The 71053-nt window shown below is 49.2% G+C and overlaps 4 protein-coding genes across 4 annotated transcripts; 1 reads left to right on the plus strand and 3 right to left on the minus strand.

Moving 5' to 3' along the window:
- The first annotated feature begins 22696 nt into the window (after positions 1 to 22696).
- On the plus strand, positions 22697 to 26720 carry LOC100281288 (uncharacterized). Its single transcript, NM_001367955.1, has 5 exons — positions 22697 to 22917; positions 24053 to 24413; positions 24634 to 24721; positions 25499 to 25631; positions 25775 to 26720. Exons 2-5 carry the CDS (start codon positions 24072 to 24074, stop codon positions 26532 to 26534), a joined length of 1323 nt encoding a protein of 440 aa, NP_001354884.1. The 5' UTR covers positions 22697 to 22917; positions 24053 to 24071; the 3' UTR covers positions 26535 to 26720.
- Positions 26721 to 28723: 2003 nt separating this feature from the next.
- On the minus strand, positions 28724 to 30221 carry LOC542464 (anionic peroxidase). Its single transcript, NM_001112019.2, has 3 exons — positions 29942 to 30221; positions 29658 to 29843; positions 28724 to 29545 (listed from the first exon to the last, which is right to left on the minus strand). Exons 1-3 carry the CDS (start codon positions 30206 to 30208, stop codon positions 28904 to 28906), a joined length of 1095 nt encoding a protein of 364 aa, NP_001105489.2. The 5' UTR covers positions 30209 to 30221; the 3' UTR covers positions 28724 to 28903.
- A 2125-nt stretch (positions 30222 to 32346) lies between these two features.
- On the minus strand, positions 32347 to 33875 carry LOC100194034 (Peroxidase 12). Its single transcript, NM_001139095.1, has 3 exons — positions 33585 to 33875; positions 33290 to 33475; positions 32347 to 33180 (listed from the first exon to the last, which is right to left on the minus strand). The coding sequence occupies exons 1-3, from the start codon at positions 33840 to 33842 to the stop codon at positions 32557 to 32559; spliced, it is 1068 nt and encodes a 355-aa protein (NP_001132567.1). The 5' UTR covers positions 33843 to 33875; the 3' UTR covers positions 32347 to 32556.
- Positions 33876 to 49391: 15516 nt separating this feature from the next.
- Positions 49392 to 50711, minus strand: LOC100279351 (uncharacterized). Its single transcript, NM_001152369.2, has one exon. It carries the CDS (start codon positions 50649 to 50651, stop codon positions 49638 to 49640), a length of 1014 nt encoding a protein of 337 aa, NP_001145841.2. The 5' UTR covers positions 50652 to 50711; the 3' UTR covers positions 49392 to 49637.
- Between the last annotated feature and the right edge of the window lie 20342 nt (positions 50712 to 71053).

Below are 71053 nucleotides of genomic sequence, written 5' to 3' on the forward strand. Positions count from 1 at the left end.
GGCAGTAGTCACATGCGGTCATGAAGTCCCGCATGGCACTGGGGTTGCCAAATCCAGAGAAATCCCGACAGATGTTGGGGTCGTCATCTTCCTCGGACCCAGAGGGCCCGTAGGTCGAGACATCCGTCAACCGGTCCCAAGGCGACCGCATGCGAAACCCCAGAGGGTTTGATCTCGCCTCTACGAGAGCGCTCGCCAAAGCAAGGTCGCTAGGCGGGTTGAGGCTGAGTCGAAATGACGTAGGATGGGAATCGGTTGGTACCTTTCGGTCGGCGGGCAGCGACATAGTCACGTCGGGGACTGATTGCACCGCCGTCTCAGGTACGAGGGCGACGTCCTGCAAGCTCTCCACGAGCGCACTGGCGTCGTCCACTTGCTCGGGGTTGGCGTGTCGCGGGGAGACGGCGCTCGCCTTCGTCTCAAACGCGAGGTCGACGCCCGACGCGCCCCCCGTTGGGGCGCTGGGGACGTCAACTCGCTCGACAGCCGACGAGGCGCAGCCTCCCGCTTGGCCTTGGTTGCCCCGCCTCCTCCTCCGTTGGCGGGGGAGAGGACGGGGCGAGCTCGGATGTTGTTCTTCCACCACGCGGGGAAGACGTCGTCGATTCCGCCGCCGGCGGGCGGACTGTCGGCCGCCATTGTCGTTGTCGCGCGGCGGTGGAAGGAGTATCATGTCGTAGCTGCCGTCGAAGGACATGAACTCAAGACTCCCGAAACGGAGCACCGTCTCGGGTCGGAGAGGTTGCTGGAGACTGCCCATCTGGAGCTTGACGGGAAGCTGTTCGTCAACACGCAGCAGGCCCCTACCTGGCGCGCCAACTGTCGGCGTTTCGAGACCGGGGGGTCCCTAAGCCGACGAGTGAATGTCGCTGCGTGCCCCAGCCCAGATGGGTCGAGCGCGTGGGCGAGCGCGAAGGGGGAAGTGAGGTGGCCGGAGATGGGCGTGAGAGAGGTGGAAATCCCGCGACCTTCGTGTTCGTCCCGCGCCCAGGTCGGGTGCGCTTGCAGTAGGGGGTTACAAGCGTCCACGCGGGTGAGGGAAGCGAGCGGCCCCAAGAGAGCGCCTGTCCCGTCCTCGTCCCCGCGCGGCCAACCCTCTCTAAGAGGGCCCTGGTCCTTCCTTTTATAGGCGTAAGGAGAGGATCCAGGTGTACAATGGGGGTGTAGCAGAGTGCTACGTGTCTAGCGGGGGAGAGCTAGTGCCCTAAGTACATGCCGATGTGGCAGCCGGAGAGATCTTGGCACCCAGCTGGTGTGATGTCGTGGCCGTCGGAGGAGCAACGGAGCCTGGCGGAGGGACAGCTGTCGGAGCGGTTGAGTCCTTGCTGACGTCCTCCTGCTTCCGTAAGAGAGCTGAGAGCCGCCGTCGTCACAGAGCATGCAGGGCGCCATCATTGCCTATCTAGCGGAGCTAGCCAGATGGGACACCGGTCTTGTTCTCTGCGGCCCGAGTCGACTCGGGGTAGGGTGATGATGGCGCTTCCTGTTGACGTGGCTGGTCTGCGCCCTAGGTTGGGCGACGTGGAGGCTCCTCCGAAGCCGAGGTCGAGTCTGTCTTCCGTGGCCGAGGCCGAGTCCGAGCCCCTGGGTCGGGCGAGGCGGAGGTCGTTCGGCAGAGGCCGGGGCGAAGTCCGAGCCCTAGGGTCGGGCGAAGCGGAGTTCGTCGTCTTCTGGGGCTGAGCCCGAGTCCGAGCCCTGGGGTCGGGCGGAGCGGAGTTCGTCGTCTTCTGGGGCTGAGCCCAAGTCCGAGCCCTGGGGTCGGGCGGAGCGGAGTTCGCCGTCTTCCGGGACTTAGCCCGAGTCCGAGCCCTGGGGTAGGGCGGAGCGGAGTTCGTCGTCTTCTGGGACTTAGCCCGAGTCCGAGCCCTGGGGTTGGGCGGAGCGGAGTTCGCCGTCTTCCGGGACTTAGCCCGAGTCCGAGCCCTGGGGTCGGGCGGAGCGGAGTTCGCCGTCTTCCGGGACTTAGCCCGAGTCTGAGCCCTGGGGTCGGGCGGAGCGGAGTTCGCCGTCTTCCGGGACTTAGCCCGAGTCCGAGCCCTAGGTCGGGCGGACCGGAGCTTCCTATGGTGCCTTTGGCAGGGCCTGACTGCCCGTCAGTCTCACTCTGTCAAGTGGCACCGCAGTCGGAGTGGCGCAGGCGGCGCTGTCCTTTTGTCAGGCCGGTCAGTGGAGCGGCGAAGTGACGGCGGTCACTTCGGCTCTGCCGGGGGGCGTGTGTCAGGACAAAGGTGTCAGGCCACCTTTGCGTTAAATGCTCCTGCGATTCGGTCGGTCGGTGCGGCGATTTAGTCAGGGTTGCTTCTTAGCGAAGGCAGGGCCTCGGGCGAGCCGGAGATGTGTCCGCCGTTGGAGGGGGGCCTCGGGCGAGACGGAGTTCCTCCGGGGTCGGCTGCCCTTGTCCAAGGCTAGGCTCGGGCGAGGCATGATCGAGTCGCTCGAACGGACTGATCCCTGACTTAATCGCACCCATCAGGCCTTTGCAGCTTTATGCTGATGGGGGTTACCAGCTGAGAATTAGGCGTCTTGAGGGTACCCCTAATTATGGTCCCCGACAGAAGCGCAAAACGATAGGCGAGGAGATCCACAAACTAATGGCGGCAGGGTTCATCAAAGAGGTATTCCATCCTGAATGGCTTGCCAACCCTGTGCTTGTGAAAAAGAAAGGGGGGAAATGGCGGATGTGTGTAGACTACACAGGTCTCAACAAAGCATGTCCGAAGGTTCCCTACCCTCTGCCTCGCATTGATCAAATCGTGGATTCCACTGTTGGGTGCGAAACCCTGTCTTTCCTCGATGCCTACTCAGGGTATCATCAAATCAGGATGAAAGAGTCCAACCAGCTCGCGACTTCTTTCATCACGCCCTTCGGCATGTACTGCTATGTCACCATGCCGTTTGGCCTGAGGAATGCGGGCGCGACGTACCAGCGGTGCATGAACCATGTGTTCGGGGAACACATTGGCCGCACGGTCGAGGCCTACGTCGATGACATCGTAGTCAAGACGAGGAAAGCTTCCGACCTCCTTTCCGACCTTGGAGTGACATTCCGATGTCTCAAGGCGAAAGGCGTCAAGCTCAATCCCGAGAAGTGTGTCTTCGGGGTGCCCCGAGGCATGCTCTTGGGGTTCATCGTCTCCGAGCGGGGCATCGAAGCCAACCCGGAGAAGATCGCAGCCATCACCAGCATGGGGCCCATCAAGGACTTGAAAGGCGTACAGAGGGTTATGGGATGTCTCGTGGCTCTGAGCCGCTTCATCTCACGCCTCGGCGAAAGAGGTCTACCACTGTACCGCCTCTTAAGGAAGGCCGAGTGCTTCACTTGGACCCCTGAGGCCGAGGAAGCTCTCGGGAACCTGAAGGCGCTCCTCACAAAGGCGCCTATCTTGGTGCCTCCAGCTACCGGAGAAGCCCTCTTGGTCTACGTCGCCGCGACCACTCAGGTGGTTAGCGCCGCGATTGTGGTCGAGAGACAAGAAGAGGTGCATGCACCGCCCGTTCAGAGGCCAGTTTACTTCATCAGCGAGGTACTGTCCGAAACCAAGATCCGCTACCCACAAGTTCATAAGCTGTTGTATGCAGTGATCCTGACACGGCGGAAGTTGCGACACTACTTCGAGTCTCATCCGGTAACTGTGGTGTCATCCTTCCCCCTGGGGGAGATCATCCAGTGCCGAGAGGCCTCGGGTAGGATTGCAAAGTGGGCAGTGGAAATCATGGACGAGACAATCTCGTTCGCCCCTCGGAAGGCCATCAAGTCCCAGGTTTTGGCGGACTTCGCGGCCGAATGGGTCGACACCCAATTACCGACGGCTCCAATCCAACCGGAGCTCTGGACCATGTTTTTTGACGGGTCGTTGATGAAGACGGGGGCCGGCGCAGGCCTGCTCTTCATCTCACCCCTCGGGAAACACCTACACTATGCGCTACGCCTCCATTTCCCAGCGTCCAACAATGTGGCTGAGTACGAGGCTCTGGTCAACGGGTTGCGGATCGCCATCGAGCTAGGGGTCCGGCGCCTCGACGTCCGCGGTGACTCGCAGCTCGTCATCGACCAAGTCATGAAGAACTCCCACTGCCGAGACCCGAAGATGGAGGCCTACTGTGATGAGGTTCGGCGCTTGGAGGAAAAGTTCTACGGGCTCGAGCTCAACCACAACGCTCGGCGCTACAACGAGACTGCGGACGAGCTGGCTAAAATAGCCTCGGGGCGAACAACGGTTCCCCCGGACGTCTTCTCCCAGGATCTGCATCAACCCTCCATCAAGATCGACGACACGCCCGAGCCTGAGGCGCCCTCGACCCAGTCCGAGGTACCCTCGGCCCAGCCCGAGGCACCCTCAGCTCGGCCCGAGGTGCCCTCAGTTCAGCCTGAGGTACCCTCGGCCCCCGAGGGTGAGGCGCTGCACGTCGAGGAGGAGCGAAGCGGGGCCATGCCTGATCGAAACTGGCAGACCCCGTACCTGCAATATCTCCACCGAGGAGAGCTACCCCTCGACCAAGCCGAGGCTCGGCGGGTGGCGCGGCGCGCCAAGTCGTTCGTCTTGCTGGGCGATGAGAAGGAGCTCTACCACCGCAGCCCCTCTGGCATCCTCCAGCGATGCATCTCCGCCGCCGAAGAAGGCACCCGGGGGCTACACGCACCTGCTGGTCGCCATCGACAAATTCTCCAAGTGGATCGAGGTCCGACCTCTGAACAGCATCAGGTCCGAGCAGGCGGTGGCGTTCTTCACCAACATCATCCATCGCTTCGGGGTCCCGAACTCCATCATCACCGACAACGGCACCCAGTTCTGTAAGTGCAATCAACCCCAAGTGAGGGTTTTGGTGATTTAATGACAAAACAAATAAGGGTACTAACAGTTTTTGTTCTCAGTGTTTGATTAGAAGGAAACAGGAACTTAAGGAAGCACCAAGGACTTCATGCAACAGACGTATAAAATTTATGTAAAATCTTGTGTTGCATGATGTAATTCTTCCTTGTTCTTTTCCGCACAGGTACATGTGTTTGCTATAGCTCAAGTCCTCTAATTCAAAAGCTATTTTTGAAAACAAAAAATCACTTTAACATTATTTGGCTGACCATGGTTTGGGTTGAGAAACCTAGAGTGTTCTTGCTGAAAAGCAGCTGAACTTCTTCAACTGCAGCTAAGCTCATCACAGCTGAAGTTAAGTTCAGCTGGAAAGAATGACAGAATTGTAGAAGTCAGCCTGGAAAAGATTCCAGAACCGAGGGTCCTGGACACCAGGATGACGAGGAGTGAGAGTAGGGTTGGTGAACCTCAGGCGCTGAAGGGTGTCTATTCCCTTCAGAGTGAAGTCGACGGGAGATTCATGCGGACCGCGGCTGACGTTCGCCGGATGCATGTGCAGTCCGGTGACGTAGAGAGCATCAGGCGCCGGAAGGTCGACGAAGTCGTCGAAAGCCCCATCCTCCTCCTGGCAGGGAGCATACCCAGAGGAAGACGTGCTACGACGAGGACGAGAGGCGCCAACCTTTTGGCGTCTCCCCCGAGTCGGCTGCGAGGGCATGGAAGAGCCCTCACCATCCATCCGACCAGAGCCACGTCCTCTCTTAGAGAGGGAGCGACGAGGCGGAGGAGAGGGGACGGGAGATTCCTCCTTCAGCTGCAGCTGAGCTTTTCAGCTGAGCTAGACTTCAGCTGAGTTGAACTTTCAACTCCAGCTGAACTTCAACTTCAGCTGTGGACCTCTCTGACCATACCCAGCTGAACTTGCCCCAGGGCAGCTGAGCTGGGGTTTTCTCTCCAAAACTCTCTGGTCTAGACCAGCTGAACTGGTCCTGGGGGGCAGCTCAACTGGTCTCTGACCCTCTGACTTCTGATCTGCAGTCTGCCAATCAGACTGGCAGTCAGGTCGCCAAGGGTGTCAGGGGGCGGTTCAACCGCCCTAGGGGGGCAGTTCAACCGGTCCTGGCCTGTCTGACCCGCCTGCAGGTCAGTCTGCCAGTCAGACTGGCAGACAGTCTGCTGACCTGTCAGGGGGCGGTTCAACCGCCCTAGGGGGCGGTTCAACCAGTTTTCAGCGGGGTTTTTGGTCAAACGGCTAGTTTTTGAGCCGTGACTATAAATAGACCCCCCTCTCTCTTCTTCAATACGGCTGAACACTCACGCATTTATTGCTCACCTAACTTGAGACAAAGCACTCATCTCTCCATCTCTCTCACACTTAAATCTTCCTCAAGATTCAACCTTGTTGGAGGAGCTCTTGGGTGTGAGGTTTGTGCTTGTGCTCACGATTTGGTTTTCCTCTCCCATCTCTCTTACAAAGACTTGAGCTTGTGCAAACCCCTCTTGTGCGTTCTTGGTGTTCTTGAAACCCTAGGTTTCAAGATCTTTGAGGTTGCTTGGGAGTCTCCAAATTTGTGGACGACCCTAAGAAGTTTGTATCACCCGCTCTTTGAGCTAAGATAAGAAGAGATTGCCTTGACCTTTGTGGTCGGCTTTTGGAGGATTAGGGTTGAAAAAGACCCGGCCCTTTGTGGGCTCCTCAACGGGGAGTAGGACACCTTTGTGGTGTGGCCGAACCTCGGATTAAATCTTGTGTCTTGTGTTCTTGCTTGTTTCAACTTGAGATATTTTTACTTGCAAGATTGACATAAAGATTTCTCAGAGTTTATCTAGAAGTAAAATAGCCTTTACATATTCATCTTTTCATCCTCACTTAGCTATATCTTACTTCTCTCAAGAACTTGCGAAATACTTTTCGAGTAGATTCTAGTCTAAAATTTATAAAACAGTTGGATTGGTTCAGAGTGGTTCAACTTGCGCACGTAGCTGTTGAACCGGCCTGCACCAGTCGAACTGTGTATCTAACAATCTTTTGAAGTTTGTTGTGAAAATTTTCAGATTAGCCTATTCACCCCCCTCTAGGCAACTTTCAAGTTCACCGGCAGAAAGTTCTTGGACTTCTGCGAGGATCACCACATCCGGGTGGGCTGGGCCGCCGTGGCTCATCCCATGTCAAATGGGCAAGTAGAGCGTGCCAACGACATGATTCTACAAGGGCTCAAGCCTCAGATCTACAACGACCTCAACAAGTTCGGCAAGCGATGGATGAAGGAACTCCCCTCGGTGGTCTGGAGCCTGAGGACAACGCCGAGCCGAGCCACGGGCTTCACGCCGTTCTTCCTAGTCTACGGGGCCGAGGCCGTCTTGCCCACAGACCTGGAATACGGCTCCCCGAGGACGAGGGCCTACAGCGATCAAAGCAACCAAGCTAGCCGAGAAGACTCGCTGGACCAGCTGGAGGAGGCTCGGGACAAGGCCTTACTACACTCGGCGCGGTACCAGCAGTCCCTGCGACGCTACCACGCCCGAGGGGTCCGGTCCCGAGACCTCCAGGTGGGCGACCTGGTGCTTCGGCTGCGACAAGACGCCCGAGGGCGGCACAAGCTCACGCCCCCTGGGAGGGGCCCTTCGTCATCGCCAAAGTTCTGAAGCCCGGAACGTACAAGCTGGCCAACAGTCAAGGCGAGGTCTACGACAATGCTTGGAACATCCAACAGCTACGTCGCTTCTACCCTTAAGATGTTTTCAAGTTGTTCATATACCTCGCACCCATGCAAAGTTTAGTCATCAAGGAAGGGTCGGCCTCGCCCCGGCAAAGCCCGACCCTCCCTCGGGGGCTAAAAGGGGGGAACCCCCTCTGCGTCGAAATTTTCCTCGAAGAAAGATCTTTTCTGCCAGAATATCTTTCGTGCTTTTTGACTACTTCGAAAAGTGGATCCTGAAAACGACGGAGCACACGTAAGCAGCCAAGGCTGACCGAGCCGAGGAACTCCTACGCCTCCGGGATACGGATACCTCACTCATCACCTTCTGCGATAAGTAACTCATGTTCGGATAAGTGATTCCGCGGACCGAACAAGTCTTCACGTTCGGAAGCTCTTCTGCCGAAGCGATCCTTCGAGCCCTCTCGACTGCGCCGGTGACAGAGCCCCATGGACGGGTAAGAGTGCGCGTAAGCGGCAAGGCCGACCGAGCCGAGGGACTCCTACGCCTCCGGGATACGGATACCTCACTCGTCACCTTCCGCGAGAAGCAACTCTCGCTCGCACAAACATCCCTGTTACCGACAAAAAAGTCCGGATACTCGAAACAAGAGGAAAAGAGACACAGCTTTACAATACAGCAAGGGTGTGTTTTGGCCTCGGCGGCCGCAGGAAACACACGCTACAAGACGATCCGATCCTGCAGGCTCAGGTCTTGACGCTGGAAGGGGGGCGACAACACCCTCGGCATCAACGACACCTTCGGTGAGGTCCGACCTAGCCTCGGACGGCGACGCGATCCGAGGTCCTCCACTCTAAAGGACGACGTCGTCGCCACGCCCGGGCAATCGCTGCCAGGGCCTTCTCCGGGAATCCGGCCCGAGCAGGCGGCTCGACCGGTCACCCCGGGGCCTCGGCCAGCCGTCCTCCAAGGACGTCAGCCCGACCCGAGGCCTCGGCTGGTCAACTCCGGCGTCGGTCCCGCTAACGGATGACCCGACTGGGCTCCGGCCAACCAGGTTTCATTTTCGAGCCGACTCTGCCTCTGTCCGTGCTGACACCGCTACCCCTGGTCTCGGCTCATCGAAGAGCGGCCAAGGGGTCCCTTTAACTAAGCTAGAGAAGCCTCGGACAACAAGGCCGACTGAGCCAAGGGATTCCTATGCCTCCAGGATACGGATACCTCACTCGTCACCTTTACACGGGGCGACTCACGCTTGGTGAAGCGGTTCAGACAACCAACAGGCGAGTCTTAGTGCTCGAAAATGAGGAAAAAACACGACTCCATGCCAAAATTACATACATGTTCAGGCCTCGACAGCCACAATGAACAAAAACACTGGCATTCAAAGTGCCATTACAAAAACGGAACTCTGGTTCCGTCCCCGCGGGTATGAACAACCTCCACACGGGGGAGCCTGCGGGGCGACGAACGCCGGGGGACCCGCCAGCGACCTCTGCAGCAGCAGCCATGGTCCCAGGACGGACGCGGCAGCCGGAGAGCTCTCGTTCGCGTTCCCGTTCAAGGGACGCGAACCAGCTATTAAAGCCAAAGAGCGGGCCGCTCCAAAGCGCACCGGCAGGTCCTCGCTGCCGCCCTCGCCGCGAAAGCGAGGAAGAGGGCGGAATGTTGCATCCTAGCTGGGCAGCAACAGTTCGCCTTCCCCGGCATGGCTGGAGGACGTCTCCTCCGCAGAGCTGGAGGATGTTTGCCACCACCAGAAGCTGGAAGAAGGGGTGGCCCTCTGGCCCGCGCGGGAAGTAGAGCCCCGGCTCGCCTCGCTCCCCGCCCCAGCGAGGATGACGAACACCCTCGACGCTGAGGGCAGGACCGAGATCATAGCCCGGCTTGCCTCTCCCCATCCGGGGGCTGGAGGTCACCGTCTTGGGTGACCACCAGCGGAGGGGCGCAGCTGGGCTGCATGATGAAAATCCTTGAAGCCGAACGATGGCTGAAAGGTACCAACTCCCACGGAGTTGCGTTCCTCCAACGATGAGGCGGAAAGACGGCGGGTATCCCCCATCCGGGGGCTTGGAAGGTGGAAAGACACGATGCATAAGGGAGCGCGAAGACATGGTCGCCTTCCAAAGGGGGTCACCCTCCTTTTAAAGGCGACTCTCCCTACTTGCGCCCCCAACCGTCGCGGGCTGAGTCTTCTCCAACACACTCCAAGGTCCTCCCTTGCGGCGCGGGGGCTGGGTCCCAGACGTCATGCAAACCGGCTCAGAGCAGAAGAAGCCAAACCGCCGTGCGCGGTGCGCACGACCGCCCAGCGGTTACAAGTGACCCTCCACTTTTGCCCAGACCAACGGGCGAAAGGGGCGGGCAGCCATGCAGGCGGCATGCAACCGCGCCAAGTGGGCGCGCTTCTCCGACTCCCAACACGCCCAGCATGGAGGCCCAGGCCCACGCGTCATGCAACCGGCGCGCCGAATGCTTCGTGCATGCAACTCCACCGCCACTTGCGCCACCACCGCGCCTCCTCGACTGCGGAACCAATACCGCGACTCGAGGCGACCCAGCGCACGACCCAGCAGCGCCAGCCTGGCGCGGCGGTCAGCGCGGCCAAAAATGGGCTGGCAGCAATGACGGTGGCAGGCGGGCAGGAGCAGCAGTCACGTCGTCGGCCAAGCTCACGTCCCATCCGGGGGCAGCGAGAGAACCCTCTCTCACGGCGTGAAGACAACGCGCCCGTGTTCCGTCCTCGAACGGCTCGCGCATGAGCAACGGCCGCCCCGCCAACCACTCGCCCCGTCGCATTAACTTCGCGGCGGGACAGGCGACGCTTCTGGCAGGAGAAGCAGGCGACGCTTCGCCTTCGCCATAATAACCGCCTCAAAAAAGGTACGCCGCGTCGTTCGATTTCGTATCCTTTTCCTTTTTCCTCTTTCTCTCTCTTGCAACAGGGACCGGGAAAGGGGGATACCCCGAAAAGGATCCTTCCCCGTGAAGGAACCAGGCTCCGAGCCTCCCTACTGATCAGAGGTTCGAAGGCCGGCCCCCCGAAGGGTTCGACAGCCGCCTCAGATCGCGTGGGCCCTACACCCACTACTGGTCAGAGGTTCGAAGGCCGGCCCCTCGGAAGGGTTCCACGGCCGCCTCAGGCTATTCGGGCTCCGCGCCCATTACTGATCAGGGGTTCGAAGGCTGGCCCCCGAAGGGTTCACAGCCGCCTCAGACGCCGAGCGAGGGATGACCATGGGTACGTTCGATACATAACCAAGGCTCGGGCTGCGCTCCCGAGGTACCCTAGGATATTTCCGAGACCAGCGGGAGCGATCTTGTAACGGAATCCCATCAGAGGGAGACATCGAGCCCTCGGACCCCGTCGCCAGGTGTAACACCCACTTGTAAATAGCTAGAAAAAATACCAATAGAGAAAACAATTTCTCTTTATGTGAGTTTTACCTTTACGCATCATCACATGTGAACACTAAATTCAAAAACAAATAAGTAATAAAAGGATATACCATTAAAAGTTTATGCATCATGCTGAGTTTTTATTTGGATGTGCATTGTGCTTAATAAAATAAATATACCATTAATATTATCTCAATGGATCCATAGGATTTAAAGTCTAACTTGAAAATAAAACCATGAAAATAGGGAAGAGAAAGGAATATTATTCAATACAAATAAAATTATCATTAAAATATCTGCACCACAGTTGATATGATCAAAATAAATACTTAGCCAGTATACAAAGTGCCACAAAGTTTGAATTTGAATTGAAGTTTTAATTTGAAAAAGAAATGAAACAGAAAATAAAAAGAAAAAGAGAAGAAACCTTACCTGGGCCGACTGTACCCATTTTGGCCCACCTCACTCTCACCCCCGCGCGGCCCAACTGACATACCCGCGCGCGCCTGGACTCTATTACATGTGGGGCCCGGCTGCCAGTCGTCGCCCGCTCGACCTGTCCGCGCTGCTTTCTTCGCCTCGGTCGCTGACGTGTGGCCCCAACAAGTCAGTGCCTTCTCCCACGGGCTCCGTCTTCTTCGCGGGGTTGGCGCAACAACCCGGCCGAGCTCGGCGGATCTCGGCCACCAGAATCGGACCGCTCTGACCACGCAGACGACGCATAAAAGCCTCGGCCGTCGACCCAACCCACTCGTCCCCCTTTTCCCCGGCTCCTCCTTCTGCCTCCTCGCGCGAAGTTCGCTCGCCAAAGCCACCGCCGCTACCAGTGCCGAGCCGCCGCCGGTGAGCACTTGTTCGCGCTGAAGTTCTGCCTAGGCGTGTGGTCGACGACGCGTGCCTGTGTCCGGGGAAACCATACGCGCGCTTGGACCGTGGAGACAGGCGCCCGCACGACGTGAATTGCTCGCCGGCGTAGCTACTCCGCCGCGGAGCCGCACCTTATCGTCTCCAGGGGCCTCTGCACCGAAATCGTTGGTGAGATATCCCTCATCTCGTTCACTTTGCTCCCACCGACGTATAGCACCTTTCCCTTCTAAGTTTAGTGCGCTAGGGCGATGGTTGGCTTTACTCCGACGGTCCTCCACCGCGGTCTGGAGGGCGGCGCCACCATGGGCCGTCGGAGGGAAGACGGCTGCACGCCGATCGTTGATCTGGGGACCGACGGTTGTGATTAGATCACAACTTACTCGTTCGCGCGATCAAACCGACACCGTAGATCTTTGATCCGTCGGCTCTGATCGCGTCCTGCTTCATTAAATCGTGGCCGTTGGGTGGATCGGATGGCCAGAATTGATTGCGGGGTTCAGGGGACGTCAGATCTAATCCGGGCCGTCCAGAATTGATCCAACGGCCCAGATATTACAATACCCCTTCGCCGTGCATTTTTGTTAAAGAGACCCCGCACTTTACATGAATCAACCCGCACTCCATCCAGGTGGCTGGCTGAGTCTGTGGGAATTTAGCGAGCAGACCCCTGCGTTTTCCAGAAAATGAGGCCCGATCCAGAGAGCATTAAAAATCAGAAATTAATATCAGAAATCAATTTTTAGTGCATAAATAAATCTAGAAACTTGTTTAATTCATAGAAAATGCATATGAACTCCAAATTGAGCCATTCCAGTTTCTAAAATTTTGTAATATTATTGTTTATCATTTTGTGTCACTGTTTTGACATGAAAGCCATATTAAAATTGATATCCTAATTAATCTTGTACCAAGCACATAGAATCTTTAGAAATCCATAACTTAAAATCTAGAACTCCAAAATTAATAATTTCTGTTCCTCTGATCTTATTTCAATGTGTAGATTATTAATATGTATTTTGCATATATGTTTGGTGTAATGTTAATTTTTCCTATACAATGTTTGTCTGTATTGCTACGACTAGCAGTGAGGTCACGAGTCATCTGAAGATCATCCTGGTACCTGGAATCTCAAGTCCCAGGCAAGTTGTGCCCTTGATCACTTCTTTTACCCACTCATGTTCTAATTAATCATAATGATCTGCATAGGTTAATTTGATGGGACCTAATAGGTTACCCTAGTTTGTCTATCTTTATGCCTTGTTTACCACTAAACTTTCTGGGTAGTACTTGCTAGTGCTATATGTGGATTTGGGCATTGAGATACATATTATTCATACTTTTGTTATCAGTTGCTATTTACTGTTCATGATAAGATCATTATGTTAATTGGAACATGGAGAACCACCCGGGAAAACAGTGCTACCACAAGGGTTTAATGGAACACCCTTGGCCGATTAATTAGGAAAGCTAGTGGAAGACTACCTTACCCGAAAGGGGCAAGGACAGTAGGGGAGTGGTCAGTGTAGGGAGGCCCTCGGGAGGATTTTGCTGCGATGGCGGTCCTGCAAGGGATTCCTGCATTGGAGCTTCCTATAAACTGTAGCGGGTTTTCTGAAGCTAGTGGAACTTTGTAAAGGCCTCGTAGTGTTACCCTGTCTCGCCTCCTCGGTAGAGGTGTATGGGAAGTCGCGATCCCTTGGCAGATGGGTAACATGACTTGTGGGTAAAGATGCGCAACCTCTGCAGAGTGTAAAACTGGTATACTAGCCGTGCTCACGGTCATGAGCAGCTCGGACACTCACATGATTAATCTATGGAACTTAAATTCAATTTGTCATATGCATTGCATCGCAGGTGATGTTGTTACTTCTGTTCTACTATTTAATTGGGTTGGTATTTACTTATACTTAGTAATGGCTAATAAAATTTTGACCAACTTTAAAAGCAATGCTCAGCTTCAGCCATCCTCTTTGGTAAGCCTTACACTTCACATGAGCTCCCACCTTTGGCGAGTTCATACACATTATTCCCCACAACTTGTTGAGCGATGAACGTATGTGAGCTCACTCTTGCTGTCTCACACCCCCACAGGTCAAGAACAGGTACCGCAGGATGAGGCGCTTGGAGGATGCTGCGATGTGTTCGTGAGAGGTCTAGGCCGTCGTCTCCAAGTCAACTTTGGGTTGCTGGACCGTTGTCTCCTTATAATGTAATTATTTATTTTGTATAGAACTCCTGTTATATATAAAGATGTGACATTCGATCCTGTGCCACTATACATCATATGTGTGAGACTTGGTCCCAGCATATCTGGTGTTTATGTTCGCGCCCGGGTCTTGGTGCCCCTAAAACCCGGGTGTGACACCAGGGGACCGGGTCCGGCAGATCACCCGCAGGTACTTTTGGGCGTGCCTCTGGGCCCCTAGCCGACCCCTAACGAACGGGGCACAGACGTCCACTCGGATTACCCGCTTGCAGCTCACCGGAGACACCATGTTCGGCGCCCATCGAGGGCAACATGGCGCTTTCCCCCCTCCTCCTTGCGGAAAGGCGATGCAGGTGCGTATGTAAAAAAGCCGAGTCTGTCCTTGATCGCCCTCTCGCCCTGTGCAGAGGCTCGGGGGCTGCTCTCGCAAACCAGGCTCCGACCAAACCGTTGACAGCGTCAACATACCAGCCCGAGAACTTGGGACCCGACCGTACACCCGGGTTACGGCCAGCTCGCATGAGGGAACGACCAGACCAGCCGAAGCATTACGCGAGGCATTAAGACCTCGAAGGAGTAAAACCACTCCTCCGAGGCCTCGGGGGCTACACCCGGCGGGTGCGCTCGTGCGCACCCACCGGAACAAAACGCAACCGAGAAAGGCTGGTCCCCTTGCAAAAAAGTGCGAGGAGAGCCTCCAAGCGAGTGCTAACACTCCCTTCGAGGCTCGGGGGCTACTGTCGGGGACCATAATTAGGGGTACCCTCAAGGCTCCTAATTCTCAGCTGGTAACCCCCATCAGCATAAAGCTGCAAAGGCCTGATGGGTGCGATTAAGTCAGGGATCAGTCCATTCGAGTGACTCGATCACGCCTCGCTCGAGCCTAGCCTCGTACAAGGGCAGCCGACCTCGGAGGATTTCCGTCTCGCCCGAGGCCCCCCTCCAACGGCGAACATATTTCTGGCTCGCCCGAGGCCCTGCCTTCGCTAAGAAGCAACCCTGACCGAATCGCCGCACCAACCGACCAAATCGAGCATTTAATGCAAAGGTGGCCTGACACCTTTATCCTGACGCGCGGCCCCCAGCCGGTAGAGCCGAAGTGACCGCCGTCACTTCGCCGCTCCACTGACTGATCTGGCAGGAGGACAGCGTCGCCTGCGCCACTCCGACTGCGGTGCCACTTGACAGAGTGAGACTGACAGGCAGTCAGGCCCTGCCGAAGGCATCATAGGAAGCTCTGCTCCGCCCGACCCAGGGCTCGGACTCGGGCTAAGTCCCGAAAGACGGCGAACTTCGCTCCGCCCGACCCAGGGCTCGGACTCGGGCTAAGTCCCGGAAGACGGCGAACTCCGCTCCGCCCGACCCAGGGCTCGGGCTCGGGCTCGGGCTCAGCCCCGGAAGACGATGAACTCCGCTCCGCCCGACCCAGGGCTCGGACTTGGGCTCAGCCCTAGAAGACGACGAACTCCGCCTCGCTCGACCCAGGGGCTCGGACTCGACCTCGACCACGGAAGACAGACTCGACCTCGGCCTCGGAGGAGTTTCCACATCGCCCAACCTAGGGCGTAGACCAGCCACGTCAACAGGAGGCGCCATCATCACCCTACCCCGAGCTGACTCGGGCCGCAGGGAACGAGACCGGCGTCCCATCTGGCTAGCTCCGCCGGATAGGCAATGATGGCGCCCCGCGTACCCTGTGACGGCGACAGCTCTCAGCCCCCTTACGGAATTAAGAGGACGTCAGCAAGGACTCAACCGCTCCGACAGCTGTCCCTCCGCCAGGCTCCACCGCTCCTCCGACGGCCACGACATCACACCAGCTGGGTGCCAAAATCTCTCCGGCTGCCACAACGGCATGTACTTAGGGCGCTAGCTCTCCTCCGCTAGACACGTAGCACTCTGCTACACCCCCCATTGTACACCTGGATCTTCTCCTTGTGCCTATAAAAGGAAGGACCAGGGCCCTCTTAGAGAGGGTTGGCCGCGCGGGGACGAGGACGAGGACGAGACAGGCGCTCGCTTGGGGCCGCTCGCTCCCTCTCCCGCGTGGACGCTTGTAACCCCCTACTGCAAGCGCACCCGACCTGGGCGCGGGACGAACACGAAGGCCGCGGGATTCCCACCTCTCTCACGCCGGTCTCCGGCCGCCTCGCTCTCCCCCCTTCGCGCTCGCCCTCGCGCTCGACCCATCTGGGCTGGGGCACGCGACGACATTCACTCGTCGGCCCAGGGACCCCCCGGTCTCGAAACGCCGACAACTATGTTGGTTCGAAGGGTGAAATAGGGAGATTGCTCACGTAGCCTCTCCAATATGTGAAGGAAGATGCTTCTCTGCATGTGGTACCCATAGGTGGGTAGACACACGAGTCATTGAAATAGTCCTGCATCAACTAGTCATAGGCGGCTTCATAGTTCCGGTTGATGCACCTCCAACATCGTCTCAGTCGCCTGCTCGACGGGGAAGAATGAAGGTCAAGCTTTGTTGCTTGCTACAACAAATCGAACAACTCTTCTTCAGTCATATCAACATTGGAGCCGAACAAAGACATCAGGACAATGGTTGAATCAAACAAAATGATTATGAGAGAAGAACGAGAAGATGGTATGTAAAATTGAAGTTAGGGTCGTGTGAATGAGCTCAAGAGTTTCTCCTCTCTATATAGACCAGGCTCAATTTTTTTTATAATTTTTTTAACTTTTTGAATTCAAAATTTGAACGAACCAATCAAAAAACATTGTATATAAGACATAAAACAGAAAACCTGAATTCACGTACTGACCACAGAACACCTGAATTCACGTACTGACCTAACAACCTAGCATGGTAACACAAATAATTCTAATTCACAACATAAATAATTCTAGTTCATATCATCACATTCATACCTATGATAAGAATACAGAAGTGTATATAAGACATGCCGTAAGTCTATACCTATATATAGCAAGCCAGACACCTTAAAGCTGACTCTAAAACCGCCTTGTGTGAATAAGGGCATGTTTGGAAGCACCTAATTTCTAAGAAACTGATTTATATGAGAATTGATTTGATTCTAAACATACCAATTTATACCTCAGTTTATAGAAATTGGATTCTCAGTTTACTAAAAACTAAGAAACTGTCCTCTTCTAGCTATAAAATATAAAAACGAGTTTCTTAAAAACTAGGTTGGTCGTTCCAAACAGGATCTAAGCTATCTAGAGATTATATTATAGAAACCGAGTAGAATGGGACGGTCATTTCTTACTCCTGTGCATCCGCGTTGCTGTCTGAATTGTTCTCACGTACTGTCTGATCGAATACCGTGGTGGATGGTTCCCGTCACCGTGTCAACGGTTTCTGACCCGGCTTGCAGTCGGTTTGTGATCAGGCCATACGATAAGGGAAGGAACCAGCATATATGATGGGTAGATAGACATCAATATCATGCATCGTTGTCACACACACCTAGATTTTATATATTACTACTACTCGCTACGTACTACCAGTACCAGGCGTGGTGGTTTCTGAATGCATAAAACGTCCAGGGCGATGACATCTGCATGCCTCTCAAGCTAGAATGTACGTAACAGCCATGCAAATTCGTCATCGATCTGCTTGATTATGTTGCATGTTCAATGGGAAGAGCGCATGATGGGTGTGGCTGGTGCTTAGTTGCTAGGTACGTACAAGATGCAATCCTAGCATAATAGCACCAAGCTTGGTTTTGACCACACCTACTACAATCCATTCAATCGGTAGATTAAAGTCTGTTGTTCGGACTATTATATCTATTATCTATAAAGATAAAACACTATAAAAACAGTATAGATTAAAGTCAAGCGAACAAGCCGGATCGAGCCACTCCCGTATACACACCATGCATGGATAAGGGATAGTGTTGTCATTTTCATTCTCGATAGACAAGCTAAAGCAAAGGATATGTGATCCAAGTCATATTCTTCATACAGTCAAAGCATTTCGATTGGTTTCTAGGCACGCACCTATATGTTATATGCTAGCTATATGCGTGCATGAATCGGTACAAACCATACGAGATGCGCGTGGAGCATATTCAGTCGAAAAAAGGTGAAACAACCATGCTTATCTTATCTAGTACTCTCTCCATCACTGTTGACGTTATAAAAAAACTTTGACCACTCATATTATTCAAAAAATAATAAATTATTATTTTATTTTTTATAATTTGTTTTATTACTTAAGATAGTTTATGCTTGATTTAAAATTTTATATTTTTGAATAAATATTTTAAATAAGAAAAGTGATCAAAGTTTTGAAAAAAGTTAACGGTATCATATATTTGTGAACCGAGGTTGTATATCTCCTAGACATCTCGCCCAATAATGTTGGGTGGAATGGAAAGAGGTAGTGATTTTGAAACAGATAAATAAATGTTTCGAATTTGTATATAAATTCAGGACCAGCACTCACACGTTTACTTCATAGATAGATAGATATATTCTGACACAACACTCACGTAGATACATTTTTTTTATAAACTTCAGTTACACCACTATATTTTTCCCATTGCAATACCATAGTTTACGGACCTCGATCGAGATGATGTTGAGAAAGTCCTTTTCATGGAAGAGCTGGGCGCCATCAACTACCCGAATCCGCCTCTTTATCAAGCGCTAAGTGGTTTGCCGGCTATTTATTTCTAGACATTTAGCAAATAAATTTTTTAGCGAGTGTCAAACAAAAACATTTAGAGAAAACATTAAGTGACTTATTAAGTGTTTGTACACTAGATAAAGAGCTTACATGCGAGTGTTTTTTTACACTAGATAAAGATAATTTTTAAATTACTTTTTAAAGCAATTCAAATAAAAAAGTTTTCAACTACAAAATTATATAACTTATTAAGATATATATATATATATTTGGTTATTTCTTCATATGACAAAATAAAGTAAATTTATTTACAAAACTTATATCTCTCTCGTAGTTTATGAGACTACAAGAGAGATACATAATATTCGTAAACAATGTTAAAACCACCATGCTGGATGAATAATTGGCCAAACAACCAAAATAAACTTTGTAGATTTTTAAAAGTTATAGAATTTTGTAGTTGATAACTTTTTTTATTTAAAGTCATCTTGTCAACGAAAACTATGACTGGATTAAAAAAATCAAAATTTTTGAACACCCTCTCGGATGAATAAAATCACCAAAATGAAAGTTATAAGTTATCAAAAGTTATGAAACTTTGTATTTGATATTTTTTAAATTTAACATTATCTTGCCATGCAAAAGTATGCTTGAATTTCAAAATTTTCAAATGACCTTGGATGGAAAAACCATAAAATGAAAGTTGTAGGTCTCAAAAAGCTATATAACTTTATAGTTGACAATTTATTGATTCAAAATCATCTTGTCATAGAAAAATATGTTTGAAATTTTCAAATTTTGTGAACGATATCAGATGAAGAAACTATCAAAATGAAAGACGAGCCAGCACGGTCATAGCTACAGGAAATAAACGACGAGGGGGAAGGACGTCACCGGATCCTTCCGATAAATGTCATCTATCTTTCTTTTCAACAATTGTAACTGATCCCTTCTTGGCGTATGAAAGAGGGGGCTCGAGTCTGACTCCCTTATCCGAACCAGATCAAACTCAATCTAACACAGTAAAACCAAGACGGGCGCTCACGAGGCAAAACACGTCCACCGAGCTAGAGACTTGAGAGCTCTCTCACTCAGCTTGTAACCTCTACTATGAGTAATCAGATGAGTACGTAAGCCACCAAAAATTGAAGTAGGGACATTCCGCTCGAATCGGTATAAACTCTTGTATTCATTAGCGCACCATCTAAATCCAAAAACGAGTATCATAAAATTTAGACTTTTTCATAGCACGTGTTGAAATAATTAATGTGGAAGCTCCGATTCAATGCCTCAGGAGTAGAGATGGCCAAACGGGCCGCTCGGCCCGGTGAAGCCCGATCCATCAGCCACGGTTAGAAAATTAGGCCGGACCATTTAAACCCACGGACTCGTTTTCCTGTCCGAGCTCGGCCCGCAGCGGGTCTAAACGGGTCGGGCCGGCCCGTTTAGCACAGAAAAACGGGCCAAAAAACGGGCTAAGCGGGCCGGTAAGCACAGTTTAGTGCAAAAAAGCGGGCTTAACAAGCTTAGAGGTAAACGGGCCGTGCCGGGCTAGCCCATCGTGCCTACTTTTCTGTCTAAGCTCGACCCGTTTATTCGTGTCGGGCCAGCCTGGATCCGCATAGAACCGGACCGTGCCGGGCTCGGATCCGGCCCAAACAGCGAGCTTCGTGTCGGGCTCGTGGACCTCGTGCTTATTGACCATCTATAGCTACATGACATATTATAAATTAATTTAAAAATGGGGCATCCGATCCTACTGAAACTAAGAGGTATATAGTTCGGCAATAAAAGGCAGATGCGCCGTTGTTTCTGTGCGCCGGCCGGACTAAATAAAAGCAGCACAAGTGAATTCATAACACCGGTATATATGTTAACAAAGATTAGCATCGGATATATACTACACCTAGATGAACATATGCGTATATAACAAAGACTAATTCAATTTCTTTAGATTTGTATGTGATGTCCTGCTGTTATACGTCTACGTCTACGAGTGGCGCGATGAGGTAGAATGCAGTGCGTACGCGTGCAGGAGGGACGGCGACGTTGTTAATGTTATCAGTATCTGAATGTGGGGGGGTCAGCTTCACTCTGAATCACTCGCGTCGCGTCTCCGAAATGCAATGCAAGATCGTTCGTTCAATTCAGTGCGTCTCCCTTTCTCGTCCAACTTTGTAGCAGCAGCACTCAATCGTGAAAAGAAGAACTGAAGAACGATTCCTTGCGCCTAGCCTCGATCGCTAGTGTGTGTTGATATCCTAGCTTGGTTTCTTATATATATATACACCACCAATATAGTATTGACTAGTCTCCACGTGATTTCAGCCTGTTGTTTCCTGATTGACAACACCATATTTCAGTTTATTTCCTTTTTTTTTTGCTATCTTCTTTGTAAGGAAAAGTAGCACAAAAAAAAGAAGAGGAGGAGGGTTGAAATAAACATACATAAGAGGAGGTCAGTGAAACAATCAATAGTAGCTACCTGCAGCACCCCATATATCAATAACAACAACAACAACAACAACCACACTGGAGGTGTTTGGACCTTGGACCATTTGGTTTTCTGTAACTGTCAGCAGTTGCCTAATGCTTTGCGTGTCTCTTTTATTAATTATTACGGAGTATGTCTTATATAACAGTGACTTTGCTGTGCCTGGTTAATTAGCCTTGCTTTGCATTCATTCATTCGAGGGGAAGTGCCCTAGCTTGTTGGCCACTGTTGGATAGATAAGCATGCGTGGACTTGCCTGCTGCGACTGGGGCAAAAAAAAAAAAAAATCTTGAGAGATATTAGTCAGAGAGATATTTTCGTTCGTGTGGTGGATCGAATTGAGAAAGAGAACAAAAGAGGGTCCGCCTGGTGGCATCGCAATATCTTTTTTGCTTTCTTTCTTATCCTCGATCTACTCGGTCTTTATTCTTTAATCTGATGGACACGCACACTAAAAAGCTGTTTTTTTTCTTCCTTTCGGACTGGTAGGCAGAGGCAGCCCTCTGATTTTTTTCACTTTGGCAGAGCCGTAAGATCTGTCGGGACGGGCAGGAAGCAGAAAGAGCACTGAAAGAAAGAAAAAAATATCAGGATCCATAAATCAGGAGGTGGAATGCTGTCACCTCTGTCTGTCTGTCTGTGTATTCATCATGAACTAAGTATCAGCGATTGGAATGAATAGATGAATGCAGGCAGTCAGATCATCAGGACCTTGCCTGTCATTAACAGACAGACAGCCACGCAAAACTGCCTGCCTTGGCTGCTCGCACTCGCAGGCAGTCAGACTATCCGGACCACACGACCATCTCCTCTCCTCTGGAAATCAGGCGATAATCCTCTTCGTCTTAGAAAGAAAATGATGCTGAAGACGACAGCAGCAACACCATCTGGCAATGCTGAGAAGCTCCTCCGAATTCTCAGACTAGACATGCCGAAAGCGAAAGCAAACAAACCACACGCGCCTTTGTACCTGCACCATTGCTCCCATCCCATCATGAGCAGATGCACAGCAGCAGCACGATTCAACAATTCAAGGTGGCGCTCAAGTGCAGGTGCAGTGCAATGCAGTGCAGGTGCAGGACGAATCGTGTCTGGATTCAGCGGGGCAGGCAGGGAGGGGCATCGTCTTTCCTTTGCTCCTGGATATTTGCCTTGTTGTGCTGTCCACATTGGATTATGCTTTGCTCACCTCTTGTGCAGTGCAAAGTGTGCGTGCCACTTTACTTCAAAGTGGATTCTCTTTTGTCCTGTGCTGTGCTGTGGCCTGTGCCCCGTGTGTAGTAGTGCCAGACTGCCAGTGCTCTCAACACTCCACTACGGTACCTCAGCAACAATGAACTGCTTGCGAATTAACACTAGGAATATACTACTGGTAGGAGTAGACCGTAGTTTTTAGAGCTGATCACTGTTTTTAGAGCTGATCACTGATGAAGATGAAAACGGCAGTAAACAGGGGCCAGACCGCACAAAGGAAGGAAGGAAGGCGGTTTTTTCGGACGTGGCGTGTCCACTCATCTTCTCACCTCTTTCTTCACGCTGTTTTGTCCTCTCCTCGCCTCGCCCGGCCCCATCCATCTCGGCATCTCGCTCGTCGTCCTCCTCTCCCCTCCATAAAATCCGATCGGCAGCTCCTGGCCGCTGCCCACTCCTCCCCGCTCTGGCTCTTCCTCGCGCCTCGCGCGCCCACCCACCTTCACGCGCTCTCCCAGCTAGATCGACCCCACTGGCAATCGCGCAGGCTCCCCTATCCCTTCCTGTTCCTTCAAAAAGACTGGACTGGATCTTCCCAGAGTTCCCGTTCGGAGAGCCGCCGGATCTTCTTCGACGAGGCTTCGATCTGCTGCTCTCCGTCGGCGTGTTGGGGGTAAGCAAGCACCCCGATCCCCTGCCCGTGCTCTGCTGTCAATTCCAGGTTTCAGATTCAGCTGCGCGTCCGTACGCAGACACTTTCTTGATTTTCCGTTTGCCTTCGCCGACGCTGCGTTCCGTTGCTCAATTTGGCTCCCAACCGAAGCTGTCTCCTTAACTTGGAATTTGTTGGCAGAAAAACAAGCATATATTTTTTTTATACGCCCCTCGTATCGTATCCTAGGACTCTACAAACCCCTGCCATGTCAGTCTTATATCTTAAATATATCCTAGCGCGCGGCCTAAACAACATGCTGGTTAATCCACAGCTCAGAGGGCTATGGTTTGGAGCCCGATTCTTTTTTAAAGACAAAAAGGGTTAATTTTGCTGACCCTGGTTGTTTTCTGCAACTACTAGGTCTAATAAAGTGTTCTGTTGGCCTTTCCCCATCGGAGAGGTTGTGCCCCCCGTGGTGATCTAATCTCAGCATGTAGTACACGACAAGAACAAATAATTATATGGTAGTCCGACGACCCTAGGCGAACTTCTAGATTATTCAAGTTGGTGTGGGATTACTCCAGACTCTTGGACTGAGATCGACTGACATCACATGATTGCGGGTGGCCCTCTCCAATTTTACTGAATTATTATTGAATCCCAAGGTGGATGTATATACATGCAAACGATTACCCGCTTTTGGTCTAAGAGCTCTTCTCACCATACTCCTCCCTTTCTTTCCCCCTTACCATTGTGTATTTGTTTGCCATATTAAGAAATTTAACCACAGAACAGGAACTAATAGGATGTTTGGTTTGAGGAATGAGTTAGTCTATCATATTCTCATTCTTCACCTTTTTGTTTGGTTTGTGGAATGGAATAAGTTAATCCATCACCACCTCATTCATCATAGTTAGTTAGTTAGTACTAATATGAGGAATGAGATCATTCCCAAATTTAAGGAATGGATTACATGATGTACCACCTTATTTTGGATGGAGTGATTCCTCAAACCAAATACCAATCTGTAAGTCATCTTCTTTTGTGCCCCTGTAGTGTGCTCGTCTTCATAGAATCATACTACTCTGAGTTGCATCTTGTGCAGTTCCTTCTGTTGGTAATGAGTATTGACTGCTGCCGCTTGTTATTTCAGACTTGCACCTTATCCGAAGATGTCTTTTCGGAGCATGGTTCGTGATATAAGGGAAAGTTTTGGGAATATATCGAGGCGGAACTTTGAGGTGAGAATTCACCACAGAGGGAAGTCTCTTGGGTCTTCAGGTGACTTGCAAGACAGGCCTGCTGAAGTTCAGCAAAGCAGGTGGGCTAGCCTTCCTCCTGAGTTGCTCTGCGATGTGATGAAAAGGTTGGAGGAAGATGACAGTAGCTGGCCGGATCGCAAGGATGTTGTTTCCTGTGCATCTGTTTGTACAACCTGGAGGGATATGTGTAAGGATATTGTTAGAAGTCCAGAACATTGTGCAAAGCTCACATTTCCAGTATCTCTTAAGCAGGTAATGAGTGGGTTCAGTGAATGTTTATGAATTGTGAATCCTTTCCCTCTAAATTCACCTTGCCTTTGCTGAAATTCTCTCATATCACCTAATATTGGTGAGGAGCGGGGGCATAGTTTTAGTTATTCAGATTTAGAACTCTTAATTAACAAGGAAACTCTCTGTCCACGAATTCTGTTTCCTGTCTTTCTTAACACTTGTTTGAATTTTTCTTGTTCAGCCTGGACCCCGAGACGGGGTAATCCAATGTTTCATAAAAAGGGACAAATCAAAGCTAACGTACCGGCTCTACTTGTCCCTTAGCTCTGGTAAGTGTCAACCTATTGTCTTCACTTCAGAATAACAAAGTCAATAGTCTTTTGTTTGTTTGTTGAAACTCATGTCTGTCCCATCAGTTTTCAATTTTGTCCTTGAAGGAGAACCATTGGGGTCATTTTCAGTACATTGAAAAATATCGTTCCACTATTTTTTTTGTCTTTTCTGAACCTGATAATTCAGGAGGCGACTAGAAACCAGCACTACTTGCCATTACAACTTTATTTAAGTGGGAAAACTGTGATGTAAAAGAAGACATCAAGTACAGGATGAAGCATCTATGTAAATGGTTGAATAATTGTCCAAAAACATGAATATTTCATAAAATTAGACTTTCTTGCCTTTTACATTAGTCATGGTGAGACTATTATTGGCTCCTGTACCATGGGTTTGAAAATGACATGGTTAGTATATAGTTCGGATTTTGTATGACTAACTGGAAATGTATCATGGCTTAAGTGTCGCACTGTCACCATAGTAGAATGTACCGTGCCTGCTATTGGTTTCTTGTCATTTTTCATGTTATCGTCCAGGCAAAAGTTATGCTGCTTCAGTTACGTGCATTACATGCGAATGCAAACTGCAAACTGATATCTAGTTTCTTGTTGTGGCTGCTTGTACATGCCTTCATTGTCGATGACTTAGTAAGCATATATATCTGCTACAAAAGATTTTAAGTAACACTCTGTGACTATAATAAGAATAGAGCAGGATGGCTTCTTGGGATTGCTACATATGCAACACAGTGATATTTCTGCTGGATCTTGTAGGTGTGCTTGATGAGAACGGGAAGTTCCTGCTAGCAGCGAAAAGGAGCCGCAGGATGGCGCACACGGAGTATGCAATTTTTATGGACTCGAGGAATTTCTCCCGATCGAGCACTGGCTACATTGGGAAGCTAAGGTGAATCTTGTTTGGCAACAATCTTCTTCCCTTTATCCTCTTTGTCGCTTAATTGGATTACTACATTAAAACCTGACACAAGCATTCCCTCAACAACAACAACAACAACAACAAACTGACACAAGTTATGGATGGCATTGCAGGTCAAATTTCCTTGGAACTAAATTTATCATCTACGACACACAGGCTCCGTACAATGGCGGGAGAGTTTGCACACAGGAACGTGCCCCCAGCCGTCGGTTGTCTTCCAGGAAAGTTTCACCAAGAGTTCCAAGCGGCAGCTACCCCGTCGCTCAGGTGAACTACGAGCTGAATGTGCTGGGAACCCGAGGGCCCAGGCGGATGCAGTGCGCTATGCATTCCATCCCCGCATCAGCGGTGGAGCCCGGCGGCGTGGTGCCTGGGCAACCGAAAGAGCTCCTCCCGAGGCTGTTCGACGAGTCCTTCCGCAGCACCGCAACTTCCTCTTTCTCCAAGTACTCCGTCGCGGACAGCTCCATGGACCTGGGCAGCTGCCCGTTCTCCGAGGTCGAGGTGGGCGGGGGAAGTCTGCGAGAAGGTGACGAGTCGGAGAAGGAGAGGCCACTGGTTCTGCGCAACAAGGCGCCGAGGTGGCACGAGCAGCTGCAGTGCTGGTGCCTCAACTTTCGCGGGCGCGTCACCGTGGCCTCGGTCAAGAACTTCCAGCTGATAGCTCCTGCAAAGACGCAGCCGCAGCCGCAGGCCTCCGGCCCCCCGCCGCCGCCGCCGCCGTCGTCGTCGTCGTACCATGACCCGGTGATCCTGCAGTTCGGCAAGGTCGGGAGGGACATGTTCACCATGGACTACCGGTACCCGCTGTCGGCCTTCCAGGCCTTCGCCATATGTCTGACGAGCTTCGACACCAAGCTGGCCTGTGAATGAATGAATGAATGAATGAATGAACGAACGAACGGTGAGAGAGTCGTTCGTTTTATGTGTTCCAAAGTGATAAGCATTCTGAGCCTTGGCATGTAAATAATTTAAGAAGTAGGTGTTTGATTCAAGTATTGTATTGTTTCGTGAGACAAGACAATGTTGCTTCTGAAACCTAAAAGTGTTTCTTGGTCAGTGAAGCAAATCTACTAAACTAGCTGCCTGCAATTATTTATTCTTGTCCTGTTTAATTTTCAGTTCAGTGAGAGGATTAGGATTATTTTAGTGTATACCTGCACTGCAGTATGCACATAGCAGGCTTGCAGATGTAACCTGTAGGCGAAGGAAGATGATCGGACACATACATGGCAAGTGAGCCCTGCTAGATGGACCTACACGATCCGTAGTGTTTCTGCAGGTGCACGATTCATATAGTACCGATACGATATAGGCCTAGTGCTGTGTTTGGTTCACCAGTCCCACAAGATAGGCTAGCACGAGCACGGTACAATACGATTAAATGGTCCGCACGATTAGATACAACTTAGATTACTCATGGGTATATATATGATTGTGGTGTGTATATGTGATTGTAAATTGTTATAATTTTAAACATAATAAATTCACGATATAATATATATATATATATATAAAGATCTTTTATATTTTTTTGATATTTTAAACTAAAATAGTGATATTACGTATTATAGTGTAGTGTCAATAGTGCGGACACGACATGATTATTAATAGTGTCGTGTTTAATAGTACCATGTCTAATCATGCTATTCAGGGACGTCTACCCATTTAGCTATCTATACATACACATTCCATCTGAGCCGCACCTGTCAGAGCTGACCCAGCACCGATTCCCTTTGTCCTGTCAAGGAAGCTGCATTCAGCAACCAAGCCAATCAAACGTCACGAGACTTTTGACTTGGTTTACACGATCGGAAAGAAAAAATTTCGGCCCGCAGCGAAAAACAGGAAATTTCCGAAATTTCGGAAATTCTAATTCAAAAATCAAATAGATTTAATTTTTTTAAAACAAAAATAATATAATTTATATTAAAAACGCCAATTTCGGAAACATATGTATTTTCGGACCCCACCGAAATCAAGTAAATTTCGAAAATTCCTGTACGAAATTGTAAAGCCCTCGCCCGAGGTGCGGGAGGCAGCAAAGAACCTCGTGCACCTGTGTCACTCCATCAAGGAAGGGCTCCACCCGCTGGAGCGCCAGAGTCCGGGAGATGTTCCACTGGATTGTGCACACCCGCACCGAAATCCTTGACTGCTTGATGGTCCTTAATTAAGTTTAGTTAAAAAATGAATAGAAATATAATTCGATTCTAATCGATTTGATTCTTAAATTTTGTAGTGTAAAATCTAGATATTGCAAGCCCGTTCATGATGTCGCTTCACGAAGCATTTTTGTCAAATGCTGCAGTGGTAGATTTTATCTGCATTAGCAACTACTGCACCATATACATGTGTCTTCATTAGACCAACTCCAGCAGTGTGCCTCTCCGTATCCCTAAAACGCGCGGCCGACACATTCTCTCTCCTCTCCGTATCCGGCTCCGTTTCCAGCAACACTCCCCATCCCACTCCGCATGCAGTCTATGACACCTGGGCCCCGCCAGCAGGCGCGCGCGCACGCAGAGAGTTGCGGAGAGGAGAGAGAAAGTGTGGAAATGGGGAGCGCAGGGACACGGCGTCCATTTTGCGGAGAGTGATACGGAGTCTGCTGGAGCGCGCAACAGTGCCTCAGACCGCGCAAAATGGGGATGCGGAGTCGGATACGGAGTCTTGCTGGAGTTGGTCTTAGAGGCTTCACCTTCTGTTTGATAAATTGGTTTCTTCATTTTTTGCATTCCATTTTCTCTTCTCTGTTTGCTAAATTGGTTTCTAATACTATCTGTTCCATTCTTTTCATCAGGTTTGATGTTGTAATGCCAGTCACTTTGGTGCTTAGTTCATGTTCGATATGGTTAGCGTGATAGCGTCTGTGCCAGCACAGGAAATGGACATGTACGTAATCACAAAGGAGATGGCACTTCATCATCTGACATTGACCACTCCACCATTAGCTTATGTTGGCTTAGCTCATTGAACTGCTGCTTGTTTCTCCCCATCCTGTTTTTGTGTGTCTAGACTTTGTGTTTCAAATGAACACATCAAATGCATGCTTTGCTGCTGATATTGTTAAGACATATAGATGCTCACGCGTTGGTCTGCATGGTAATCACGGGGCTGACACAGGAAGATATACCATATTGATGGGTAGAAGAATGCAAACTATACCGATGATGCAGCAAGCCTTATTTCAACAGAATCGAAGGAGACCAGAGAAAAAACAACAGCAGCTAATCATCATTTCACGCGTCGGCCGCGAGCCCCTCGTCGCCGGCGGTGGTCTCGAGCTGGTGGGCTGACGATGAGACATCTCCGAGGGCGGTGTTGCGCACGGAGCAGTTGCGGCGGATCTCTCCCGCGCTGCCGGTGAGGATGTCCATCTGGCTCATCTTCACCATGGACCTGGCGAACTGGTCGAAGAAGGCGGCCTGGTTGAGCGCGAAGCGGGTGGCCGCGCGCTTGGTGTCCGGGTGGTTGATGAGGCCCTGGTCCGACTTGAAGAGCCCCTGCTTGGCGATGAGGTCGAAGTAGTACTTGTTGTCGAAGGCGTTGGGCGTGCGCACGTCCAGCACCTGGGTCACCACGTTCCCGCTGGGGTCGCTGGCGCACTTAGCCGTCAGCCTCTGCCGGAACGCCGGGTCCATGGTGCCGTCGTCCGCGTTGGGCGGCAGCCGGTCGCTGAAGGAGACGCAGTGGCCGCGGCCCACCGTGTGCGCGCCGGACAGCGCCACCAGGTCCGCCTTGTCCAGGCTCCGGTTCTTGAACGACTCGATCAGCGTCGGCACGTCGAAGAAGGGCGCCGGCAGGGTGCCCACCAGGTCGCTTGACGCCGGCGCCAGACCGTCGCGCCGCCCGAGAGGAACCTCGAAGAAGGGGCCGCCGGACTGGAAGGACAGATATATATATATATAGGGTGTGATCGGACGACGACGTACACACTAGCTAGTAGACTCCCAAGTACGAGACAGTCTACTCGATGCAAGGTGATCGACTTACCGCGACGACGGCGTCCCTGGTGGCGAGCGTGGTGATGTCGGCGCAGGACACCGTGGGCCCGCAGACGGCGTGGACGGCGGCGCGGATGTCGTCGATGAGCTTGAGCGCCTCGGGACGCAGCGTCTGGTTGGGTACCTCGATCTGCTCGCTGTTGGAACCAGACAGGAGGACGGACGCGTCGCAGCCCTGATCGATTAAACCGACATGGCACTGTGTTCGTCAGCATCAACGTAGTCGTACGTACGTTAGATAGCTAGCAGGGCCGGCCGGTGGGTCGTTATTACCTGCGGGAAGCAGTCGTGGAAGAAGATGCGGATGAGCCCCGCGGCGATGCCGATGTCGCGGCGGAGGGCCTCGGCGACGTGCCAGCGCACGATGCCCTCCACCGACGGGCAGGAAACGTCGTAGAAGCTCCAGGAGAGGCCATTGGCGATGGGCTCATTCACGGTCACCGTGGCCGACGAGAGGGCGGCGGCGCACAGCGCCAGCAGCACGAGGGCCACTGGTCTACTACCACTGGACCTCGCCATTCTGCTCGCTTGCGATTGCATATAATTTGTGAACAGGCCAAGCAAGAGACAAGGTGTTGTAGTATGCGTTATATATTTATATGCTCGATCTGTTGCTGTTGGATCTCACTTCTCACAATCCTCATCCAGACATGGTGTAGTAAGTCTTCGATCTGCTGCCCATATCATATGCTTAATTATATGCAACTTCGTTGCAGCTTCGTTCCACATACACTGCACACCCACCTACTAATTATTCGATCACTGTTATATTCCCTCAGTTTTTTTATTTGTTACGTTCTATTTAAAAATTGAACTAGTGGGTGACAAATATTCGAAAACGAAGGTAGTATTAAATACTACACCCTCTCTCGTAATATAATTTATTTTAGATTAAACATATATTCATTAGTTAATGTATGAATATAATTTGTAGGTATATCTATATTTAATATCATTTATTTGAATGAGTACGGAGGGAGTATTATATACCACCTATCTATCTATCTCTTGCTCACTCAAGCTGACCATTCTTGCATTGCTTCGGTTTCTTTAATTTGTCATGCAACAAGTTGATGCATTTCTCTAACGATGTTGTGTAGCTGTACACTCCACTGACCCGGCCCGGTTGGAAAGCTAGCTAGCTGCATGCCTTTTCCCTTTCGTTTGAAAAATTCATGATAAGTTTTAAATCATCCGAGTTTGTTAATTAGGAAGATGAGATTTGGATGAGATAGAGATGATATATAATACCTGCCACTTGCATTGCCACGTGCAGTTCTCATCTTCTATAGCACTGCCAGCGCAGGTATATAGTCGTTAATCTAGCTTGACCAGCATCAGGTCAGCCAGCCAGCATGGCTTCATACTTCCTTGCGAGTCCCAAAGTCAAGCTCACTGTTCATTCACTCGCAACATTTCCTTTTTTTTTTTTTTTTGGAACGAGATTATTACTCTGCTTTTAGGAAATCAAATAAAATTCTAGCACCCACACCACACACACGAGCTCCACTGGGGACACCAGTTTACAAAAGAAACATAAGTGAAACAACATCCATCTACACACTAATATTAGTAGGAATAAAAGCCTATGGCACCCCTTCGATTTTAGATCACTACAATATCAGATCCCGGCCCTCTCCATCAATCGGATGAAAATTATGAATCCAGTTCTCCATAGCTTCCAATGTCTTCTCCAGCATAGATCCTTTGACTTGAGTAACACCCTCCGGTTCTATAGAAAAGAGATAGAATCATGCATGATCACAAATGTACCGCTAGGAAACTTTTTGTTTCAATCGTCATCTTGTTTCGATTACCCAAACTAGCCCACACTAGGCCTGCGAGCAGAAATAAGCGCGAAAGAATCGAAATACATTTGACTTAGATCCCATCCAGTTATCAAATAAATAAATTGAAAGGGAAATATGTTATATGACATTTCTAACTTAGTTTTGGTGATTAACGATCAACACAACCTCGACTACTACTAACTAGTCTGCTAAGTGCACAATTGTAGGTTCATAATAAGTGCCAATTTGTAGAATCCAACTCAACTTGTAGCTCAAACAGAGGCAAAATAGGGCAAATCTTGGATGAGGTGGGCTATTACTAGTTCAGTTGTCCTTAGAAATATTTTTGAACACCTTAGAGGCTTTGGATCGAGAGATTTCAAAAAAGATGCATTTGGGACTGAGTTTGAGTGTGAACCAAGACTGAGTTTTATAATTAGACTATAATATTTAATACTCAAAATTGACATTCAAATATCCAATATGACATGGACTAATTAAACTTTAGTCAGAAAACTAAACATCCTGTAATGTCTTATTAATATAGACCACTTAGAGTCAAATTCTAAATTTGGCTGGACCTCTATAATATATCTATTAATTCCAGCAGTGGAAAGCTGGACGCTAGCTTTCTCGTGTAAAGAAGGGGACTGCTTCATCCTCCACGAGACACTCGTGGCCTCGTGGGAGTGGGACATGTAATCGCTATTTACAGGGCAAAGAAAATGCAAAAAAGGATAGAGAGATAAAGGATTGGATACCACGGTCGGTCGTGTCCTATATTTATGAAGGGTGTGTGAGAGGCATTTCCCATGGTCGTAGTGGAGTCCGAATGCCGCAAGAATTTCCGTGTCCCTTCGTATGTAAAGGCTTGGAAATCTTTCATGTGGTAAATGAAGTGCCTTTTTCACGAGAAATGAAGAAAAAAAATATAAGGAGAGAGTAGTGCACGCGCCGTACAGATAGGACAAGGAGAACTGGAGAAGCAACAGCAAAAGACAGGCTTCCATGAGCCACACACCACAACAGTCAGCTCTTGGCTCTCGTTCTACTCGCAACTCGCGCTCGCCACCCATTTATTGTAAAACAAAATTCTAATCACGCGTCGGCCGCGAGCCCCTCGTCGCCGGCGGCGGTCTCGAGCTGGTCTGCTGAGACGACGCGGGCGGCGTTGCGCACTGCGCAGTTGAGGCGGACCTCTCCGGCGTTGCCCGTGAGCACGTCCATCTGGCTCATCTTGACCATGGACCTGGCGAACTGGTCGAAGAAGGCGGCCTGGTTGAGCGCGAAGCGCGTGGCGGCGCGTTTGGTGGTCTGGTCGTTGATGAGGCCCTGGTCCGACTTGAAGAGCCCCTGCTTGGCGATGAGGTCGAAGTAGTACTTGTTGTCGAAGGCGTTGGGGGTGCGCACGTCCAGCACCTGCGCCGCGCTGGCGTCCTTGGCGCACTTGGCCGCGAGCGTCCGGCGGAACGCCGGGTCCATGGTGCCGTCGTCGGCGTTGGGCGGGAGGCGGCTGGTGAAGGAGGAGCAGTGGCCACGACCCACGGTGTGCGCCCCGGAGAGCGCCACGAGGTCCGCCGTGTCCAGGCTCCGGTTCTTGAACGCGGCGAGCAGCGTGGGCACGTCGAAGTCGGGGCCCGGCAGCGTGAAGACCTGGTCGCTGGACGCCGGCGATAGCCCGTCGCGGCGGCCGAGAGGCACCTCGAAGAAGGGACCCCCGGACTGCATATGCATTGTTTTGTTGTGTTGTCAGCTGGTTAATTATATTATAGTACGTGGGACGTATGTACGTGTACGTCCCTGCCGCGATGCATGGGCGTCGTGTGCTTACCGCGACGACGGCGTCCCGGGTGGCGAGCGTGGTGATGTCGGCGCAGGACACCTTGGGGCCGCAGGCGGCGTGGACGGCGGCGCGGATGTCGTCGATGAGCTTGAGCGCCTCGGGACGGAGCGTCTGGTTGGGTCCCTGCTTCTGCTCGCTGTTGGAACCAGACAGGAGGACGGACGCGTCGCAGCCCTATATGCATGTACAGTATAGATTGGTACGGTGTCAATCTCATTCTCATCATCAATAATCACCGAACGAAGAACGACGTACACATGCAGTCATGCACGTACGCACGTACCTGCGGGAAGCAGTCGTGGAAGAAGATGCGGATGAGGCCGGCGGCGATGCCGATGTCGCGGCGGAGGGCGTCGGCGACGTGCCAGCGCACGATGCCCTCGACGGACGGGCAGGACGCGTCGTAGAAGCTCCAGGAGAGGCCGTTGACGATGGGCTCGTTCACGGTCACCGTGGCCGACGAGAGGGCGGCGGCGCAAAAGGCTACAAGGACGGCGGCGGCTGCTACTACTCTACTACTGCTGGCCATTTTGCACTTCATTTGCAGTACTGCAGTGATGGGTGGTGCGTGCAGTGGTGGTGTGTGTCTTCCACGATCGAGTCATATTGATCATATATATAGGCGCGCGGATGGAGGCATTATATTGTGCATGCATTGCATCGGCCCATCTAATAATCCGTCCACCTTTTCCATTTTATATATATAGTTGCATCGATCGCATCATCGTCTTGCATTTGGACTAGAAAAGATGGATCTCTAGTTCAATGGTGGTAGGTGGTGATTAAAGGTAACACACACCGGCTCCCCCACATGTTTTTTTGACCATGTTGCTGTCTACCAGTGACATAAACATGTTGTTTGCAACGTGACATGCATATGCAGTTAATTTCTTCACTAGCTAGGCCAGTTGGAAAGGTACGTACTAGCCGCCATCCTTTTCCTTTTCATATTCGGATAAGTGCAAGTTGAAATCTTAGGTTAACCATCGATTCCTTGTGAGTTGTGACGAGGAAAACAAATGACACATAGCTAGCTAGCTAGTGTGGACGCATGTGCGCGCGACTCTCAATGCAGCATTTCCTTGCCAAACTTTTAAAGATATATAGGCATGCATGTAATGTACGTACTTTGTTCAGCAGACTAGTGGGTACTACAAAACTAATACAACCACACACACTTCCCCCCGCTAAAAAGAAGACGTTAATTAACAATGAGCACCATAGTAATCTGTGCTCTCTATCATGTCAGAAAGTTATAATGAAGATCAAGAGGAAGAAGATAAGGTGGTTAAGTTGCTGTCGAGTAGCATGCGTACGTTTTTTTTTTCTTTATTTCTTTGCGTGTATTTGTATGAACTTCTTCCATCTTGTTACATTGAACTCTTGCATGTTTTAGTAGGTCTTTAACATGTATTCTAATGTCTAGCTTGAGGTGTTAATCATCTAGATCACCACTTTGCCTCAATCCAATGCAAGTCCACGTATGCATCCGTTGAACTATATAAAAAACACTAGCGAATAATGTTAGTCCAAATAATTATGTTGCCCATGAAACACTAGAACCTTACTTTAAATGAGTCTTCGACGATTTTCCTTACAATCTTCTCCTTTGGTCACTTATTATGACATGACCAAAGCAAGTAAATAATAAATAATCCCCAAAATAGAATTTAATCTACTTGATAGGATGCAATACAAAGACAAGATTATGTGCCATTGAAAGATATAGCTTGAATTATTGACCGATTGTAGAATGCAAAATCTTTATTTATATATGGTTAAACAATTATATTCAAAAGCAAAATTTGTCATTTATTTATTGTCAACGAATAGCAAAAAAAACTCCCATCAAGGAGTGAAAGGTCCAAAACAATGTAACCATGTTGCTCTTTCAAAATTTCAATAGATCTCCAACAACTGTGGGTCTGGTTTCTTCCGGTATACGGTGGCGATCACACATTAGGCTTAGTTATTGTGATCTCACAAGACTATAGCTATGTGTACACCAAAGACGGTAAGCATCGATTTATTTTAAATAGGTCCTAGTCTATTTTTATGAAATCTATCATAGAAAATATTTATTTCTGTACTAATCTCTACTATATAAAGCGTCAGTTTTCACGGTTCCATTCTTGTCGTACACCAAACACCACGCACGAAGCGCTTAGGTCATGTGTTTACTCCCACTCCCCGCGTGATAGGCCGGCACAATCAGCCCGATCAGCCCACACGCTGCACCTCCCTCCTCTGTCCTTCCCTCTTGTCGTGCATTCGCTGCCCTCCTCTCCCCGTCACCACCTCTCTCGCTCGCTCCCGACATCCCCACTATCGCTAGCCCCTCCCCTTGATATCTCTTCTCGTCCTCTTCCTTCTCTGCCCACCCCTACTAAAATTAGTGAGAGAAAATATAAATTTTACATAAATACTTATGATAAAAAATAACAATATTTTGTTTTTATGTAATCATTGTGCTCTAACATTTTATTGAATAAATTATGTAGGCGTCACAATGCGCAGGTATTGTACTAGTGTATGTTTTAAGTAAAGAAATGAATACGAGAATACTTTATTTTTGATGTTTCTGTGCTGATGCGGATCTACTTCGTCTAAACAAGATCAAACTCCAGTCACGTGGAGCACAGGAGACGATTTATCTCCTGTGGCCGCCTGTTACCTGCAGCGCATCTGCCAGACGATTTATTTATCTCCTGAAAACACGGCCGGTTTCATCGGGTTAGTTTTCCCCTATGCACATGCAGATTGCTTGATTTCCGGCGGACACCGGACACGTGCATTACCCGCGCTAGCTAGTAGCCTAGTACGTAGCGGAGGAGTGGATCGAGAGTCAGTCATGGCGGCTAGGCAATAGTCATGTGTCCATTCTAGAACATGAACAAGGATGTGCATGTCATCTTCTATCACACATTTCGTTTCAAACTGCACTCTATCTACAATGCAAGTGTTTTGTCTTGGAATTTGGCTTATTTGAGTGGCCTATTCCATTGAAATTTTAAAACAAGTGATTGTTGATTTTAGTCATACATTAATAGTTTAAGTTGGTACATACCAATTAATTTATATAGCTAAAGTAATATAAGAGATAGAGTACGACAATACACACACGCATGCACGTATTTTTGGGTTTTATTTCATGTGCTCCGCGTGACTTGTGATTTGCGATCGTGGTCACTTGTATCATTCACTAATTTTTAACTATTTTATGTTAATTGTCAGGTATCATAATTAGGGGTACCTAGATTATGTTCCTAATCACGCTTAACCCCGAGGCTGCCATCATGCACATTCCCCGAGGTCAATAAAGTATAAACCACGATTCGCCTGAGGCCCCCCTTGACGGTCGCTCCTAACTCCGCTTCGCCCGAGCCTGCCCTGGTACGTACTCGGGAGAATCTTCGACCCGACCGAGGTCCCCTCTCCCCAGCACTGTCGTCTCCGCCTCACCCGAGTCCGTCTCAGGCAAGGAAGACAACCCCGAGGCAGGTCTCAACCGAAGGCTGCAAGAGACATAAGCATTCAATGCGCATACCTACCCACGCAGCGTAACATGTGAATAGTGAGAGCACCTAGAGGGGGGGTGAATAGGTGATCCTGTAAAATTCAAACTTACAGCCACAAAAACTTTGTTAAGCGTTAGCGCAGTTAATGCCAAGTGGCTAGAGCGAGGATCTTGCACAATATGATAATCACAAGAAGTTCAACACAGAGAAGACACAGTGATTTATCCCGTGGTTCGGCCAAGTACAAAACTTGCCTACTCCACGTTGTGGCGTCCCAACGGACGAGAGTTGCACTCAACTCCTCTCAAGTGATCCAATGATCAACTTGAATACCACAGTGTTATGCTTTTCTTCTCAATATCCCGTTTGCGAGGAATCTCCACAACTTGGAGCCTCTCGCCCTTACACTTGAGATTCACAAAGAAATACGAAGTAAGGAGGGAACTAGCAACGCACACAAGACTCAAAATCAGAGCAACAACACGCACACAAGTCGCAACAAGAGCTCTAGATGCTATCACAATGAACCAAATGCGTGGAATCGATGTCTTGGTGCTCAGGAATGTTGTAGGAATGCTTGGTACCCTCCTCCATGCGCCAAGGGGTCCCTTTTATAGCCCCAAGGCAGCTAGGAGCCGTTTGGAACAAATCTGGAAGGCCATCTTTGCCTTCTGTCTCGTGGCGCACCGGACAGTCCGGTGCACACCGGACACTGTCCGGTGCCCGATTTGTTTCTATAAAAAGCGCATCCGACCGTTGCTGTCTGATGCAGATCTGCACACCGTTGGCGCACCGGACATGTCCGGTGCACACCGGACAGTCCGGTGCCTCTTCCCGACCGTTGGCTCGGCCACGTGTCGCGCGCCGATCGCGCGGCCGACCGTTGGCCTGGCTGACCGTTGGCTCACCGGACAGTCCGGTGCACACCGGACAGTCCGGTGAATTTTAGCCGAAGTCGCCGGAGAAAAACCCGAGAGCGGCTGGTTTGCGCCGCGCTGGTCTGGCGCACCGGACACTGTCCGGTGCACACCGGACAGTCCGGTGCCCCAGCCCGAAGCAGCCTTTGGCTGTACACAGCCACTCTCCACTTCTTTTCTTTTCTTCTTCTTCCTGTTTCTAACACTTAGACAAGATATTAGTACACAAAACAAATGTACTAAGGCTTAGAAACATACCTTTACTTGTGATTTGCACTTTGTTCATCCATGGGCATATTTTCACATTTAGGCACTTGTGTTTGCACTTAATCACCAAAATACTTAGAAATGGCCCAAAGGCACATTTCCCTTTCAATCTCCCCCTTTTTGGTGATTTATGCCAACACAACATAAAGCATCTAGAACAAGTGCAAAATCACTTCAAATAAAACAAATTTGAGTTTTATTCAATTTTGGCATATATGGATCATCCTTTGCCACCACTTGGTTTGTTTTTGCAAATCAAACTCAAATCTCTATCTCTAAGTCAAACACACATGTTGAGCATAAAGAGAGTCATTCCAAAAGAGATTGATCAACGATTTCAAGAACTCCCCCTTTTTCCCATAATCACTACTTCTCCACACAAGAAGCCAACTTTTGACAAAAGAGACAATAAGAGAGTTTTGACAAAACAAAAGCTCTATTTCACTATTTTCAAAATTTCTCAAGTGGTAGCTGATCCATTTATTGCTTTGGCCTTTATTTTCTCCCCCTTTGGCATCAAGCACCAAAACGGGATCAATCTTGGCCCTTTTTAACCCCATTGCCTCACCAAAATCTTCAATTAAGAGCAAATGGCAATAAGAGTTCATGAGATGGACTTGGAATAAGTTACCCTCTTATCGGAGTGCAGTGGAAGTCTTTCATGATCCAAGTCCACCTTTTCCCTTTCAATTCTCCTTCGAGACTAAATCAAGCAAGCTCAACCACATAGTTAGTCTCAAAGGGTCAAGTTGTAACACATCTCCCCCTAAACATGTGCATCACTTTGCAACGGACTTGTGAGGTCCAGGGAGTGTTTGTACAACTTGAGCACCACAATAAGCAACAAAATGCAGAATGAACATGATTAAAGGCATAAACACATGTATGCTACGATTCAATCCAAGTTCCGCGAATCTAAGACATTTAGTTCACTACGCAGCCTGCAAAAGATCTTCTCATCTAGAGGCTTGGTAAAGATATCGGCTAGCTGGTTCTCGGTGCTAACATGAAACACTTCGATATCTCCCTTTTGCTGGTGGTCTCTCAAAAAGTGATGCCGGATGTCTATGTGCTTTGTGCGGCTGTGCTCAACAGGATTTTCCGCCATGCGGATAGCGCTCTCATTATCACATAGGAGTGGGACTTTGCTCAGATTGTAGCCAAAGTCCCTGAGGGTTTGCCTCATCCAAAGTAGTTGCGCGCAACACTGTCCTGCGGCAACGTACTCGGCCTCAGCGGTGGATAGGGCAACGGAAGTTTGTTTCTTAGAGTTCCACGACACCAGGGACCTTCCTAAGAATTGGCACGTCCCCGATGTGCTCTTCCTATCGACCTTACATCCAGCATAGTCGGAGTCTGAGTATCCAACCAAGTCAAAGGTAGACCCCTTTGGATACCAGAGCCCGAAGCAAGGCGTAGCAACTAAATATCTAAGGATTCGCTTCACCGCCACTAAGTGACATTCCTTAGGATCGGATTGAAATCTAGCACACATGCATACACTTAGCATAATATCCGGTCTACTAGCACATAAATAAAGCAAAGATCCTATCATTGACCGGTATGCTTTTTGATCAACGGACTTACCTCCTTTGTTGAGGTCGGTGTGTCCGTCGGTTCCCATCGGCGTCTTTGCAGGCTTGGCGTCCTTCATCCCAAACCGCTTTAGCAGATCTTGCGTGTACTTTGTTTGGGAGATGAAGGTGCCATCCTTGAGTTGCTTCACTTGGAACCCAAGGAAGTAGTTCAACTCGCCCATCATCGACATCTCGAATTTCTGCGTCATCACCCTGCTAAACTCTTCACAAGACTTTTGGTTAGTAGAACCAAATATTATGTCATCGACATAAATTTGGCACACAAACAAATCACCATCACATGTCTTTGTAAAAAGAGTTGGATCGGCTTTCCCAACCTTGAAAGCATTAACAATTAGAAAGTCTCTAAGGCATTCATACCATGCTCTTGGGGCTTGCTTAAGTCCATAGAGCGCCTTAGAGAGCTTACACACATGGTCAGGGTACCGTTCATCCTCGAAGCCAGGGGGTTGCTCCACGTACACCTCCTCCTTGATTGGCCCGTTGAGGAATGCGCTCTTCACATCCATTTGGTACAACCTGAAAGAATGATGAGCGGCATATGCTAGCAAGATACGAATTGATTCTAGCCTAGCCACAGGAGCAAAAGTCTCCTCGAAATCCAAACCTGCGACTTGGGCATAACCTTTTGCCACAAGTCGAGCCTTGTTTCTCGTCACCACTCCGTGCTCGTCTTGTTTGTTGCGGAACACCCACTTGGTTCCCACAACATTTTGCTTCGGTCGAGGCACCAGTGTCCAAACTTCATTCCTCTTGAAGTTGTTGAGCTCCTCCTGCATGGCCAATACCCAGTCCGGATCTAGCAAGGCCTCCTCTACCCTGAAAGGCTCAATAGAAGAGACAAAAGAGTAATGCTCACAAAAATTAACTAATCGAGACCGAGTAGTTACTCCCTTGCTAATGTCACCCAGAATTTGGTCGACGGGATGATCCCTTTGAATCATTGCTCGAACTTGGGTTGGAGGTGCCGGTTGCGCTTCTTCCTCCATCACATGATCATCTTGTGCTCCCCCTTGATCACGCGCCTCCTGTTGATGAACCTGTTCATCGTCTTGAGTTGGGGGATGCACATTTGTTGAGGAAGAAGGTTGATCTTGCTCCAAGTGTTCCTGTGGTCGCACATCGCCAGTCGCCATGGTGCGTATTGCGGCCGTTGGAACATCTTCTTCATCTACATCATCAAGATCAACAACTTGCTCTCTTGGAGAGCCATTAGTCTCATCAAATACAACGTCGCTAGAGACTTCAACCAAACCCGATGATTTGTTGAAGACTCTATACGCCTTTGTATTTGAGTCATAACCTAACAAAAACCCTTCTACTGCTTTGGGAGCAAACTTAGAATTTCTACCCTTCTTCACTAGAATGTAGCACTTGCTCCCAAATACACGAAAATAAGATACATTGGGTTTGTTACCGGTTAGTAGCTCATACGACGTCTTCTTGAGGAGGCGATGAAGGTAGACCCTGTTGATGGCGTGGCAAGCCGTGTTCACGGCTTCCGTCCAAAAGCACTCGGGGGTCTTGAACTCTCCTAGCATCGTCCTCGCCATGTCGATGAGCGTCCTATTCTTCCTCTCTACCACACCATTTTGCTGTGGTGTGTAGGGAGCGGAGAACTCGTGCTTGATCCCTTCCTCTTCAAGGAACTCCTCCACTTGAAGGTTCTTGAACTCGGACCCGTTGTCGCTCCTTATCTTCTTCACCTTGAGCTCAAACTCATTTTGAGCTCTCCTGAGGAAGCGCTTGAGGGTCCCTTGGGTTTCAGACTTATCCTGCAAAAAGAACACCCAAGTGAAGCGGGAAAAGTCATCAACAATAACTAGACCATACTTACTTCCTCCTATACTCAGATAGGCGACGGGTCCGAAGAGGTCCATATGCAGCAGCTCCAGGGGCCTTGATGTGGTCATTACATTCTTGCTGTGATGTGCTCCTCCCACTTGTTTACCTGCTTGACAAGCTGCACAAGGTCTATCTTTTTCGAATTGCACGTTAGTCAAACCTATCACGTGTTCTCCCTTTAGAAGCTTGTGAAGGTTCTTCATCCCCACATGTGCTAAGCGGCGATGCCACAGCCAGCCCATGCTAGTCTTAGCTATTAAGCATGCATCTAGACCGGCCTCTTCTTTTGCAAAATCAACTAAGTAAAGTTTGCCGTCTAATACACCCTTAAAAGCTAGTGAACCATCACTTCTTCTAAAGACAGACACATCTATATTTGTAAATAGACAGTTATACCCCATGTTGCATAATTGACTGACAGATAGCAAATTATATCCAAGCGACTCAACTAAAAACACATTAGATATGGAGTGCTCGTTAGAAATTGCAATTTTACCTAAACCTTTTACCTTGCCTTGATTCCCATCATCGAATATAATTGAATCTTGGGAATCTTTATTTTTGACGTAGGAGGTGAACATTTTCTTCTCCCCCGTCATATGGTTTGTGCATCCGCTGTCGATAATCCAGCTTGAACCCCCGAATGCATAAACCTGCAAGGCAAATTTAGGCTTGGGTCTTAGGTACCCAACTCATGTTGGGTCCTACAAGGTTAGCACATATATCCTTAGGGACCCAAATGCAAGTTTTATCTCCCTTGCATCTTGCCCCTAACTTTCTAGCAATTACCTTTTTACCCTTTCTACAAATAGCAAAGGGAGCATTGCAAGCATAATAAATGGTAGAAGGTTTGTTCACAACTTTTCTAGGAACAACATTTCTCCTAGTAACATTTCTATCATACACATATGAAGAACTAGGAGCAAACATGGCATGAGAATCATAAACATATGAATCAAAATCATTACAAGCATTTCTAGCATGTCTCCTATCATGGTACATAAAGGCATGGTTCCTTTTTGCACTACTAGCCATAGGGGCCTTCCCTTTCTCCTTGGCGGGAATGGGAGCCTTATGGCTTGTTAAGTTCTTGGCTTCCCTCTTGAAGCCAAGCCCATCCTTAATTGAGGGGTGTCTACCAACCGTGTATGCATCCCTAGCAAATTTTAGTTTTTCAAAATCACTTTTGCTAGTCTTAAGTTGAGCATTAAGACTAGCCACTTCATCATTTAGTTTTGAAATTGAAACTAAGTGTTCACTACAAGCATTAACATCAAAATCCTTACACCTAGTGCAAATTGTAATATTTTCAACACAAGAGTTACTTGCTACTTCTAGTTTAGCAGTTAAAACATTAATTTCACCTTTTAAAGAAGAAATGGTTTCATTACAAGTAGAAAGTTCACACGAAAGTATTCCATTTCTTTTAACTTCTAGAGCAAGTGAATTTTGTGCACTAACAAATTTATCATGTTCTTCATATAAAAGGTCTTCCTGTTTCTCTAAGATTCTATCCTTTTCATTTAAGGCATCAATCAACTCATTAATCTTAGCTATCTTAGTTCTATCCAATCCCTTGAATAAACTAGAGTAATCAATTTCATCCTCACTAGATTCATCATCACTAGAAGAATCATAAGTATTAGCATTACGAGTGATTACCTTCTTTTCCCTTGCCATGAGGCAAGTGTGATGCTCGTTGGGGAAGAGGGCCGATTTGTTGAAGGCAGTGGCGGCGAGTCCCTCATTGTCGGAGTCGGAGGAGGAGCAATCCGAATCCCACTCCTTGCCTAGATGCGCCTCGCCCTTGGCCTTCTTGTAATTCTTCTTCTTTTCCCTCTTGTCTCCCTGATCCTGGTCACTATCGTTATCGGGGCAGTTAGCGATAAAATGACCAATCTTACCGCACTTGAAGCATGAGCGTTTCCCCTTTGTCTTGTTCTTGCTTGGCTGCCCCTTGTGACCCTTCAGCACCGTCTTGAATCTCTTGATGATGAGAGCCATCTCTTCATCATTGAGCCCGGCCGCCTCAACTTGCGCCACCTTGCTAGGTAGCGACTCCTTGTTCCTTGTTGCCTTTAGAGCAATGGGTTGAGGCTCATGGAGTGGACCGTTCAACGCGTCGTCGACGTATCTTGCCTCCTTGATCATCATCCGCCCGCTCACGAATTTTCCAAGTACTTCCTCGGGCGTCATCATCGTGTACCTGAGATTCTCACGAATATTGTTCACGAGATGAGGATCAAGAACGGTAAAGGACCTGAGCATTAGGCGGACGACGTCGTGATCCGTCCAACGCGTGCTTCCGTAGCTCCTTATTTTGTTGATAAGGGTCTTGAGCCGGTTGTAAGTTTGAGTTGGCTCTTCTCCCCTTATCATGGCGAATCGTCCAAGCTCGCCCTCCACCAACTCCATCTTGGTGAGCATGGTGATGTCGTTCCCCTCGTGAGAGATCTTGAGGGTGTCCCATATCTGCTTGGCATTGTCCAAGCCGCTCACCTTATTGTACTCTTCCCTGCACAAAGATGCTAAGAGAACAGTAGTAGCTTGTGCATTTCTATGAATTTGTTCATTTATAAGCATAGGGCTATCCGAGCTATCAAATTTCATTCCATTCTCTACTATCTCCCATATGCTTGGATGGAGAGAGAATAAGTGACTACGCATTTTGTGACTCCAAAATCCGTAGTCCTCCCCATCAAAGTGTGGAGGTTTGCCAAGAGGAATGGAAAGCAAATGCGAATTCGAACTATGTGGAATACGCGAATAATCAAATGAGAAGTTCGAATTGACCGTCTTCCTGTAGTCGTTGTCGTCGTCCTTTTGGGAAGAAGAGGACTCATCGCTGTCGTAGTAGACGATCTCCTTGATGCGTCTTGTCTTCTTCTTTTTCCCATCTTTTCGCTTGTGGCCCGAGCCCGAGTTGTTGGACTTGTCATCCCTTGGCTCATTGACGAAGGACTCCTTCTCCTTGTCGTTGATCACAATTCCCTTCCCCTTAGGATCCATCTCTTCGGGCGGTTAGTCCCTTTCTTGAAGAGAACGGCTCTGATACCAATTGAGAGCACCTAGAGGGGGGGGTGAATAGGTGATCCTGTAAAATTCAAACTTACAGCCACAAAAACTTTGTTAAGCGTTAGCGCAGTTAATGCCAAGTGGCTAGAGCGAGGATCTTGCACAATATGATAATCACAAGAAGTTCAACACAGAGAAGACACAGTGATTTATCCCGTGGTTCGGCCAAGTACAAAACTTGCCTACTCCACGTTGTGGCGTCCCAACGGACGAGAGTTGCACTCAACTCCTCTCAAGTGATCCAATGATCAACTTGAATACCACAGTGTTATGCTTTTCTTCTCAATATCCCGTTTGCGAGGAATCTCCACAACTTGGAGCCTCTCGCCCTTACACTTGAGATTCACAAAGAAATACGAAGTAAGGAGGGAACTAGCAACGCACACAAGACTCAAAATCAGAGCAACAACACGCACACAAGTCGCAACAAGAGCTCTAGATGCTATCACAATGAACCAAATGCGTGGAATCGATGTCTTGGTGCTCAGGAATGTTGTAGGAATGCTTGGTACCCTCCTCCATGCGCCAAGGGGTCCCTTTTATAGCCCCAAGGCAGCTAGGAGCCGTTTGGAACAAATCTGGAAGGCCATCTTTGCCTTCTGTCTCGTGGCGCACCGGACAGTCCGGTGCACACCGGACACTGTCCGGTGCCCGATTTGTTTCTATAAAAAGCGCATCCGACCGTTGCTGTCTGATGCAGATCTGCACACCGTTGGCGCACCGGACATGTCCGGTGCACACCGGACAGTCCGGTGCCTCTTCCCGACCGTTGGCTCGGCCACGTGTCGCGCGCCGATCGCGCGGCCGACCGTTGGCCTGGCTGACCGTTGGCTCACCGGACAGTCCGGTGCACACCGGACAGTCCGGTGAATTTTAGCCGAAGTCGCCGGAGAAAAACCCGAGAGCGGCTGGTTTGCGCCGCGCTGGTCTGGCGCACCGGACACTGTCCGGTGCACACCGGACAGTCCGGTGCCCCAGCCCGAAGCAGCCTTTGGCTGTACACAGCCACTCTCCACTTCTTTTCTTTTCTTCTTCTTCCTGTTTCTAACACTTAGACAAGATATTAGTACACAAAACAAATGTACTAAGGCTTAGAAACATACCTTTACTTGTGATTTGCACTTTGTTCATCCATGGGCATATTTTCACATTTAGGCACTTGTGTTTGCACTTAATCACTAAAATACTTAGAAATGGCCCAAAGGCACATTTCCCTTTCATGAATAGGAGCGACAAGACCGTAGTCCCGTCAGACTTCACCAACTACGATGATGTATGTCTGAGTACAACGGTCATTGTTCCCCACACTGCTTGCCAACTCTTGATGGGACACGCATACGACAAAAGTGCGAGCTGGCCCTCGGGCGAAGACTCTGCCTCACCCGAGCCGCCCTCAACCTCGGGACAAACTCCGCCTCGCTCGAGCCTGAGATCGGCCACCTACTCCCCGCGAATCCCGCGAGAGGCCATTCCTTCAACTGTGTCGCACACGTCAGTGAATCCTGGAGCGGGCTCGGTCCTGGTCTCGGGCAGACTTCTACCTCGCCTGAGCTCGGCTTTGGCCTCGATATTATCAATGAAAGGGCGCCCGACGTCACTAGAAATAGCAAAGCTGACGTATTACCTAAGGGCTTTTTGCATACTTAGCACTGCACCAACCACTACAACATGGGCAACCTCCCTATAAGGTAGGCTTAGGTATGTGACCGAGCCCTTGGCCCCGACCTCGGCTCTCTGCATGAACAAGATGTCTCCACCGGGCATAAGTCAACATCAAGTACAAGCCCCATACCACAGGCCATACGATCTACAGGGGCTCGACTTTGCCTACTCACCGTACGTAGTCAACCCCGACACTCCTGACAACCCTCCATGAGGCTATAAATAGGAGAGTCCACGACTTCAAAGAGATAGGCGAAGGCTTCACGGTTTCACCTTGATAGTCGCCTAGAGGGGGGGTGAATAGGGCGAAACTGAAATTTACAAATATAAACACAACTACAAGCCGGGTTAGCGTTAGAAATAAAATCGAGTCCGCGAGAGAGGGCGCAAAACAAATCGCAAGCGAATAAGTAAGTGAGACACGCGGATTTGTTTTACCGAGGTTCGGTTCTCGCAAACCTACTCCCCGTTGAGGAGGCCACAAAGGCCGGGTCTCTTTCAACCCTTCCCTCTCTCAAACAATCCCACGGACCGAATGAGCTTTCTCTTCTCAATCACTTGGAACACAAAGTTCCCACAAGGACCACCACAAGTTTGGTGTCTCTTGTCTCAATTACAAGTGAGCTTGATCGCAATGAAAGAATCAAGAAAGAAGAAAGCAATCCAAGCGCAAGAGCTCGAAAGAACACAAGCAAATCACTCTCTCTAGTCACTATGGCGTTGTGTGGAATTTGGAGAGGATTCGATCTCTTTGGTGTGTCTAGAATTGAATGCTAGAGCTCTTGTAGTAGTTGGGAAGTGGAAAACTTGGATGCAATGAATGGTGGGGTGGTTGGGGTATTTATAGCCCCAACCACCAAAAGTGGTCGTTGGGAGGCTGTCTGCTCGATGGCGCACCGGACAGTCCGGTGCACACCGGACATGTCCGGTGCCCCCGCCACGTCATCACTGCCGTTGGATTCTGACCGTTGGAGCTTCTGACTTGTGGGCCCGCCTGGGTGTCCGGTGCACACCGGACACGTACTGTTCCTTGTCCGGTGTGCCAGTATGGGCGCGCCTGACTTCTGCGCGCGCTGCGCGCGCATTTAATGCGCCGCAGGTAGCCGTTGGCGCCGACTAGCCGTTGCTCCGGAGTTGCACCGGACAGTCCGGTGCACACCGGACAGTCCGGTGAATTATAGCGGACTAGCCGTTGGAGTTTCCCAAAGCTGGCGAGTTCCTGAGGCCGCTCCTTCTTGGCGCACCGGACACTGTCCGGTGTACACCGGACAGTCCGGTGAATTATAGCGCGAGTGCCTCTGGAAATTCCCGAAGGTGGCGAGTTGGAGTTGGAGTCCTCTGGTGCACCGGACAGTCCGGTGCTCCCAGACCAGAGGGCCTTCGGTTGCCACTTTGCTCCTTGGTTGAATCCAAAACTTGGTCTTTTTATTGGCTGAGTGTGAACCTTTTACACCTGTGTAATCTATACACTTGGGCAAACTAGTTAGTCCAAATATTTGTGTTGGGCAATTCAACCACCAAAATTAATTAGGGACTAGGTGTAAGCCTAATTCCCTTTCACACCTCCATCACGATATTGACACCTGCCTCAATCAACCCTAGAGACTTGGGATCCTTCCCTCTTTTGATCAGCTTGTATTCCCTAATACAAGCAATTAGGTGCAAGTAATATAAGTATCATTCTCCCTCTGCTGGAAGTAGGGCTTTATCTCGCTCGAACCAATATACACAACTTGTGTCAACTTGCATCACCCATCTGGGCCAGGGCACGCAACATCATTTCACTTGTTGGTGAGATCCTCGCGTCAAGACACTGGCATTAATTGATTAAGAATTAATACGGATTTTATTGCCATAAACATAATTAACTGTTCGGCTGTCAATTAATGGGGGAATTAAGTGAAAATGACTCTTTGAGAGCAGCTGCGCCTATATTAGACCCTAAATGTGTTCATGTTTCATTACACAAAAATTCTCTTCCATTTTTCCTTCTACCTACTTTGGAAAGTTGTGCTGGGGTGATTGAGTTGTTGTATCTTCACTGGCCCTTTTCCTTGGCATGCACTAAGGGGGAGGGCGAGCGGTATCTCGGAACCGTTGCCGCCGAGAAGCCTGCACAAGGGGCACCAATTAGGTTTCTTGGCAACGCAACTACGCGATCGCTCGAAGTTGTTCAACGATGTTCTACGTTGTCTAGCGCATGAATCGACATGTCTACATCGACGGTATGTTTTGTCCACTTTTGTGCTTGATCAACCTAAACACCGACAAACCCCACGTGAGTCAATAAGTTTTTCGGTTGTTTACATTGTTGATCTATATGTTGTTGTGTGTAATGCACATATCGGTTTTGAATATTTATGAAATTTACCTTGATTTATAATATTACACAATTTTCCAATATTTTACAATGACCATACATACGATTTGTGGAGACAGTCTTAGAGTTGTATCTGACATGGGGATGGTTGCTTTCAGGCAAAAGCCTTTATTACGCGGTGCTCCATCGAGCTGATGTATCCACTATCTCTGGTAGTCTTTCTAAATTTCACTCTCCAAATTATCATTTTGGAGAGTCATTTACATAAATATTACTTTCTATATCTTTTCAATCTCCAATATATTTTCTATATCTTGTTTCCACTCTGGAGAGCAATTCATGTTTTTCTATCTTTGGCTAAGGAGAAACTCGAGATTGAAAATGACTATATTTAAATAACCATTTAAATAGACCGTTAGAGGATATGATTTTTTTTACACAAATATCTATTGATATTAATTAGGATGAATATAGAGAATCTCTTGGAGTTGGTCTAAGAGCAAGGTTCACATAGAGCCAATTAAAAGACTAGTTATATAATAACTCTATGATGATACAAGCTATATATTTAGTACTTGGTATGTCTCGTTCTCATAAAGTATTTTAAAATATGTGAGCAGTCCATTTTCAGCTGGTTACTCAAATAAAGGTTCACATATAGTCAATTCCTCATCATCCACAGCTCCGTATCTCACTTTCATTTTCACCGTTTGGTCAAGAACCCTCTCATCGCTTTGGATCTCACTTTCATTTTCACGTTTGGATCTCACTTTCGTTTTCATCGTTTGGTCAAGACGTGCTCATCATCCACACGCTGCGGGGACGGGACAAGAAACTGGTGAGTAGGTGATCATAGTTGAGAGTCAGAGTCGCCATGTGATGCGATGTACTACTAATAAACACTATTATAATTGTTATTGATAGCGAGATGATGAGATGAGATCGGAACATGAACAAAAATCGGTAATGCGACATGCATGGACGACGCCGACATGGTGGTGACGGCTACAGTATAGCCACAACCACGTGCCCCCCTCACACGGCACGTACGGGCTGGCGTTGTTTTTGTTTTATTATTATTAATTATTACACACAGTGAAAGTGAAGTAATGGATCGGTGCCTGGTCAGTCAACTCAAGCAGAGGCGGCGATGCCGTTGGTGTTTGGGCGGAAGCAGTTACGGCGGATCTCGCCGACGTTCCCCTGGGGTCCCCTGAGCTGGCTCATCTTGATCATGGAGGTCCTGAACTGGTCGAAGAACCACCAGTGGTTGTCGGCGAAGCCCTGGACGAGCCAGCTCGTGCGCGGGTCGCTCACCAGCCCCTGGTCCGACGGCAGCATCACCCCCTTGTTCTTCCTCAGCGTCAGCTCCACGAAGTAGAGGTTGTCGAACACGGCGGGCGTCAGGAAGTCCAGGTCCCGCAGCGTGTCGCCGCTCCCGGGGGCCGAGCACGTCGCCGTCACGCACCGCGTCACGTCGTCGGTGGCCGGGCCCGCCACGTCGCCAAACGAGCTGCACCGCGCCTTCCCCACCGTGTGCGCGCCCGACAGCGCCACCAGGTCCGCCGGGTCCGACAGGTTCTTGCTCCCGAACGCCGTCAGCAGCTCGTCCACCGTCGCCGTCGGCGGCGGCAGCGTGAACACGTCGTTGCTGGACGCCGGCGCCGCGCTGTCCAGCCGCCCCAGCGGCACCGTGAAGGAAGGCCCGCCGGACAGGCTCACGGCGTCGCGGGTGGCCAGCACCGTGATGTCGGCGCACGACACGGTGGGCCCGCACGCCGCGTGCACCTTCCCGCGGATGTCCTCCACCAGCTGCACGGCCTCCTGCTGCAGCCCCACGTTGGGCGGGAGGCCGCGCTCGCCGTTGTCCAGGAGGATGGACGCGTCGCAGCCCTGCGGGAAGCAGTCGTGGAACAAGAGGCGGAGGAGACCCGCCGTCAGACGGACGTTCTGCTGGAGCGCCGCGTCCACGCTGGACCGCACGATCGTCTCCAGCTGCGGGCACGAGTCCGCGTGGAAGTACACGGACAGGTCGCCGGCAGCAGGGCGGCTAGTACCCAGCGGAGTCAGGACGGGCCTCGAGGACACGGCGGCTGCGGCGAGCAGCACGCCGAAGGCAGCGGCCAGGACGAACACACGGCCGCTCATTGTCGCCGGCCGACCGACCACCACTGCTTATGTGACAAACGAATAAAAACAGCAACAAAGTAGCTAGCTTTGGTTGAGCACTGAAGCCCGCAGCTGCTGATATTTATAGCCAATTCGTTAGTTGCAGCCAAGCCAACGGGATTGGCGGAGCTGGCCGGCTCAGTCACACAAACATGGCCAGTACCGCTAGCTTAGCTGTATGATATTGTCATATTATTTAAAGCAATGTAGAAGAGGGTCCGAAGGTTCCGAACGCTGGCTTCAGATCCATGCTCTTAGTCCGAGCTTTGTTAGATTTTACGCTTCTTAAAAACTTAGATGACGATAACTCTCAACGGAATAAAAATAAAGGTGGAGCTAGTCGATCGGTCCTCATGCATGTTCCAATGTTCATACCAGTATACCATATCTAAGCATGCAATCTTCATCTCCATTTTCATCAACCCATTACCCATCCATCATAAAGATGATGTAGAGTATTATGCATGCTTACACGGTCAAACCACTATAAACCATTTTTATTATTGTTATCATATCAGCGTCCTAATCCAGCGGCATATTGAGCCTACCTATTAGTTAGTTGTGGTGTGAGTTCTAGCCTATAAGTCCTAATTAATCCACCTTTATGCCCATCTAGTGGAAGAGACTTTGTGCAAGAGCTTCAGATCTAACTGAATTAGTTCAACCCTAGATCAGGTCTTTGGTCGATCCTAGATTGGTCAAACGGAATCCTCCGAAACATTATTTAACCCCTTCATTTTATAGTGAAAGGGAAGAGAGATGTTACATGAACCTCAAATTCCACTGGCTAAAACCAAATACTCCATTCTTATCATGTCCTTTGAGTCATATCAGGTCCCATCGCTCTGGTCATGGTACAATGTCCATAGGTGTCCTATCCTAGGCAATTTTCATACATATTGTTATGTCGCTTCTACATACTCGACTCTGGCACTAGAGCCTATGTTGTTCAATACGATGTACTCCCTCTGGTTTTTTTATATTTGGCGTTTCTTAGTATAAAATTGAACTAACCAGCGTCAAATAAAAAAAAATGGAGGTAGTAGTTAATAGTTTGTGTAACCTTTTATAGTTGATTATACTCCATGGTATACTTCGCGTGCAAACACGTGGTATAGGACCGATGCACGTACCATGTAGTGGTCTTGACTCTTGAGTATCATGCAGCCTAAGTCATGGCAACGATACACTTGTTAGGCATATAATGTTGTCTATCACACATAATGTGTTGTACATATGACTTATCAATTAAGCTAAAGCTAAGAACCATTCTACATGCTTTTAGATGTGGGATCCTATCTCCGGGTCGTACTATCCCTAGAGGATCTCGTCATTCCTTGTATATTTATGATAGGATTATACTTAACCTTGCCAAGTTCCTTGCTTCGATGGGGCTCTAGGTCTCAAAGGGTTCAGCGTCTGATAACTCTCGTATATGAGGTTGACTGACTGAGGAATCTTAAAGACTAAGAGCGGTAGAGGACCGTGAGCATCTAAGTGTTGTTAGTGCTTAGGACGGACTGGCCCCGGGCATCTATGGCCTTCTTACCGCCATGGGGCATGAGAGGGGACCTAGGAGACATAAACTTATAAGTGCATCACCATACAAGTGACATTTGGGAATTAAACTCGTAAGTGCCCTAGTACATTAGGGCCCCCGAGGACATACACCAACCCAATACCAATATTATTTGATATGAATCTAGAAGGTAAAATGACTTATCTGTTTAATAGCAAAACCATTAATGGTAGTCAAAGGACTAAGGGTTTATTTGGTTTGCTTATGATGAAAATAGCCTCAACGATTCTAGCTAAGCGTTCGTTTTCGATAGGCGTGATCGCCCCTAAGGGTGTGATCGCGTCCCTGGCAGTCAAGGGCTAAATGACCGGCCAAAATGGCTTGTTCAAGGCAGTTACTGAGGAAGAAGCAGGAAAGAGATGTAGCTACGATCGAGACGAGTTCACGTGACGGAGGACAGGAGTAGAGACGCATGTGCAGCCATGCATCTAGAAATAGATTAGGAGTAGAGATTAGATACCTGCCCGTCCGGCCGCCTACCTGCACCGCACCGGGCCGCGTGTGCCGTGCGCCCGCCGCTCCAACGCCACATGCGATGCGATTCCATCGCCATGCAAGTGGGCTGCAGTAGTTTCTCCGATCCGTCGCAGTCTCTGCTAACCCGTATCTCTATTAAGTAAGCAATAGTAGTCTGCCGTTCTGCCGTTCTGCCCTCTCCCGTTCCGCGTGCAGAAAAAAATCAAACTGTGGCTGCTCAAGAATCGAACCTTGGATCTATTGAGCAGAATACCTAGCCTTCCACCCTCTAGCCAACATGACTCATATTGAATTGTGTACAACTTCAACTAAAACGTCTTTTGTGTTTAACCCGCCGTCCACTCTATATGCTCATTGAGTCTAGAAAAACATTTATAGCTTAGCCCCTGATCTTTCTGGAGTTTGGGACGCAGTCCAGGAAATAAAGAAAATAGGGAAAAGGAGTTTAGAAATTGATTTATAGTTTAAAAATAACTGCAGAAACCCATTTAATTCATGGAAATTTCATATTAAATCCAAATGAGTTCATTCCAATTTCTATAATTCTATAATATTATTTTTATCATATAATACCTCTGTTTTGTCATGAAAACAACAATAAAATTGATTTCCTAATTAATCATATATCAAATACATAGAAATTTTGGAAATTCGTAACTTCCCCATTTTAATTCCAAATTGAACCGTTCCAGTTGTGTTAGTCTCGTATGAATATTTACTACGCAGTAACAACATTGATTATATCATGTTTCATACTTTTATAATTAGATATTTATTTATCCTATGTTAATTGGGTTAATCTATGTCTATTGGATTAATTTATTTAATATATTAATATAGTATTCTAACTTTATGGTTATACGATGTTTGACCATTAGTCTTGCAAACACACACTTACCTTTTTGTTTAAGCAAAAGCGTATGGTGGTATGTGTCCGATGACTAACGATGTACGAGGGAATTTCTTCCGGTATGTGTGAAACGTGCTCTCTAATAATGAGACCATGCAAATCGTGACATATATCGAAGTCTGTATGATACTGATGGTTGCAATGTAGTGGTGAAACAAATAGATTATAAATAACAAAATTTATGTATGGCCAAAATCACAAATTGATTATGAAACATTTTCTCATAACGGTATAACACATATTTTGTATATAAGTTATCGTAGTATACTGGTATTATATATTCCCGTTGCAACGCACGGGCATTCAGCTATCATGTATAGAAGTCTGCACGGTACTGTTGGTTGCAATGTAGTGATAAAATAGTTAGATTGAAATAACAAAATTTATGTATGGCTAGGATCACAAATTAATTACGAAACATTTTCACATAACAGTATAACACACATTTGTTCATAAGTTATCATGATATTAAATGTTTCTGTTGCAACGCACGGGCACCCACCTATATGTGTTTATGTCTACATCTATGACAGGAAACACATCTACTACATCTCTCTCCAAGCTCACTTGCTACCATTGCACAATGCGTAGTAGTAGATAAGTATCACCGAGATTTTTGAATTATATTTTTGGATGGAGGTAATATTATTTAAAGAAGAGCTTTGCATGCTATTTCTTTTGTTTGAATAATGCATTATACTTAAATTCCCTTTTTTGCATGTGTGACATTTTTTCTTCGTAATATTTTTTTCCATGGATCAGACTTATGTCATTTTCATAAACCAACGCCAAACATGAATCCATGTTTCCTACTTCAAACCCCGAACAAACTCCATGAGCAGGAGGCACTCACGTTGTCGTCGCTTATCGATGACGAGAAGAAGCTTGGCGACTGTCAGTTCGACCTCTAAAAGCAGTCTTACGTGGTCGCATGCGCTGCTGTGTACGACAAGCTCCCGCGAAGCCGCCACTTGGACGCGGTCCAGAGCAGCTGCACCGCGTTGTCCATCGTTAAGCAGGGGGGCCTCATGGTTGTCGCCAACGTCGACGACTCTCGGGTTGTTCTGGACACCGCATCCGACGACGACGCCATCACGCCGTCCAGCTCATCGTCCACCTGAAGCCCAACCTGCCACATAAGTCGCTACTGACCGGACATAAATTCTTGTGCGCTGGGATGATGGACGTTGCTGACGTTGTGTGAGTGTCCTCGAACATGATGTATGTAGTGGAATAGCGCATCCGGTGGTGCAACAGCCAAGGGTACTACCTCGCTGATGAGCCCGAGGTGCACTTCGTTTGGCAGCCCAACCAAGAGTCATCGGTACTCGTCATATCGCGTGCGTTCGATGACTACTATATCGAGGATTGTGGTATCATCTTGGCGCCGGAGGTGACACAGAGGAGGATCGACAATAGTGACCAGTTCGTCATCCTCGTCACCGTCAGGGTAGCTTTTGTGTCGGTCTGCCTTTAATTCTCTTCGCAAACACATACACACTTACCTTTTTGTTTAAGCAAGAGCATATGGTGGTGCGTGTCTGATGACTAATGATGTACGAGGGAATTTTTCCGGCATGTGTGGAACGTGCTCTCCAATGATGAGACCATACAAATCATGGCATATATCGAAGTCTGCATGATACTGATGGTTGCAATGTAATGGTGAAATAATTAGATTAAAATAACAAAATTTATGTATGGCTAGGATCACAAATTGATTATGAAACATTTTCTCATAACAATATAACACACATTTTGTATATAAGTTATCGTAGTATACTGGTATTATATATTCCCGTTGCAACGCACGGGCATTCAGCTAGTAAATATAAATGACCCGTATTCTGAGAGATAATAAGTGATATTTCTTGGTGAAGAAACCTCTCTAACACGCTTCCCTAAATCTAAGATATATAGTTCTACTCATACATGTATGAAATTCTATGTCTAGATGTCGTAATAGTTCTAACGGTAGCCGAGAGTTACTTGGCATTTGTTCCTCATCTACACGAACCATATGTCGTCTGGCATTTTGTACCTTGTCGCGTAGCCTAAATTTGTTATTTGTTCCTCATATATAATCACAATTGTAGCTGAGGAGGTTGTTTTAATATTATTGCCCCTGTTGTTATGCTGAATTTTGCATCACATATTCTTCTTCAGTAATAACCAGCACTGAGCCAACTTGAATTGTAGAATGTGCAGAGAGGCAGAATCATTCCATCGAACACACTTGCATTGGGCTGCATAGGGGAGTTGTTTGATTTACCTCGTTGCACCAAATGAATCAAATTAATATTCTGCAAAAATTCAATAGGAATGCAGGTGACACTTTGAAGAAATCATGTGGTAGGCTTCAGCACGTCGCAGCAAGTGTGTGGCTGCAACTGCAATCGATGCTGCATCTATCTGTCATCATTGACCACGTACGTACTTGCATGGTCGTTTCATCTTATTTATTTCTATATAAGTAGGTTTCTATCGACAGATACAATTGGCATGGATGGTCTTTAGGACTTCTCCCATTTTCTATGAATCCATACTGGAGTATCAATTGCATGAGTCACTGACTCATTTATTTCACGTTTGACCTGGTGCAAGTGTCTGCGACGATATGGTTTTGGTGGTCATCTTCAAGAATGAAGTCTTCTTGTTTTGTTGATGGGCTTTAGTGCTTCTATCCTATCTCAATGAGCCAAACCGACAGGCTGCTTCTTGTTTTGTGATGGGCTTCAAGTGCTTCTATCCTCAATGCGACTCATAGCTTGGTTGGTAAATAGAGATGTACTTTGTATTTCAAGGGAGAGGTTTGGGACAACTTAAAACATACTGCAATCGGTCCACAATGAATGCGTGCGCCGCGCGGGTTCCGATTGCTACTGCTGGCGGCGGCGGACAGAACAGTGCTGTGCTGGTGTAGGTGTAGGGGACCTGACTTCACAGTCGGATCTCGCGACGCCGGTGGCAATGCTTTTTTGACACGTTGTCTGACTTGATGTGCTGCAGATCAAAAAAAAGGTGTGAGATTTTAATTTCTCTGCTGTTCTAAAGGCTTATTAAGCGTGGAATTCAACGCTTCTCATGATGTTTTGTAGGCATTTGCATTTCTTTTTGGAAAAAAAGAAGATTTATTGAACTTAGTAAATTACATCCAGTGGATACAATTGGACTAAAAAACCCTTAGCCTCTACACAGCTAAGGTGTACACAGCCACACTCACACACACAGAAAAGACCAGCTAAAACTAGCTAGACATGGCACACACACACGCACCAACGTTGTCATGGTCCAACCACTGAATACCAGATCAAAAGCTTTCACCACAGAGAGTCAATCGTTGACCATCAAACAATGCCTCCAGCAACGTCATTGCAAGCACAACCATCTAAGGTCAAACATAGGGATATCTCCCCGAGGTCAAAGATCAGGATTTCAACGATACTGCAATGGGTCCACAATGAATGCGTGCGCCGCGCGGGTTCCGATTACTACTTCTCATTGTGCTGGTGGCAGCGGCGGACAGAGCAGTGCTGGTGTAGGTGCAGGGGACCTGACTTCACAGTCGGATCTCACGATGCCGGTGTCAATGCTTTTTTGGACACGATGTCTGACATGATGTGCTGCGGATAAAAAAAAGGTGTGAGATTTTAATTTCTCTGCTGTTCTAAAGGGTTATTAAGTGTGGAATTCAACACTTCTCATGATGTTTAGTAGTTCCAAATGAGGGCTCGTTTAGGACCAAGGGTAATGGAGGGGATTCAACTAGGGGGTTAAAATTCCTTTGTCGGGGACCATAACTAGGGGTACCCTCAAGGCTCCTAATTCTCAGCTGGTAACCCCCATCAGCACAAAGCTGCAAAGGCCTGATGGGTGCGATCAAGTCAGGGATCAGTCCATTCGAGGGACTCGATCACGCCTCGCCCGAGCCTAGCCTCGGACAAGGCAGCCAACCCTGGAGGATCTTCGCCTCGCCCGAGGCCCCCCTCCAGCGGCGAACACGTTCCCGGCTCGCCCGAGGCCCTGTCTTCGCCAAGAAGCAACCCCGACCAAATCGCAGGAGCATTTAATGCAAAGGTGGCCTGACACCTTTGTCCCAACGTGCGCCCCTCAGCTGACAGAGCCGAAGTGACCGCCGTCACTTCGCCGCTCCACTGACCGGTCTGACAGAAAGACAGCGCCGCTCCGACTGCGGTGCCACTTGACAGAGTGAGGCTGACAGGCAGTCAGGCCCGGCCGCACACCATAGGAAACTCCGCTCCGCCCGACCCAGGGCTCGGACTCGGGCAAAGCCCCGGAAGACGGCGAACTCCGCTCCGCCTGACCCAGGACTCGGACTCGGGCTAAGCCCCGGAAGACAGCGAACTCCGCTCTGCCCGACCCAGGGCTCGGACTCGGGCTAAGCCCCGGAAGACGGCGAACTCCGCTCCGCCCGACCCAGGGCTCGGACTCGGGCAAAGCCCCGGAAGACGGCGAACTCTGCTCCGCCCGACCCAGGGCTCGGACTTGGGCTCAGCCCCAGAAGACGACGAACTCCGCTTCGCCCGACCCCGGGACTCAAATTCCGCCCTGGCCTCAGCCAACGGCCTCCGCCTCGCTCGACCCAGAGGCTCGGACTCGGCCTCGGCCACGGAACACGGACTCGACCACGACCTCAGAGAAACCTCCACATCGCCCAACCTAGGGCGCGGACCGGCCACGTCAACAGGAGGCGCCATCATTACCCTACTCCAAGCTGACTCAGGCTACGGGGAACAAGACCGGCGTCCCATCTGGCTCGCTCCGCTAGATAGGCGATGATGGCGCCCCGCACGTTCCCTGACGATGGCGGCTCTCGGCCCCCTTACGAAAGCAAGAGGACGTCAGCAAGGACTCGACGGCCCCGACAGCTGTCCCTCCGCCAGGCTCCAGCACTCCTCCGACGGCCACGACATCACACAAACCGGGTGCCAAGATCTCTCCGGCCGCCACGATGGCGTGTACATAGGGCGCTAGCTCTCCTCCGCTAGACACGTAGCACTCTGCTACACCCCCCATTGTACACCTGGACCCTCTCCTTACGCCTATAAAAGGAAGGGCCAGGGCCCTCTTAGAGGAGGTTGGCCGCTCGGGGACGAGGACGAGACGGGCGCTCGCATAAGGCCGCTCGCTCCTTCCCCCATGTGGACGCTTGTAACCCCCTACTGCAAGCGCACCCGACCTGGGCGCGGGACGAACACGAAGGCCGCGGGATTTCCACCTCTCTCTCGCCCATCTCCGGCCTCCTCGCTTTCCCCCCTTTGCGCTCGGCCTCGCGTCGACCCATCTGGGCTGGGGCACGCGGCGACACTTCACTCGTCGGCTCAGGGACCCCCCGGTCTCGAAACGCCGACAGTTGGCGCGCCAGGTAGGGGCCTGTTGTGTGTTGACGAACAGCTTCCCGTCAAGCTCTAGATGGGTAGTCTCCAGCAACCTCTCCGGCCCGGGACGGTGCTCCGTTTCGGGAGCCTTGAGTTCATGTCCCTCGACGGCAGCTACGCCATGATACTCTTTCCACCGCCGGGTGACAACGACAATGGCGGCCGACAGTCCGCCCGCCGGCGGCGGGATCGACGACGTCTTCCCCGCGTGGTGGAAGAACAACCTTCGAGCTCGCCCCGTCTTCTTCCCCGTCGACGGAGGAGGAGGAGGCGGGGCAACCAAGGCCAAGCAGGAGGCGGCGCCTCATCGGCCGTCGAGCGAGTCGACAACGCCAGCACTCCAACGGGGGGCGCGCCGGGCGTTGGCCTCGCGCTTGAGACGAAGACGAGCGCTGTCTCCCCGCGACACGTCAATCCCGAGCAAACGGACGACGCCAGCACGCTCGCGAAAGGCTTGCTGGGTGTCACCCTCGTACCTGAGACGACGGTGCAGTCAGCCCCCGACGTGACCTCATCACCTCCCGTCGACCCAGAGGTACCGACCGATTCCCATCCCACGCCTTTCAGATTTAGCCTCGACCCTCCTAGCGGCTCCGCTTTGGCGGACACTCTCGTAGAGGCGAATCCGAACCCTCTGGGGTTTCGTATGCGGTCACCTTGGGACTGGCTGACGGACGTCTCGACCTACGGGCCCTCCGGGTCCGAGGAAGACGACGAGCCCAACTTCCATTGGGATTTCTCCGGACTTGGTAACCCCGGTGCCATGCGGGACCTCATGACCGCATGCGACTACTGCCTTTCCGACTATTCCGACGGTAGCCGTAGCCTCGGCGACGAGGACTACGGCCCGAGCCGCGAATGTTTCCACGTCGATCTAGGGGGTCCCTCTGAAGGCAACCATCTCGGCATGCCAGAGGATGGTGATCTCCCTAGGCCGGTGCCTCATGTTGACATCCCGCGGGAGCTAGCCGTGGTCCCCGTTCCGGCGGGGGGTCACGACCCACAACTCGAGCAAATCCGCGGGGTGCAGGTCAGGCTCGACGAGGGAGCAGGAGCGCTTGAGCCAATCCGCCGGGACGTCGGGCAGGCATGGGCGGGCCAACCTCCGGCCGGAGAAATGCGTCATCTACCCCAGGGCTTCCAGCGCCGTATCGCCGACGATGTCAGGGTCAGGCCGCCACCCGCATCCAGTGGGGTCGGCCAGAACCTAGCTGCAGCAGCAATGCTCCTCCGCGCGATGCCGGAGCCATCAACCACCGAGGGGCGGCGAATCCAGGGAGAGCTCAAAGATCTCCTAGAAGGCGCCGTAGTCCGGCGGGCCGAGAGCTCCGCCTCCCGAAGGCAGGGGTACCCCTCGGAACATCATGCCGCGACTTCCCGATTCATGCGGGAAGCCTCGGTCTGCACCGGGCGCACGCGCAACACAGCGCCTGCGGCCCCGGGTCGCCTCGGCAACGAGCACCATCATCGCGATCGTCGGGCCCACCTCGACGAGAGGGTGCGCCGAGGCTACCACCCCAGGCGTGGGGGACGCTACGACAGCGGGGAGGATCGGAGTCCCTCGCCCGAACCACCCGGTCCACAGGCCTTCAGCCGGGCCATACGACGGGCGCCGTTCCCGACCCGGTTCCGACCCCCGACTACTATCACAAAGTACTCGGGGGAGACGAGACCGGAACTGTGGCTCGCGGATGTAAAGCCCAAAATTGGTAGGAGAAAAAAAATGAAAATGAATAAATAAGTAAATTTATAAGTGGATGTTTCGAGGATCCCTTGATTTTCTCTACATACTCAACTAATAGCATTAAACTATGTAAATAACAAATAAATAGATACATAAATGTGCATCCCATGAAGTTTTCTTATAAGTTTACATTTGTATTCAAATTTGTGAGACAAGTTTAAGTTTGAAAATTTAGAATTTGGAAATAAAAGAGAAAAGAGAAGAAAAATAAAAAGAATACACCTTATAAGATAACAGTAATAGATAATATTAATTCAGACAGTAAAAGTACAATTCATGTAGACTTTTGTTCGATATTTGAAATCTGGAGTGCAAACAAAATTTTGAATTGAGTTGAATAATTGGAATGGAAAATAGGAAAGAAAATAAAAAGAAAAGGATTCAAAAACCTTACATGGGCCGCCCACCTCAGTTCTGGCCCATTGCCTCTTTCTCACCCCGCGCAGGCCCGAATTCCATTTCTTCCCCCCCCCCCCCCCGCGCACACGCCACTGATCGGACGGCCCAGCTTCTTTTTCCTCTGCACAGTGCCATCTCCCATTGACCCGTGGGCCCCGCTTGTCATCTCTTTCCACCCCGTCCAACTGAACGCACGTGCCTGGCGGGTGAAATAGAAGCCGCGCAATCCTCATGGTGTTCCCTCAACCGAATCCCAACAAAACACCAAGATCCGCGCGGCGCCGCCGGGATCGCTGGGGTTGTTGGGGTCCGCCTGGGTTATAAAACAAAGAATTCGCTGGCCGCCTCATACTCATCAACCGAGAGAGAGAGAACCGGTGTGTTTGCACGCCACCGTCGGTCTTTGGGTGTGTCGTCGGCCAAAGGCTCTGATCGGGTCTGGTGCGTGTGGAGTCTGCTGGGCGCTGATCCGTGCGGTCGCAGTGTGATCGTAGTCCCGAGAACTAGCCGGAGCCAGGAATCCTCGCGGATTGCTAAACCTCGTCGTCGATCCTTTGCACCATCACCGGAGGTATGAATCCCGTCCCTTGTTCCGCCACCGTGTAAGCTTCGAGATATGCTATCCGTACCGTAGGTTAGTGCACTATGGCACCTGGGCACTTCACACCGGCGACGTCCGCTGCTGCGGCGTATGCAATGGTGTCGCCGGCCCAGCTCTGGATGGTAGGAGGAAGACGAGCGTTGGACGGTCGATGGGCAGATCGACGGTCCAATGAGTGCCACGACATGGGTGGTGTCTGGGCCGCTTGATCCGAAAGCAAGGGCCAGGATCGAAACATATGAAACGCTTCGATCATGACCGTTGATCCTTGATCTAAGGACTAGTATGTCCTGCGCACATGAGGGATCCTCGATCGTCGATTGTTGATCCGATGCTTAATATTACATACCGGTTCAGTAAATACTTCAATCTATTTGCAGCCGTCCGATGATGATCCAATAGCCCACAGTTGTCGATACCCCTTCGTCGTGCGCTTCTTTCAAAAGAGCCCCTGCCTTTTTATTTATTCAACCCGCCGTCCTCGCGGGAGTAGGCTGTGTCTAGTATATTTTACAGAGTAAACCCCGACCTTTTCTGTATTAGTGCGCCCAGTCCAGGAATTAAAGAAAATAGGAAAATGTGATTTAGAAATTGATTTTGAGTATAAAAATAATTGTAAAACTTGTATAATCCATAGAAAATTCATACCAAGTCCAAATTTATCCATTCCAGTTCCTATAATTTTGTAATATTATTGTTTATCATTTAGTGCCACTGGTTTTACATAAAAGTCACATTAAAATTGTTATCTTAATTAATCTGGTAATAAGCACATAGAATCTTTGGAAATTCATAACTTAAAACCTATAACTCCAAAATTAATAATTCTTGTTCCTGTGATCATATTTCATCACGTAGATTATTAATATGTATTCTGCATATATGTTTGGTGTAATGTTAATTTTGCCTATACACTATTTGTTTGTAATGCTACGACTAGCGTGAGGATACGAGTCACCCGAAGATCATCCTGGTACCTAGAATCTCAAGTCCCAGGCAAGTTGTGCCCTTGATCACTTCTTTTTACCTACTCATGTTCTAATTAATCATAATGATCTGCATAGGTTAATTTTGATGGGACCCAATAGGTTACCCTAGTTTGACTATCTTTATACCTTGTTCACCACTGAATCTTTGGGTAGTACCTGCTATTGCTTTATGTGGCTATGGGTATGGAGATACACTTTATTCATGATTATACTTTTATCATCAGTTGTTATTTACTATTCATGATAAGATCATTATGTTAATTGGAACATGGAGAACCACCCGGGAAAACAGTGCTACCACAAGGGAGGAATGGGACCCCTTGGCTGATTAATTAGGAAAGCTAGTGGAAGACTACCTTACCCGAAAGGGGCAAGGGCAGTAGGGGAGTGGTCAGTGTAGGGAGGCCCTCGGGAGGATTTTGCTGCGTTGGCAGTCCTGCAAGGGATTCCTGCTAGGGAGGCCCTCGGGAGGATTTTGCTGCGATAGCGGTCCTGTAAGGGATTCCTGCATTGGAACTTCCTATAAACTGTAGCGGGTTTTCGGAAGCTGGTGGAACTTTGTAAAGGCCTCGTAGTGTTACCCTGCCTCACCTCCTCGGTAGAGGTGTATGGGATTGGCCGTCTCTTGGCAGATGGGTAACAAGACTTGTGGGTAAAGATGCGCAACCTCTGCAGAGTGTAAAACTGGTATACTAGCCGTGCTCACGGTCAAGAGCGGCTCGGACACTCACATGATTAATTTATGGAACTAAATTCAATTTGTCATATGCATTGCATCGCAGGTGATGTTGTTACTTTTGTTCTACTACTTAATGGGGTTTGGTATTTACTTATACTTAGTAACTGCTAATAAAATTTTGACCAACTTTAAAAGCAATGCTCAGCTTCAACCAATCTCTTTGGTAAGCCTTACACTTCACGTGAGCTCCCATCTTTGGCGAGTTCATGCACATTATTCCCCACAACTTGTTGAGCTATGAACGTATGTGAGCTCACTCTTGCTGTCTCACACCCTCCCACAGGTCAAGAACAGGTACCACAGGATGAGGCACTTGAAGGATGCTATGATGTGTTCGTGAGAGGTCTAGGTCGTCGTCTCCCAGTCAACTTCGGGTTGCTGGACCGTTGTCTCCTTATAATGTAATTGCTTATTTTGTATAGAACCTCTATTATATAGTAAAGTTGTGACATTCGATCCTGTGCCATGATTCATCATATGTGTGAGACTTGGTCCCAGCACACCTGGTGATTATGTTCGCGCCCGGGCTTTGGACCCTAAAACCCGGGTGTGACAGAAGTGGTATCAGAGCAATGTTGACTGTAGGACGAAACCTAGATAGAACTGGACAACCATTATCTACTTACCTCTACTACTCTGATTCTTTTTTAAACTTATCTTAACTTTTCTCATCTAATTCCGCTTTACTCTGATTATTCTTACCTTTTTCCTTCTAAAGACAAATGTGGATTTCACACTTTGAAATCCTGTGCCTAAAGTGACCTTTAGGAATAGGAGACCTACTCTCAGGAACAAAAACAAAACTATTTTTATGGTTATCTAGGCACTTGAATGTTTGTTCTTATGATATTTGTCTGATTTGGATTTTTGATTGAGTGAGATGGGTTGTGGAGTGATGCCCACAATTACATCTGCATATACAGGCATAAATAGAATTCATAAGAAAACTAAGCAACTTAGATTATCCTCCATTAAAATGTATCTATCTCATTCTGACATATTCTATCTTACCTTTGGACATTCACAACTAACTACCCTAGTCTTGACATAGAATATCTGGCCCAGCCCTGCCAAAGAAGTTTCAGTACATAACCAACTATTAGCTTATTCATTCTGTCTACTAAATGATTCCCTTGCAAAGCTATCTTACCATATGCTTCTAACTTAGATGGTCAATACCAGGCGGGGTGGTGGAATTGATTTACCTCCTAATCGACACACTCGGTGGATATATCGACAACCCCAACCACAGCCAGCAGAGATGAATCCTCCCAATCCCCCACCAAGCGGAGTCGATCCACTAATTGCAGCTCAAATGAGGATGATGCAGCAAATGGCTGACACCATGGCAGATATGCGCACCCAAATGCAGCAAGAACGCCAAGAAATGCACCAGGAAAGAGAGGATGCACGTCGGGAAATGCGCCAAGAGCGGGAAGAGGTACGCCAGGAGAGAAGGGTACAACAACAGCAGCTGCAACAACAACTTCAACAACAGCAGCAACAGCAACAGGTGCCATTGCCTCCACCTCCACCACCAGTTCCACCCCGGGACAAGCACCGGGAATTCATGAGCCACAAACCACCAACCTTCTCCAACTCCACGGATCCACTGCAAGCTGATGACTGGCTAAAGTCTATAGAGAAGATGCTCAACATAGCTCAGTGCTCGGACCGAGAGAAAGTACTCTACGCATCAGGTCGTCTTGCTGGTCCTGCTGCAGATTGGTGGGATGCGTACTGCGCTGCTCATGCTGCTGCCGATACGATTACCTGGGCAGAATTCTCCACACAATTCAGGAATTACCATATTCCTGCTGGACTCATGAAGATTAAGAGAAAGGAGTTTTTATCCCTCAAGCAAGGAAGTATGTCCGTGAGTGAATATAGGGACAAATTCACCCAGTTATCTCGATATGCTCCCAGAGATGTTGAGGATGATGAGCAAAAGCAGGAGCTTTTCCTGGACGGTTTAATTGGACCCTTGCAATATCAGCTGGTATCACACACATTCCCATCCTTCCAAAGGCTATTGGACAAAGCTATTGCCGTAGAAAACAAGAGGAGTATATTTGGAGAGAAAAGAAAGGCTGCTAACCAAGGGCAGGATGGAAGTAGTTCCCGTCCTCGCTATACTACCACTCCAATTACACCAGCTAGTGGCAGTTCCGGACAACAAACTCAACAGGCACCAACTGCTCCTCCGAAAGCAAGCACTCCATCAGGACCCGTTGCTCCTAACACAACCGCCAACAGGGCATGCTTCAAGTGTGGACAACCGGGACACTACGCCAACTACTGTCCCAACAGAGCTGCCTACACCACACCGGCTCCGATGAAGCAAGGACAAGCCTCGGCAGGAAAGAGTCAGCCCCTATCTATCAACCGGGGACATGCCCATCATGCAGAAGTAGAAGCTGAACCTGGTGAACTTGAAATTCAAGAAGAAGAGCCAGTTGGAGATGAAGTAGTCGGTGAAGAAGTCAACGAGCAGCAAGAATAGAGATAAACATAGATATAGATACGTATATTTATATATATTTTACTATTTGTAAGACCTAAATATTAGTTTAGCTATTAGTTAGTATTATTACTATTTTAGTGATAATAGTAAGGTCTATTAAACCTATGTTTTGTTAAAGGATTATGCATCATGCCGAGATTTCTTTGTTTGTGCATATGTTCCGAGAACAATATGAGCATACATCCCTTTTCTTACAAATCTCGAGGACGAGATTTTTGTTAAGGGGGGTAGGATTTGTAAAGCCCAAAATTGGTAGGAGAAAAAAAATGAAAATGAATAAATAAGTAAATTTATAAGTGGATGTTTCGAGGATCCCTTGATTTTCTCTACATACTCAACTAATAGCATTAAACTATGTAAATAACAAATAAATAGATACATAAATGTGCATCCCATGAAGTTTTCTTATAAGTTTACATTTGTATTCAAATTTGTTAGACAAGTTTAAGTTTGAAAATTTAGAATTTGGAAATAAAAGAGAAAAGAGAAGAAAAATAAAAAGAATACACCTTATAAGATAACAGTAATAGATAATATTAATTCAGACAGTAAAAGTACAATTCATGTAGACTTTTGTTCGATATTTGAAATCTGGAGTGCAAACAAAATTTTGAATTGAGTTGAATAATTGGAATGGAAAATAGGAAAGAAAATAAAAAGAAAAGGATTCAAAAACCTTACATGGGCCGCCCACCTCAGTTCTGGCCCATTGCCTCTTTCTCACCCCGCGCAGACCCGAATTCCATTTCTTTCCCCCCCCCCCCGCGCACACGCCACTGATCGGACGGCCCAGCTTCTTTTTCCTCTGCGCAGTGCCATCTCCCATTGACCCGTGGGCCCCGCTTGTCATCTCTTTCCACCCCGTCCAACTGAACGCGCGTGCCTGGCGGGTGAAACAGAAGCCGCGCAATCCTCATGGTGTTCCCTCAACCGAATCCCAACAAAACACCAAGATCCGCGCGGCGCCGCCGGGATCGCTGGGGTTGTTGGGGTCCGCCTGGGTTATAAAACAAAGAATTCGCTGGCCGCCTCATACTCATCAACCGAGAGAGAGAGAACCGGTGTGTTTGCACGCCACCGTCGGTCTTTGGGTGTGTCGTCGGCCAAAGGCTCTGATCGGGTCTGGTGCGTGTGGAGTCTGCTGGGCGCTGATCCGCGCGGTCGCAGTGTGATCGTAGTCCCAAGAACTAGCCGGAGCCAGGAATCCTCGCGGATTGCTAAACCTCGTCGTCGATCCTTTGCACCATCACCGGAGGTATGAATCCCGTCCCTTGTTCCGCCACCGTGTAAGCTTCGAGATATGCTATCCGTACCGTAGGTTAGTGCACTATGGCACCTAGGCACTTCACACCGGCGACGTCCGCTGCTGCGGCGTATGCAATGGTGTCGCCGGCCCAGCTCTGGATGGTAGGAGGAAGACGAGCGTTGGACGGTCGATGGGCAGATCGACGGTCCAATGAGTGCCACGGCATGGGTGGTGTCTGGGCCGCTTGATCCGAAAGCAAGGGCCAGGATCGAAACATATGAAACGCTTCGATCATGACCGTTGATCCTTGATCTAAGGACTAGTATGTCCTGCGCACATGGGGGATCCTCGATCGTCGATTGTTGATCCGATGCTTAATATTACATACCGGTTCAGTAAATACTTCAATCTATTTGCAGCCGTCCGATGATGATCCAATAGCCCACAGTTGTCGATACCCCTTCGTCGTGCGCTTCTTTCAAAAGAGCCCCTGCCTTTTTATTTATTCAACCCGCCGTCCTCGCGGGAGTAGGCTGTGTCTAGTATATTTTACAGAGTAAACCCCGACCTTTTCTGTATTAGTGCGCCCAGTCCAGGAATTAAAGAAAATAGGAAAATGTGATTTAGAAATTGATTTTGAGTATAAAAATAATTGTAAAACTTGTATAATCCATAGAAAATTCATACCAAGTCCAAATTTATCCATTCCAGTTCCTATAATTTTGTAATATTATTGTTTATCATTTAGTGCCACTGGTTTTACATAAAAGTCACATTAAAATTGTTATCTTAATTAATCTGGTAATAAGCACATAGAATCTTTGGAAATTCATAACTTAAAACCTATAACTCCAAAATTAATAATTCTTGTTCCTGTGATCATATTTCATCACGTAGATTATTAATATGTATTCTGCATATATGTTTGGTGTAATGTTAATTTTGCCTATACACTATTTGTTTGTAATGCTACGACTAGCGTGAGGATACGAGTCACCCGAAGATCATCCTGGTACCTGGAATCTCAAGTCCCAGGCAAGTTGTGCCCTTGATCACTTCTTTTTACCTACTCATGTTCTAATTATTCATAATGGTCTGCATAGGTTAATTTTGATGGGACCCAATAGGTTACCCTAGTTTGACTATCTTTATACCTTGTTCACCACTGAATCTTTGGGTAGTACCTGCTATTGCTTTATGTGGTTATGGGTATGGAGATACACTTTATTCATGATTATACTTTTATCATCAGTTGTTATTTACTATTCATGATAAGATCATTATGTTAATTGGAACATGGAGAACCACCCGGGAAAACAGTGCTACCACAAGGGAGGAATGGGACCCCTTGGCTGATTAATTAGGAAAGCTAGTGGAAGACTACCTTACCCGAAAGGGGCAAGGGCAGTAGGGGAGTGGTCAGTGTAGGGAGGCCCTCGGGAGGATTTTGCTGCGTTGGCAGTCCTGCAAGGGATTCCTGCTAGGGAGGCCCTCGGGAGGATTTTGCTGCGATAGCGGTCCTGTAAGGGATTCCTGCATTGGAACTTCCTATAAACTGTAGCGGGTTTTCGGAAGCTGGTGGAACTTTGTAAAGGCCTCGTAGTGTTACCCTGCCTCACCTCCTCGGTAGAGGTGTATGGGATTGGCCGTCTCTTGGCAGATGGGTAACAAGACTTGTGGGTAAAGATGCGCAACCTCTGCAGAGTGTAAAACTGGTATACTAGCCGTGCTCACGGTCAAGAGCGGCTCGGACACTCACATGATTAATTTATGGAACTAAATTCAATTTGTCATATGCATTGCATCGCAGGTGATGTTGTTACTTTTGTTCTACTACTTAATGGGGTTTGGTATTTACTTATACTTAGTAACTGCTAATAAAATTTTGACCAACTTTAAAAGCAATGCTCAGCTTCAACCAATCTCTTTGGTAAGCCTTACACTTCACGTGAGCTCCCATCTTTGGCGAGTTCATGCACATTATTCCCCACAACTTGTTGAGCTATGAACGTATGTGAGCTCACTCTTGCTGTCTCACACCCTCCCACAGGTCAAGAACAGGTACCACAGGATGAGGCGCTTGAAGGATGCTATGATGTGTTCGTGAGAGGTCTAGGTCGTCGTCTCCCAGTCAACTTCGGGTTGCTGGACCGTTGTCTCCTTATAATGTAATTGCTTATTTTGTATAGAACCTCTATTATATAGTAAAGTTGTGACATTCGATCCTGTGCCATGATTCATCATATGTGTGAGACTTGGTCCCAGCACACCTGGTGATTATGTTCGCGCCCGGGCTTTGGACCCTAAAACCTGGGTGTGACAGCGGACTACCGTCTGGCCTGCCAACTGGGTGGAACGGACGATGACAACCTCATCATCCGCAACCTCCCCCTGTTCCTCTCCGACACCGCTCGTGCCTGGTTGGAGCACCTGCCTCCGGGGCAGATATCCAACTGGGACGACCTAGTCCAAGGTTTCGCCGGCAATTTCTAGGGCACGTACGTGCGCCCCGGGAATTCCTGGGACCTCCGAAGCTGCCGACAGCAGCCGGGAGAGTCTCTCCGGGACTACATCTGGCGATTCTCGAAGCAGCGCACCGAGCTGCCCAACATCACCGACTCGGACGTCATCGGCGCGTTCCTCGCCGGCACCACCTGCCGCGACCTGGTGAGCAAGCTGGGTCGCAAGACCCCCACCAGGGCGAGCGAGCTGATGGACATTGCCACCAAGTTCGCCTCTGGCCAGGAGACGGTCGAGGCTATCTTCCGGAAGGATAAGCAGCCCCAGGGCCACCCACCGGAAGATGCTCCCGAGGCGTCAACTCAGCGCGGCACCAAGAAGAAGTCGCAAGCGAAACGCGACGCTGCCGACGTGGACCTTGTCGCCACCGCCGAGTACAAGAACCCTCGGAAACCCCCAGGAGGTCCCAACCTCTTCGACAAGATGCTCAAGGAGCCGTGCCCCTATCACCAGGGGCCCGTCAAGCACACCCTTGAGGAGTGCATCATGCTTCGGCGCCACTTCCATAGGGCCGGGCCACCCGCGGAGGGTGGCAGGGCCCGCGATGATGACAAGAAGGAAGATCACCAGGCAGGAGAGTTCCCCGAGGTCCGCGACTGCTTCATGATCTACGCGGGCAAGCGGCGAACGCCTCGGCTCGGCACCGCAAGCAAGAGCGTCGGGAGGTCTGTTCGGTGAAGGTGGCGGCACCAGTCTACCTAGACTGGTCCGACAAGCCCATCACCTTCGACCAAGCCGACCACCCCGACCATGTGCCGAGCCCGGGGAAATACCCGCTTGTCGTCGACCCCGTCATCGGCGACGTCAGGCTCACCAAGGTCCTCATGGACGGAGGCAGCAGCCTCAACATCATCTACGCCGAGACCCTCGGGCTTCTGCGTATCGATCTGTCCTCGGTCCGGGCGGGCGCTGCGCCTTTCCATGGGATCATCCCTGGGAAGCGCGTCCAGCCCCTCAGACAACTCGATCTTCCCGTCTGCTTCGGAACACCCTCCAACTTCCGAAGGGAGACCCTGACGTTCGAGGTGGTCGGGTTTCGAGGAACCTACCACGCGGTATTGGGGAGGCCCTGCTACACGAAGTTCATGGCCGTCCCCAACTACACCTACCTCAAGCTCAATATGCCGGGCCCCAACGGGGTCATCACCGTCGGCCCCACGTACAAACACGCGTTCGAATGCGACGTGGAGTGCGTGGAGTACGCCGAGGCCCTCGCCGAGTCCGAGGCCCTCATCGCCGACCTGGAGAGCCTCT

The sequence above is a fragment of the Zea mays genome, chromosome 2 (assembly GCF_902167145.1).
Source record: "Zea mays cultivar B73 chromosome 2, Zm-B73-REFERENCE-NAM-5.0, whole genome shotgun sequence".
In the NCBI taxonomy this organism is placed as follows: domain Eukaryota; kingdom Viridiplantae; phylum Streptophyta; class Magnoliopsida; order Poales; family Poaceae; genus Zea; species Zea mays.

Bases quoted from the DNA above. Each gene is read 5' to 3' on its own strand.
- LOC100281288 (NM_001367955.1), top strand. From the start codon at position 24,072: ATGTCTTTTCGGAGCATGGTTCGTGATATAAGGGAAAGTTTTGGGAAT. The intron at 24,722-25,498 runs GTAAGTGTCAAC...TGGATCTTGTAG, and splicing joins CTACTTGTCCCTTAGCTCTG to GTGTGCTTGATGAGAACGGG. The intron at 25,632-25,774 runs GTGAATCTTGTT...ATGGCATTGCAG, and splicing joins GGCTACATTGGGAAGCTAAG to GTCAAATTTCCTTGGAACTA.
- LOC542464 (NM_001112019.2), bottom strand. From the start codon at position 30,208: ATGCAATCGCAAGCGAGCAGAATGGCGAGGTCCAGTGGTAGTAGACCA. The intron at 29,844-29,941 runs GTAATAACGACC...TTAATCGATCAG, and splicing joins TCCACGACTGCTTCCCGCAG to GGCTGCGACGCGTCCGTCCT. The intron at 29,546-29,657 runs GTAAGTCGATCA...CTGTCCTTCCAG, and splicing joins CCAGGGACGCCGTCGTCGCG to TCCGGCGGCCCCTTCTTCGA.
- LOC100194034 (NM_001139095.1), bottom strand. From the start codon at position 33,842: ATGAAGTGCAAAATGGCCAGCAGTAGTAGAGTAGTAGCAGCCGCCGCC. The intron at 33,476-33,584 runs GTACGTGCGTAC...ACATGCATATAG, and splicing joins TCCACGACTGCTTCCCGCAG to GGCTGCGACGCGTCCGTCCT. The intron at 33,181-33,289 runs GTAAGCACACGA...ATGCATATGCAG, and splicing joins CCCGGGACGCCGTCGTCGCG to TCCGGGGGTCCCTTCTTCGA.
- LOC100279351 (NM_001152369.2), bottom strand. From the start codon at position 50,651: ATGAGCGGCCGTGTGTTCGTCCTGGCCGCTGCCTTCGGCGTGCTGCTC.